Source organism: Impatiens glandulifera, chromosome 1, assembly GCF_907164915.1.
Source record: "Impatiens glandulifera chromosome 1, dImpGla2.1, whole genome shotgun sequence".
NCBI classification, from domain to species: domain Eukaryota; kingdom Viridiplantae; phylum Streptophyta; class Magnoliopsida; order Ericales; family Balsaminaceae; genus Impatiens; species Impatiens glandulifera.
Genome location: NC_061862.1, coordinates 72,877,296 through 72,949,384, shown reverse-complemented (window position 1 = coordinate 72,949,384; position 72,089 = coordinate 72,877,296). Strand labels below are relative to the sequence as shown.

General features: G+C 32.2%; 4 protein-coding genes and 3 non-coding genes across 8 annotated transcripts; 6 read left to right on the top strand and 1 right to left on the bottom strand.

Moving 5' to 3' along the window:
• The first annotated feature begins 16,970 nt into the window (after positions 1-16,970).
• LOC124932182 (prostatic spermine-binding protein-like) lies at positions 16,971-18,074 on the top strand. The gene is made up of 2 exons (XM_047472801.1): positions 16,971-17,057; positions 17,787-18,074. The coding sequence occupies exons 1-2, from the start codon at positions 16,971-16,973 to the stop codon at positions 18,072-18,074; spliced, it is 375 nt and encodes a 124-aa protein (XP_047328757.1).
• Positions 18,075-38,622: 20,548 nt separating this feature from the next.
• Positions 38,623-40,428, bottom strand: LOC124921515 (protein ALTERED XYLOGLUCAN 9-like). The gene is made up of 2 exons (XM_047462188.1): positions 40,265-40,428; positions 38,623-40,145 (listed from the first exon to the last, which is right to left on the bottom strand). Exon 2 carries the CDS (start codon positions 40,116-40,118, stop codon positions 39,048-39,050), a length of 1,071 nt encoding a protein of 356 aa, XP_047318144.1. The 5' UTR covers positions 40,119-40,145; positions 40,265-40,428; the 3' UTR covers positions 38,623-39,047.
• Positions 40,429-41,832: 1,404 nt separating this feature from the next.
• On the top strand, positions 41,833-43,904 carry LOC124921514 (expansin-A13-like). Its single transcript, XM_047462187.1, has 2 exons — positions 41,833-42,371; positions 43,350-43,904. Exons 1-2 carry the CDS (start codon positions 41,851-41,853, stop codon positions 43,657-43,659), a joined length of 831 nt encoding a protein of 276 aa, XP_047318143.1. The 5' UTR covers positions 41,833-41,850; the 3' UTR covers positions 43,660-43,904.
• Positions 43,905-66,367: 22,463 nt separating this feature from the next.
• LOC124921512 (NAC domain-containing protein 86-like) lies at positions 66,368-70,180 on the top strand. Of its 2 annotated transcripts, none has more exons than XM_047462184.1 (7): positions 66,368-66,735; positions 66,837-67,013; positions 67,827-68,104; positions 68,182-68,550; positions 68,634-69,032; positions 69,224-69,278; positions 69,368-70,180. In XM_047462184.1, exons 2-7 carry the CDS (start codon positions 66,857-66,859, stop codon positions 69,982-69,984), a joined length of 1,875 nt encoding a protein of 624 aa, XP_047318140.1. In that variant the 5' UTR covers positions 66,368-66,735; positions 66,837-66,856; the 3' UTR covers positions 69,985-70,180. The 2 variants fall into 2 exon arrangements, with proteins under 2 accessions (XP_047318140.1, XP_047318141.1); XM_047462185.1 differs by having other exon boundaries at positions 66,368-66,753.
• Positions 70,181-71,112: 932 nt separating this feature from the next.
• Positions 71,113-71,211, top strand: LOC124923069. Its single transcript, XR_007098091.1, has one exon. It is a non-coding gene; the product is annotated as a small nucleolar RNA Z103 (small nucleolar RNA).
• Positions 71,212-71,404: 193 nt separating this feature from the next.
• LOC124923087 lies at positions 71,405-71,503 on the top strand. Its single transcript, XR_007098107.1, has one exon. It is a non-coding gene; the product is annotated as a small nucleolar RNA Z103 (small nucleolar RNA).
• A 29-nt stretch (positions 71,504-71,532) lies between these two features.
• LOC124923213 lies at positions 71,533-71,697 on the top strand. The gene has a single exon (XR_007098218.1). It is a non-coding gene; the product is annotated as a small nucleolar RNA snoR143 (small nucleolar RNA).
• Positions 71,698-72,089: the final 392 nt, after the last annotated feature.

The following is a 72,089-nucleotide window of genomic DNA, read 5'->3' as shown; positions in this document are numbered from 1 at the left end:
GGCGAGATGAAATCGGGGTGGTTCTGGGCGGTTCAGGGTGAGAGACACAAATATCATTCTCTTTCAATTACTGGTCAAACCAGATAAAACCGCCCCAAACGGGATAATTCAGTTCGGGTTACCCCGTGACAATTTCAAATTATCATTCTTATTTCCTATTATACACACATTTTCATTTTCATTCTCAAATTACTCATATTTTTCTTTCTAAATTATTAATTAACATATTAATTATTACACATCTTCCACATTAAACTCATTAATTACTTTATTTTATAAATATAAATATTATAATTAAAATCAATAATATATATTAAATAAAATATATTATACACTAAAATAAATAAAATTACATAAAATTTTAACATTATAGATTAAATAAAATATATTATATTATACAAATATTAAAATAATACATATATTACATAAATATTAAAATAATGTAAAAAGTTAAAATATTACAAGATTCATGAATTTATTTTATTTTAAAAAGAATTTAATGGACACTTTTATAAATATTTTAAGGTTTATGTAATTTATTTTAAGATTAATTTATTTTATTTATTTAAGGTTTATGTTATTTATTTTTGTTTAGTTTATAATATTTATTTAAATTATTTAATTAAGTAGGTTTAGTTTTAATTATATATATTTTATTTATAAAATTAAGTAAAAATAAAATATATGTGTTATTTAATATATAATATATTTTATTTTAATATATAATATTAAAGGTTTATGTAATGCATATTATTTTAGTGTATTATATTTTATTTTAGTTTATAATATTTATTTGAATTATTTAATTTATAATGTTTAATTTGCATTATAGTAAAAAAAATGTTTAGGTGTTATTTTAATATTTATATAATATATTTTAATTTATTATATGTATTATTAATTTTAATTATATATTTATATTTATAAAATAAAGTAATTAGTGTATTTAGTGAAAAATTAGTAAAATTGTCGTTCGATACACATGGATAAAAATAAAAAAAATATAATAATATGTATTCAATATTTAAAATTCTTAATAAATCATAAATAATATATTAAAATAAAAAATAAAACACTCTCATTTCATATTTTATTCACTTCGGTAAAACAACTCATTTTCTCACATATTTTTTTATTGAACCTCTCATCTCGTTATATTACACTTTCACTTTGTCTATCAAATATTTTATTTATATTTTTTACTATTAGCATCGTGACATCACACTTTGGTCAATCAAATATTTGATTTATATTTTTTAACAACTTATAATTGTTATCGGCCTATTATTCATCGGCAAAACACATCCCAATCACAATTTATTAAAGGGTTGTACTTATTTTGTTAGGTTGCAAGTTCGAAATATACATAGCCGTTTTAAGTTTATGGGTGAGTCAACCCACAATCCGACTCAAGTATTCATTTACTCTCACATATATATCCAAATTAACCACAGCTCTCAACCCGGTAATCCGGACACTTTAAAAATTAAGCATCATTGTATATATATTAGTTAGTTAAAAAGTTGAGCTTATATTATTAAGAATGTCCTGTATTCATCAAATTTAGTGTTGAATTTAAAATATAAAGTTTTATTAGCCTAGTTGGTTAAAGAGTTGTATTTGTTTTTGTTAGGTTGCAAGTTCGAAACATATATATAATATTTTTTTATTTTATTTTAAATTATTTTAAGTTTATGGGCGAGTTAACCCACAATCCAACTCAAGTATCTATTACCTTCACATATATATCCAAATAACCACAACTCTCGAACCATCAATTTTGATACTTTGAAAATTAAACATTATTATATATGTAGATGTATAATTATATATATATATATAATTAAAATAAAGTATTATTAATTTTAATTATATATATATATATATATATATATATATGAAAGATAGGTAAGTAATATGTTAGTTAATTATTTAGAGAGAAGATAAGTAGTTTGAGAATTAGAATGAAAAAGTAAGTATAATGAAAAAATTGTTTGAAGGATAGGTAAATAAAAAATTATTCGAGATATTTGGTCTCTTAAAATTGTTAATGTGATTTAGACTATTTTAATGGTTAATATAATTAAAATATATTGTAATTAAAAAATATATTTTATTATTATATATTAATATCTTTAAACTTGTATTAAAATAAATTACTAATTTAAAATTAATATTAATAAAAAATAAATTATTCAAATAATCCTTTATCAACAGTTTAAAGTAAGTTTTTAATGGTTTTAAATGGATTTATAAATTATTTTAATTTTATTTATATAAATAAAGTTAATTTATATTTATAAATTTAAAATTAAATTATTATTTATTTAAGTAAATAAAATAATGTAATTAATTTTATAATTATTATTTTGTAGTGTCATCTATTTTGTATTAATTCTTAAATTAATTTTATATTTAATTATATATACAAATAATAATAATAATAATATAGAACTAATATTGTTTTTAATAACTCCTAGGATTAAATAATTTTAAATAAATTATCCATTTTGACTGTGAAATCATTTAAAGTCAGACCAATACAAAATATTTTTGAGTCATTTATATGTAAAGTTGACGTACTTAAATCATTAATTAAGATCCTATAGATATCATTTGCATTATTGTCCCAAAAAGTACATTATCTTGATAATGTTAAATAAACCTAGCTAAAAGAACCTAATAATTAATTAATTGAAGAGAGATGTTGAAAAAGTAACCTATGAGCTTTCTAAATTTTATATTTGTGTTAGAATCACTATCTAATACAAAGCTTACTTAAAAATTGATTTTTGTTTATTTATTTTAATATAAGTTTATTTATATTATAACAATTGTTTGTTTTATTTGATATAAAAATTACATCTTAATGATATTAAAGTTAATTATTAAATAATTATTTATTAATCTTATTTTTCAGATGCATGATAACAGGAATTTATATATATTTGTTTTGTTTATACAAAAATTTATATATTATTATATTAAATTAACTCATTAAAATAGTTTAAATAATAATAATTTTTAAAAGATTAAATATTTCCTAAATGTGGATCTACAATGCATGACTCTTTTCTCGAACTTACATTATTGAGTTTAGCATAAATTATCTTAATAATAATTAAAAAATAACTATTTTCAAATAATTTAAAAGTGTAGAAAAAATTAGGTTAAAATTAGCCATCTTTTTATAAAAAAATATCATGAAGAAAGAAGATAGTTTTAAGAATGATAAATAATTGTGAGCGGTGGGACTACACAATAAGATGCTTTTTAAAATCACAAGAACATGTTCCTTTATTTTTAATTAATAGTGGGGCTCATCGAGATAGATAATAATATAATAATAAATAAAATTTAATGAGAGATAGTTTTGCCGGTTATCCATTTTTTCCAATTCCAATCCAAACTGGGCTTTAACTTTATAGTGTGGTCACACAAAATAATAAAAAGAAAATTAGTTATTAATTTGGCCTCTTCAGTAGGGTATATATATATAACTTTGAATGCTTCAATTATTATTATTTATTTTTATTAATGAATTATTTTTCAATTAGATAAAATACTAAAGTTTTTTTTAATAATTATTAAATAATTAAATATTTTTATAAATAAATAATTTTAAAAATAAATTCAATTAACCCAAATAAACTCAATGAACAAATTCTAAGAGAGTTTGATATTAGGTCTTCTTACCCAAAAACTCACCTGTAATATTTTATTTCGTTTTAATTATAAAATTATTTTATTTATTAATTAAAATATTAATATACTTTTACTTTATTTTTACAAAATTTAAATAATAAAAGAAATTATATTAATTCAATTAATTACAAAATAAAAAAAACTTATTCTTTATCAAATATATTTTTTCTAAATAAATAAAATAAAATCCCAAATAATCCACAATTCAAACAAGCTTTTAAAAACACACCTTATAAAAAAAAAATAGTTGTAAATGTGAAGTGTATTTAGAATGAAAATTTGACAAGCTTTTAAAAACACACCTTATAAAAAAAAAATAGTTGTAAATGTGAAGAGTATTTAGAATGAAAATTTGAGAGAGAATTTGAGAGTTAATTCATTAAAAAGAATAATATATTTTTTTTCTCTTCTCACCCTATATCATTTTTTATCTAGTGATACAGTGACAAGTCATTACTCCTCCTAAATTCTTTCCACATCACTTGTCCTTTTAAAATACCTTGGAATTTTATTTTAGGAATTAGTTTTATCAAGAAAATATATGATTGTCAATTTATATTTTATAATTTATTATTTTATCTTGTTCTTCTTAAATTAGACTTTTTAAATATCTTTAGTTATCCAAACATAAAAATTAGTTCTAATGATAATTGTATTCAAACATCCAAAAATAGAAAGTATAGTTAAATCAAAACTCAGAATTAAAATTTAAATATGTGAAATACAACTATTTCATTTCATTTGGGGCAGTAGAAAACATTGACTTTGCTATTTTGATACTTTATAATATTTTATTTAACATAATTATATATATATAATTTTAGGTTTTTTTATCATGGTTTAATATCATAATACAATGAGTTACACTACCAATTTAAATGTGAGAATGCTACTTAAATTATAAAAAATGTTAAATAAGATGTGACACCGTACAAATTAAAAAGTAATTAAGATTATTCAAACAAAACCTATGGTTATGGACAAGACTTGTGGATATAATTCAACGAAAGTGGGAGAGAAAGGGATAAGGTTCATGAGAGGATGAGTGTGCTATTGTAATTAATATTTTTATAATTTTTAAATGGGTGTGCTGGAATTATTATTATTTTTTATTTTTTAAAAAATGGGTGTGCTGGAATTAATTAATTTTGTTGTTTTGCATAATTTGTGTGCTGTAATTTGGATGGATGGGCCGTGCTTTATTAGTTGACTCTGACATCAGGTATTTCTCTTTCTCTCTCTATGCGCTTTTTCATTTTTCTTTTTTTTTTATAATTTTTCAGTGCGCTTTTTGCCACGTCACACCGCCACTTGATGCCCCCAGCTTATTAATGCAACCACGTTTCTCTTTCTCTTGCCAATAAGCCAACCGGCCAATGACTTATTATTATTATTTTAAATATTTTATCTAAATTATATTACTTGATGTGAATTGGTACTCATTTAATAAATATTTAAGTAATTATTTTAAATATAAATTAAAATTTTAAAATAGATTATTCTTTAAAAATATTGTATTGGAAATTATAATTAATTTTAACAATTGTAGATAGAATATATATATTAGAATTATTAAACTTATTTTGAAATAAAATTATAATTTCAAAATATTTATAGTTTATTATTTTAAAATAAAATAATTAAGTTAACATATTAAATATATTATAAAAAACAATTAAAAAAAAAGTTGTGTATTGATTGAATTGCTTAACTTCAAATTGGCCATGACTATTTTGATTATATAAGTTTGAGTATTATATATTTTTTGCTTTAAATAATTTATGGTCATAACTTTAAAATGAAAGTCACGATAATATGAAAAATTAGAAAAACGCTTAAAATTATTTTTAAATAAACCTTATAACTATCATTAAAGATGACAATCAAACGATCCTAAAGAACATGATTAGTACCAATCAAATATAGATTACAAACAAAGATTATAAACTGTATCAAATCTTAACTATCTCAATCAATATTTTTATTTTCATACCAACTTGATGTATCAAATGTAGTCTTCCTCTTCTACATATCCTTCCTCTTTCTCTTTCTCTTTATCTTGCAATGAAATTAGATGAGCTGAAAAAATTGATGAATACTGCATATTCTCATTTTGATTTATTTTTTATATGAATTCGTTCTGATTTGATAGAAATAATTATTTTTCAGGATTTCCGGACTCTTCACCTTGTTGTTCTCAATTTGAATTTCTAGATCATTGTCTTTATTTTCTTCAACTTTGAAATTCTCAACTTTGGATTTATCTATATCAACCTTGAATTTTTTTTCTTCCTCTTAATTAGTCTGGGTATCTTTCTCTCTATTTTAATTGGATTGTGATTCCTCAACTATCTCTTCAACATGATTAGGTTGAGGTTTCACCTCCTTCTTCGTACTGTTTTCTTTTTGTACATAATTTTTTTATCTTTTGTTTCTTGTTCTTTAACCACATTTTGCTCTTTGATTATAGGCACCTATATTTCATTTTCTTGCATCTCTACTTTATGGCCTTTATGATTTTTTTTTTTATCTTCTTCCTTAGCCAAATCACATTTTAGGATTGCATGTTGGAAGATATTACAAAAAGAGCATCTATATGGCCTCCATTTATAAGTGATTTTCATAACAGTAGGTTTTCCTTTTCTGTTTACTACTGTCATACTTTTCGGTAGTGTGCTTCTACGATGCACCTCAATGTTAATTACTAGCAAATGATATGTGCTCTCCTCCACCAGTAATTGAGTTAATGTATAATGGTCTATCCAATAAACTTGCAAAATGATTAAGGGCTTCAGAATTGTACATATGTGCAGGCATATTCCAAGAGCTTGAACCATATTTGTGCAGTTTCCTTTGACTTACTTAATAGGTTCAAGTCTTCAGGCCATTTTTTCAACTTCATACAGTTGAATCTTATAAATGTATGTTCATTTTCTAAAATTTCCTCCAGATTAGATCCCTTATTAAATTTAAGAAATATAGATTATGGATATTTACTGAAATCTTCTCCAGCCATTTTTTTTCACATTGCTTTAATGGTGCCTCTTTAGTAATTGGAAAGGATACTCTATTTTTGTCTTATGTAATTTTTCACAACTACATTTCTCATTCTTTTATACAGTTTTTCTTTACTTTAGTAGAAAAAATTTAATTAAAATAATTTTATTTATCTTTTAATAAGGGATCATTTATTTAAATCTTTACATATAAATTTACTTAAATTTGATAAAATCATAAAATTGATATACTTAATTATTCTAATTAAAAATATTTAATAAAATTGATAACTTATATTATATAGAACATCTTAAGTTATAATGAAGATTATGACTCATTATTGTGAGAATTATGTTATATTCCTAGAATTAAAAAAAATAGGATTTTTGTTTTCATTTGAAAAAACAAATTATTATTATTATTATTGGAGGATTTAGTTACGATGGTGGTGAAAGGCAATTTACATTTTGAGCTTGTATGAATTTTTTTAATATTGTTTTCTTGGAAAAAAAACTCTACATGGGATCAAAAATTAAGGCAAAACAAACATTTGTCTTAATTTTAAGTGACATAAACGACCATAATAAATAACGGAATAAAACAAGCAAACAAGAACTACAATTACATGAAACATAAACCATTTTTAAAGTATTTAAACTAATGACTTCCTCATAAACAAGGTTCTATCTTTGACAAATCAACCATTTATTTCACAAGTAGGAATTCGTCTACATTTTCGAATAAGTGAGTTTCTGTTAGATAAAATCAGACCGGTTCAAATAAACCTAACTTAAATAAACTTTCCATGCAGGAACAAGGAACCGGACCGGATAAACAAAAGGGCCGAATAAGAAAACTAGCCGGTCAAGCTACTAAACCGACCAAGAATACTCGGAACGTGACCGCACAAAGAAAGGATCGGCCAAAGCAAAACCGGAAACATCAAACAGCCGATCAACCACAAGGCAGAGGAATAACCGGAAGAAGTCCGGTTACATCACTCATACCAAAAGCCATTCGGTTAAGACAAATGGCCGACCAGTACAAGAAGACAATTCGGGTATCTGTTGAGAATGATACCAAAGGAACAAACTGAACACTTCCATATCCATGCAAGTCTGAGGAAAGACTGTAGGCTGCAGAAGACGGTACTACCGGATCTTTCCACTTCGGGATAAGTCAGAAAGAAGATCTTCCAAGTACAGACAACTGTCCAACAGACAGTGCCTACATTGAGTAAAAGACAAACCTATCAGGTCTGTCTTATATACCGGAAGAACAGACCGCCAGGTCTGAGACAGAATACCAGGTCTGAGGTTGACCATCAGGTCTGAGGAAACGACCGCAGGTCTGAATCTCTGAAACACTGAATCACTGCACCTATGCTCAGCCAATCAGATTCAAGGTAGTGAAATATGACCGTTGGCATATTTCACCTATAAAAGGGGCAGTTGAAGAAGAGTAAACGTGGGACACAGCGCGACACAGTGAGACAAGTGAGAAACTCTAAGAGCATTTACTCTACAAGTGATAAGATTGTGTTATTCTAAGAAAGCCTAAGTGCTAAAGTTAAAGTATGTTTTACAATTTCGGTGTAAATTGTAAGAGTGTTATCGAGCAGGAAATAAGTCTCGATCGGATTGTACTTGTATTCCTTAGTGAATATCCTTCTCGCGGTTTCGAGAGGAAGGGGTAACGTAGGGGTTTTATCTCCGAACATCCATAAAATCTGTCTTGTTATTTACTTTCTGCCGGCTCCATTGTCTAACCGATTAACTCAGCTACACCGCTCTAAACCGACTCTATACTATCCATAACGAATTTCCAGATTACCGAAACCGACCCACCATTTTCAAACCTCCATCATCCGAAACCGGCCTTGTCCATCATACAAGTGTGCTGCTTCAACCTGAAAGCAAACCTCTTCCGCGCTTGAACCTGGTTCAAGGGTTTGTGACAGGTTGTGTTGTATTGAAACCCCGGTGTTAATCTCTAACCGGATTAACCACCACCCTTCGAGTGAGAATCGCTAACCGGTCCAATCCCCGGTCCTCCAGCGGCTACCTAGATCCTAACAATTGGTATCAGAGTAGTTAGTTTCAATACTCAAGCAAGCATGTATCAGGATAGGCCTCCAATGCTAGAAGGTGATGACTTTGCCAACTGGAAGGCACGCATGCACCTGCACTTAGTCACGTTGGATGATGAAATGGAGTCCATTCTGACCGAAGGACCGATATTCATTGATAAGGACAGAAAAGAATGGACGGCTGAAGATAGGAGAAGAAACAACCTAGATAATCATGCTAGAAACCGGATCTCCAACAGTGTGGGCAGAAACACGTACTGCAAAATCAGAGACTGCCAAACCGCGAAGGAGACATGGAACACAGTTATCCAGATCTTTGAGGGAAATGAAAGAACAAAGGAGAACAAAATAATGGTGGCCACACAGAAGTTCGAAAGCATCAAAATGAAACCAGGAGAAACTATGAAGGAATACAGTGACCGGTTCACTGGTGTGTTAGATGAGTTAGCAACTCTGGGCAAGAAGTATGACAACAAAGAGGTCATTATGAAAGCATTGAGATCTCTTCCAAGTACTTGGGACATAAAAACAATGGTAATGAGGGAATCAAAGAGCCTACGTAAGATGAAGTTACACGATGTATTCGAAGATCTTAAGGCATATGAGTTCGAAATGAGATCTAGGACTGAAGAAGAAGTCTCGGCCTCAACATCAACCAGAGCACTAATCACAACTACAGACCAAGTTGCACCTGCACCGGTTCCTGCACCCGTACCGATCAAAACCGCCGAACAGTTCACTGAGGATGTCATGGCAATGCTTGCACAAAAGTTTGGGAGGTTCATGAAAAGAAGCCAACCGACGAACAACAACTATGGTGATAAATCCAATATAAGATGTTATAACTATAACTGTTTGGGACATTTTAAGTGGGAATGCAGGAAACCGAGGAGGGATACCCAGAAACCGGACTATCAAAATGACCGAAATAATTATCAACAAACCGGTGAAGGAAGTGAGGTACCGAAAGCACTGATAGCCGACGATGGAGGAAGTCTATGAGCTCACAATGATAGTGATGATGAACTCACATGTCTCATGGCAAATGAAGAACAGGTATTTGACTCTCCTTGTGAAGAATTTACTAAAGATGAATTATACAATGCATTGAATGACATGGTAGAAGAATATAGGAACTTACTAGCCATGCTACCTAAGCACCTCAAGATTAGAACCGATCCCATAGTACTCACTCCAACAGAACCAGAGGTACTCATTATAATCGAACCGGAAGTCGTACAACCTGATGATACACATACTTTAGAGACTGAATTAGATCCTAAGACCAAACAATCTAGTGAACCGACTAGAGAACTAACCGAGGAAGAAAATGCCCGACTTCAATATAAGATGGCCGCATATAAGAGATCTAGTGATATAGTAAAGAACATGAACAGTCACTACAGATATCCTCGTTGCAAGTTTGTCCTAGGATACACAGAGAATATCCCCAAAGACCGAAAACACATAGAGAAAGCAAGACTTACAAGAGGAAACCTTCCGTTTATAAAATTTCTTAAAAGCTCCTGGACCGCTGAAGAAGAGGAGACCGCATACTATAGGGAAGAAAAGCTAAAATACGACTATGTTGGTCCAACCAAATCTGAGAAATGGCTTGACCCTGTGAAAAGAAAAGCCAAAATCCTCAAACATATGAAAGCCTTTCCTGAACCGCATAGGTCAAACTACAGATCACCGAACCGAAGACCATCACCACTTAAGACCTTTGTAGAAAAACCGAGATACACGAGACCGAGTGCCAAAAGGACAATTAAAACCCTAGCAAAGAAGACCGTCCGATTTATCAAGGTTTGGATACCTAAGGGACTAATCGCATGTGGACCCAAGTAAATGTGGGTACCAAATAGTTGTAAATATGTACATTTTGCAGGATCCAAAGAAACGGCTAGGAAACTCTGAATGGTTCTTGGACAGCGGTTGTTCCAGGCACATGACCGGAAACAGCAATTTGTTAACCGATATCAGAACAGCAACCGGTGCTTTAATCACTTTTGGTGACAACTCAAAAGGTAAAACTGTGGGCAAGGGTAAGATGGTCAATGGTAACCTAACCATTGATAATGTACTTCTAGTTGAAAACCTACGTTTTAACCTGCTTAGCATTAGTCAGATGTGTGATGCTGGATATACTGTAGAATTTCTTAAACATGCATGCTTAGTTAAAAACTCTCAAGGTATCGTTTTACTGACCAGAAATAGGATAGGTAATATTTACAAAGTAGATTAGAAAACTAGAGTAGAATATCCTATATGTATGATAGCTAAGACTGATCAAACCTGGTTGTGGCATAAGAGACTAAACCATCTAAACATGAAAACTTTAAACTACATTCGTGGTAAAAAGCTAATTGAGGGCATTCCTGATATAGTATTTAATCAAGATAAGGTTTGCTCAACATGTCAAATGGGTAAACAAACTAGGTCAACCTTTAAGAGCGAAGGAAATATCCAATCTAGCTGATGTTTAGATCTTCTTCACATGGATTTATTTGGACCGATTCAGGTCATTAGCCTAGGAGGTATGCTCTACACCATGGTAGTTATTGATGATTATTCTAGATTTACATGGGTAATATTTCTACCATCTAAACGTGAAACCGTATCAAACCTGATTACACTTCTTAAGCGCCTGCAAAATGAAAAATCAACTCGCATTAATAGCATTCGAAGTGATCGAGGTACCAAATTTACCAATAGTACATTAACCGCATATCTTGATGAATCCGGCATTAGACACGAGTTGTCTAGTGCTAGGACTCCTCAACAAAATGGCCTGGCCGAGAGAAGAAACCGGACTCTCAAGGAAGCTGTACGGTCCATGATAGCCGATTCCGGCATTACTCAGAAATTTTGGGCTGAGGCTATCAACACTGCATGTTATACACAAAATCGGTCTTTAATTAACAAGTTTCACAACAAAACACCATATGAGGTTTACTTTAACAGGGTTCCCAAACTTAAGTACCTCAGGATCTTCGGTTGTAAGTGTTATATACACATAAATGGTAAGACCCAACTCGCTGTTTTTGATGCAAAAACCGACACCGGGATCATGCTAGGATACTCAGCAGTAAGTAAGGCATATAGAGTATATAATCATAGAACTGCAACCATGGAGGAAACAATTCACGTTGTTTTCGATGAATCGGTTGAAAGCAATACTGCTTCATGCTTTGATCTACACAACAGATTGGAAAATAACAATATTCATTCTGATAGTGAAGATGAGACTCCGGTCTTCAGGCGGTTTGTCCATGACCAAATGGGTAACATTGAAACCCAGCCGGATCAAGCTGTTCCACAACAGGAAGCTGACACTTCGGTCCAATCCGAGGAAGTCGGTTGGTCTGACAATCATGTTCAGCCTACCGACATGTCTAGCCTTGATCAAATAAACGGTAATTTGGTAGACATTCCTGAACTGAACCTCAGAAGAAACAGTAAACATCCTCCTGAGCAAATTATAGGTGACCCTTCAGAACCTGTTCGAACTAGGGGTCAACTTCTGGAAGGATACTTTAATTCCGCTTTCATATCCCAGATTGAACCGAAAAGAATAGATGAAGCATTGTCAAATCCGGATTGGATCTTGGGAAAGCAAGAAGAGCTAAACTAGTTCGAGAGTAGTAAAGTCTGGTACCTTGTCCTTAGACCGAAGGATCAATCGGTCATAGGAACAAGATGGGTATTTAGAAACAAACTCAATGAGGACGGTTTGGTCACGAGGAACAAAGCCAGATTAGTGGCTCAAGGTTACAAACAAGAAGAAGACATTGATTTTGAAGAATCATTTGCCCCTGTAGCTAGGATTGAAGCCATTAGGATTTTTCTAGCTTTTGCTGCTTTCAAAAACTTTAAGGTTTTTCAAATGGATGTTAAAAGTGCATTTCTGAACGGTGACCTACGTGAAGAAGTGTATGTTGAACAACCACCCGGTTTCAAAAGCGCCGCATTTCCAAATCATGTATACCGGCTAAATAAAGCTTTATACGGTCTAAAGCAAGCACTTAGAGCCTGGTATGATACACTAACCGCATTTCTATTAAAACATGATTTCACCATCGGTTCGGTGGATAAAACATTGTTTAAATTTGAAAAGAAGGAACATATCCTACTTGTTCAAATCTATGTATATGATATCATTTTTGGTTCCACCGATCCTAAGCTATGTGATAAGTTTTCAAAAATGATGACTGACAAGTTTGAAATGAGTATGATGGGAGAATTAAGTTTCTTCCTGGGTCTTCAGGTTAAACAACTCAAAGAAGGAACATTCATTAGCCAACCTAAATACACCAAGGAGCTACTAAAGAAGTTCGGGATGGACACTTGCTCCTCGGCGGCTACTCCAATGAGCTCATCTATTAAACTGGACAGGGATGATGAGGGCCAATCGGTAGACCAGATTGCATACCGGGGGATGATCGGCTCTCTACTATACCTGACAGCGAGTAGACCGGACATTCTGTTTGCAGTCGGTGTGTGTGGGAGATTCCAAGCAAATCCAAAGCAATCCCACTACACAGCCGCAAAGAGGATATTGAAGTACCTAAAGGGCACACCTAATGTCGGCCTATGGTACCCAAAGGACTCGTCCTTTAATCTAACAAGTTACTCAGATGCAGACTATGCAGAGTGTAAGATTGACAGGAAAAGCACAAGCGGTACATGCCAATTCCTAGGTGACCGACTAGTGTCATGGCACAGCAAGAAACAGACATCAGTGGCCACATCAACCGCGGAGGCTGAATACTTGGCGGCCGGAAGTTGCTGCTCTCAACTCCTCTGGATCCAACAACAACTGAAGGACTTCGGTGTCATAGCCGAAGAGTCCCCGATCTTCTGTGACAATACAAGTGCCATCGCAATCACTTACAATCCGGTTCTCCATTCTAGGACCAAGCATATCGACATACGGCACCACTTCATCTGGGAACATGTCACGCTGAAGCATATCCGGCTGGAATACATATCGACCGATCAACAAGTAGCCGATATCTTCACAAAGCCTCTACAGGAAGCTAAGTTCTCTCAATTCAGACTTACTCTCGGTTTAACCGACATTAGTCAGATCCTTCCTAAGGATGCTTAAAGGGAAACCTATTCGAACAGATAAAACCGGTAGTTCCTCCTAAACTGTTGGACTTCAAATTTTCAAGATATCTATGGAAGAACCGCCCAGCTCATCAGACAGAGTAAACCGACCGGCTACTTGGTGCATGCATCAAATAATCGCATCGGGATGAACAACTGATGACTGACCGGTTCGGAAGCAGGTCATCTTAGATTATTTGAATTCCAAACGAAAGTGGAATAATTATCAGTGTTTAAAGATATCTGTTCTGAAACATTGCCCTTTCAAAGTAAACTGGTCGCGCCTAAAAAGACGTGAAGATCTTTTGATATCTTTCACAGTCCAGGCCTATGACGAACATCCTAAACTGCAAACCTGCCTATTTCATGCAAAATTTCTTATCTTGAAGTTAATAGATATCATCTCATTTAATACCGGACAATAGGATAGCCCCTCAACCAGTATTTAAGTGAAGCAAACATTCACCAAAACACTCACAAGACAATAGATTATCCTCTCACTAAGACAAAATGTCTCAATTTCCCAACATACTTCAGGTTGATTTTCAGTCATGCTCCAGCACCGAGCACTACGATATTTATAAAATGATAAAATCCTTGGAAGATACCGGCCTCCAGCACTTTCTTGACGACAAACACACCGTTTATCCTGAGTCCATCATGGAGTTTTTCTACAATGCCAGGGTATTCAGGGGTACACCCCATTTCGATACCCATATTCAATCCAAAGTAGGGGGTATCATATTCGACTTCACTGAGAAGGATTTTGCTCGGTGCTTTAGTCTGCCAAAACAGGGGCTGACAGACCTCAACCCACCGGCCAACATAAAGGCCGAGGTCTCGCTCTCTCTTGCCCGGTCTGATGAACCGGTTGACGATCACGGCACTAAATCACACCTGAGGGCTGAATATCAGCTCCTCAACGATGTGATAGGTAGGAGCATCTTCGGAAGGGATGTCACCAATACCTACTGTGCCGCAACCTTCAATATGATGGCGTCTATTGTCACCGGTACACCGGTAAACTGGCCCAGGGTGCTATTTGACGTCTTTATTTGGATGGTCGGCATCCGGTCAGTCGGCCTCATCCCCCAACTAAGCTGCCTCCTTGTGGAGCTAGGTGTTCCGACCTGTCCCGGAGAAGGTCTGAACCATGCCCAGGTACTCACCAAAGAGATAACCGACTCATTTTATGATCGGTTCGAGAGAGCTTGGAGGAGAAGAAACCGCCGTATTAACCGCAACAGTGTCGTCAACTCTAATGAACACTAAGTCACTCCTTCCTGCATCCGGTCGTTTTGCTTCATGCACCGAGTGTATCTTTATCCAACCTATGATTGATCGTTTCGGCCCGATCTACGTCCTTTTCGGTTTCACTTATGTTTCTTTTGATCTCATGTTTTCTTTATTATTATCCATGCCTGTTCGGCACTGTCCTATGTTACTTTCGGTCTCAACTAATTAATCTCGGTTATGATTAGTGAAATTAATGAAAAAGGAATCCCTAATCAATGAGATAACTCCCAACCACCTGAACTTTTAATATCCAACTAACCTAGTTACTTCTCAACTAATACCTACCTCGGGCTCCGCAATCTGCCTCTTCCCCATGCACCTTGGAAACATAAAGATTCTTTTGCTTAATAAAACAAAACTAACAATCTAAGCTTATGTTTTCCCTCCAAAACCGACCCTATATAAGGAGCCATCCTCTAATCAACTTACCACATACGAAAGCATAAAAACACTTCTAAAATACTTTGAATTCCATCTCTCTCAATACCGTAATCATGCCGAGCCGAACTTTGGGAAACTTCTTAAGCATTGACTTCAACTCTTGCATGGGAGAGACGGACGGAAATCCTGAACAGGAGTTCATGTTTCACTCTCTCACTGCAACCGGTCTTCAACCTTTTCTTGAAGAGGCCGGTCCAATTCTCCTAGAGGATGTCAAGGCCTTCTTTCGAAGCGTCTGCATCAGGGGAAAGTATGTCGTCTCTACCGTCAGAGACCACACATTCTGAATCGATGAAGCTGAATTTGCTTCACTATTCGGCCTACCCACTGAAGGATTCTCTGACTTTCCAACCATAGAGGACCTAGCGGGATTTGAACTCGCCCAATACCTATCGGCCACCCCTTTTCCGGTAGAACACTATGGGCCAAAAACCCAGCTTGCTAGTCACGGTCAACTACTTCTCGAAATCGTGACTCGTTCGATCCTGTGTCAATCGCCAAATCAACGGTATTCTAGAAATACCTACAACATTATGACCCACATAATTGGCGAATCGGCCATCAACTGGTCAACGGTCATATTCGAAAACCTCAAGAATATGGTGCTGACCAAGAGAGGTCTCGGTTATGCACCGCATATCAGTAAGCTGATTCTTGGGTACCGGCCAGAGTTTGGACCAGGGACACCGGCCTCTTCCTCGAACATCCTCGACAAGGATTTGGCAACAGACCGAATTTCTAGAATGTCTTTTCCATAGGCTGTACCTTCCTTTAATTATGTATGCCTATTTCAATACCGACTTATTTATCGGTCTTTTTTCTGTAACGCTTCTTGAATACAATTTCATTTCAGTTTAAATGACCGAGTTTTCTTAACATTTGAAATATCTACGTAACTAATTAACACTATCAAAACAAACGCTTTCCTATCCGGTTTCAAAGGTAAATCGCTCAAAAGATTGCAAAATTTTACGTAACCGGTTAACTTTAGAAACCGCACCATCAATCGGTTTCAAAAAGAAAAGTGCGTCATCAATGGCATAAGCAAAGGCTTTGGAGGGAAATTTCCCGCCCAAAACTACCGCCCCCCACTTGGTTTACCGCCCATGGTTTGGCGCCCATTATCTCCCGCCCATGGTTTGCCGCTTCTTTCAATTTGGAGGGAAAACTCCCGCCCAATATTAATGGGACGGTTGGGCTTCCAAACCGCATCTATAAAAGGGACTCTCGGTCATTTTATTTCATTCTCACGCGAATTTGCTTTCTCTCTCTAAGCTTTCTAACTCTCTGAAGCGGTCATCTCTCACACTCTCTCAAACTCTCTAAAATGGGGCGTGATTCGGCTTTGTTTAAGCACCTATCTCAGGTGGATTTCGAGGAAATCCGAATGAAAAGTACGTCTGAGGCAAATGAGGTTATTGACCGGGTAGTCAAAACCGGTCTGAAATATTTCCTTGGCGGTCCTCATGTTATCTACAAAGATGCGGTCGAAGAATTTTTCAAGACCGCAACCATCTCCAATGACAAAATCACCACAACTGTATGCGGTACTGAAATAGAGCTCACCGAGGCATCGGTGGCAGAGAGCCTGCGCCTTCCAACAACCGACCAGGATGCAACGGCAGACATAGAGCCCAAAACCTTTGAGGCGGCTTGCCAGATTCTATCGGCAACTAAAGAGCCGATCAAAGTTTCTGGCAGCAAATCAACGTTGAAGCCGGAGTATATCCCAATCTGTGACATCTTCGCAAGGGCGATTCTGGCAAGGGTAGGAAACTATAGCAACCTAACAAGGGACAAAATCAGGATGCTGATCGGCCTGATAGAGGGAAGAAAGGTCAACTGGGCAAAAGCGGTGTTCAACAACTTAATGGATATGGTGAAACCGGATTCAAACCGGTCGTGGGGATACGACGTTTCTCTCGGTAAGATCTTCCTCCACCACAATCTTAACATCGGTCCCGGCGTCACTGTCGCAGATAGATGCCTCATCAGATCGAAACAATTCTTGGAAAGGAAGCAGCCGGCCCCCGGTTCCAAAAGTGGCCGAAAGAAGAAAGCCGACAAGAAAGCGGCCCCAACCAAAACAAAGGCCGAAAGCAAAGGAAAAGAGAAAGTCACTTTCTCGGAATCACTACAGCAGACGGAGGATGAGGAGTCGGCTTCCCTCTCTGAAAGAACCGATACAGAGAAGACAGAGGACGAAAGATCGGTCAATGAGGACAAGCATTCGGCCCAGAGCCCGGACAATACCGGTCCTGATACCAATCCTGAGACCACCGAGGGTGGTGAAGAGGACGGTGAGGAAGGTGATAAAGAAGCCGATGATGAAGGCGGCGACAAAGATAAGGAGGAGGCCGAAGAAGCAGAGGCCGATAGGGTAACTCTAAAACTCCTAAAAATCGCCAAAGAGCGGGCCGAGTCGATTTAGGAGTTATACCTGGAATGGCACGAGCACCGGTTCGGCACACCGTATAAGGAAATCTTACCGGGCCACACAGACTTGGAGTGCATCCACAGATTGGAGGAAGTGGAGGACTTGATCATGAATCTTACAAACTCCAACACACTTCAAGAGGTATTACACCGAACCTGCCTCTTAAAACCAAAGGTCCAACTACGGAAGCTAACAACACGTATACGGAAAATTACGGAGGAGTTCAAAGCGATGGGACCGGAAGACACTTTAACACCGCGGGTGTTAGAAAGGCTTGAAAAAGCCAAAGGGGAACTCATTCAAAAAATCGAACGGCTAGAAGCAATATGCAGCCAAATGAAAATACCGGTCTATACTGCTCCCCGGATCGAAACGACTCCGGATCACTGTCCAACACCTCCAAAGGAGAATGCGGCATCAAAAGAATCCGATGAAAAAACGGATCCTAAACTCACCGGGCAATCCCCTCCTTCACAACCGGAAGTCTCCGCATCAGACTTCACAAAGGAATGGGTTGAGGGCCGTCTCCAAAGGATTGAAGAATCAACAGCAGAACGGATTGATAATCGCATTCAAGAGTTTGAAGACTCCGCGGTTCAGCCATTCAAGGACAGAGTCCAAAGAATCGTTGGCTCGGCACTCAAGTTCGCCGACACCACAATGTATCTCTTGAATTCCAATCGGGACCGACTCTCAGAAATCGACGAAGATCTACAGGAAGAGGCGGCTCTACGCAGTAAATATGTTAAGCGAACCGCAATTCTGGAGGATTCGACCTCCGAGTTAAAGAAAGACTTCGACCGGCTTGAAAGAGAGACCGATCAACGATTGACAACGATGGCTGATGACCTGGTCGGCACAACACTCGAACGGGTCTCCGAACTCGAGAAGAAAAATGTGGGTCTCGAGGCCGAACTTAAGGCGCTTTCCGAACAAGTTGCCGAACTGCTAAGGGTAAAGATGAACGCGGACGCCACGGCTGTAGCGGTTGATGCTCAAGCGGCTAAGAGGGTCCAGGATGCGCTGGATGCCGAAGCAAGTAAGGAGAAGGAGGCACCGCGATCATCTCAACTTACCGAAGAGGAAGAGGAAGTCGGGCGGATTAAAAGGGCAGAGGCCTTGTTCCCGGGACTTACAAAGAAAGCATCCGCTCAGGCTGCGAAGGATGACGCGCGGTTGGAAAGGGAAAAACGGAGGCTGGAAGGCTTCGCAGAAGAAAACAAGAAGAAAAAGGCGGCCGCCTCCGCTTCAGCGCCGAAAAAGCGAAAGAGGGAAGCCCCAAAGAAAGTTCAAATAGCCGACCTGCTCAATGAGGTCACTGAAACGGTCATCACGAGTACATCGCAGCAGGCTGATCAAGTCGAAGAGGAAGTTGAAGAATAACTGCAGTCCCGGTCTACAAGACGACGATCTTCCGAACCGACCAATCGACAGCAACCGGAAAAGAAAAGCGGAGCATCTACGACTTCTCGGACTCGGAATAGGGACTCTCTTTCCTTTATTTGCCTTAGTGTTTCTATATATATTATGTCATTTTCGGTTATCTATCATATATATAAAGCTATTTTTGAAACCGGCCTTCTTTTGCGTTTCTTCTTAGTTTTGATAATTTTAAATAAAATAATCAAAAAGGGAGAAATTGATAAGATAAAAGATAAGACTTTTCCAAAATTTTTCTCAAAATTTTTCGAAAAATTCTCCTAAGTCAGTTTCAAAAATCCGGACAAATAAAACAACCGGCCTACGGTTGCAAACTTACATGATTTTGATAATTTTAAATAAAATAATCAAAAAGGGAGAAATTGTTAGATAAAATCAGACCGATTCAAATAAACCTAACTTAAATAAACTTTCCATGCAGGAACAAGGAACCGGACCGGATAAACAAAAGGGCCGAATAAGAAAACTAGCCAGTCAAACTACTAAACCGACCAAGAATACTCGGAACGTGACCGCACAAAGAAAGGATCGGCCAAAGCAAAACCGGAAACATCAAACAGCCGATCAGCCACAAGGCAGAGGAATAACCGGAAGAAGTCCGGTTACATCACTCATACCAAAAGCCATTCGGTTAAGACAAATGGCCGACCAGTACAAGAAGACAATTCGGGTATCTGTTGAGAATGATACCAAAGGAACAAACTGAACACTTCCATATCCATGCAAGTCTGAGGAAAGACTGTAGGCTGCAGAAGACAGTACTACCGGATCTTTCCACTTCGGGATAAGTCAGAAAGAAGATCTTCCAAGTACAGACAACTGTCCAACAGACAGTGCCTACATTGAGTAAAAGACAAACCTAGCAGGTCTATCTTACATACCGGAAGAACAGACCGCCAGGTCTGAGACAGAATGCCAGGTCTGAGGTTGACCATCAGGTCTGAGGAAACGACCGCAGGTCTGAATCTCTGAAACACTGAATCACTGCACCTATGCTCAGCCAATCAGATTCAAGGTAGTGAAATATGACCGTTGGCATATTTCACCTATAAAAGGGGCAGTTGAAGAAGAGTAAACGTGGGACACAGCGCGACACAGTGAGACAAGTGAGAAACTCTAAGAGCATTTACTCTACAAGTGATAAGATTGTGTTATTCTAAGAAAGTCTAAGTGCTAAAGTTAAAGTGTGTTTTACAATTTCGGTGTAAATTGTAAGAGTGTTATCGAGCAGGAAATAAGTCTCGATCGGATTGTACTTGTATTCCTTAGTGAATATCCTTCTCGCGGTTTCGAGAGGAAGGGGTGACGTAGGGGTTTTATCTCCGAACATCCATAAAATCTGTCTTGTTATTTACTTTCTGCCGGCTCCATTGTCTAACCGATTAACTCAGCTACACCGCTCTAAACCGACTCTATACTATCCATAACGAATTTCCAGATTACCGAAACCGACCCACCATTTTCAAACCTCCATCATCCGAAACCGGCCTTGTCCATCATACAAGTGTGCTGCTTCAACCTAAAAGCAAACCTCTTCCGCGCTTGAACCTGGTTCAAGGGTTTGTGACAGGTTGTGTAGTATTGAAACCCCGGTGTTAATCTCTAACCGGATTAACCACCACCCTTCGAGTGAGAACCGCTAACCGGTCCAACCCCCGGTCCTCCAGCGGCTACCTAGATCCTAACAGTTTCCATAAAAATTGATATCTCTCCAAACTTGTTCAATATTATTTTTGAACTCTAGAAAAATATCTCGCATTAAACTCCATCCAAATGTGATAAACAATATTGGCAAAGAAACACTTAAAGGCATTTGAAGAGAACTCTTTACCCTTTGCCTTGATGAGAGCAACATCTTTAATTTTAATCCATTCTCTTGGAAAACTAAGAAGACCCATGGATGTGGAAAACTTATCCCAAAGCAAAGAAGGAAATGGGCAGCCCCAAGAATATGATTTATGGTCTCCTCATTTCTCACATATTAAAGATAATTTGAATCCAGAATATTCATGTACTTCTTGATTCAATCTCGCGTATTAAGTCTTCCACAAAACCACAAGATGAATTAGTGTCTAGGAATGATTTTTGAAGACCACACCAAATGAGACCATGGTATTGACTCATGCCATAATAAAGTTCTTCACTTTATCAATCAGTGGTCTGCAATGAGAGGTTTGAAGTTGCTTCGACGAGAGTGCAATACCAAGGAAATAGACATGTAAGGTATCCTCAAGGTGTCGAAAATTCTTGACTTTGTTTCCTCCTCCACACTTCCATAGATAGTCAAACTTTTATTCTAATTAATACTAAGACTTGTAACACTTGAAAAGATTGTTAATGCTTCATTAATAGATTTGATGGATTTAACATCAGCATGTGCCACAATAAATAGGTCATTCACAAAACAAATATGAGTAATATTTCCTCCCTGCAATGAGGATGGTGTGTAAATCGTCGATTCTTTAAAAGTATTTTGATGATGCATTCAAAGATCTCCATGATGAGGACAAACATGTAGGAAGAGAGATGATCACTTTGTCTTATCCCGTTTTCTCCCTTGAAAACCCCATAATGAATGGCATTAACGCTAACAATAAAATGAGGATTCGAAATACACTACAAAATCCACTCAATAAATATACAAGAAAATCTAAAAACAACTAAAACTCATGAATAACATTCCATCTAATGGAATCAAAGGCTTTTTGAATATTTACCTTGAAAGTCACACGAGGTGAAATTGACTTCTTACCGTAACCTTTTAACAATCACTCCATAAGAAAGATATTATGGTAAATAGATCTACTAATGATGAAAGTCGACTACCCAAGACAAATTAATTTTGAAATAATAGTTTTAAAATGTTTAGAAATTATTTTGGAAATGATTTTATAAATAACGTCATAGCAAGAAATGGGTCGATAATCCTAAATCCTTTTGGGTGTGAAGTTCTTCGGTATATGGTTTAGAAAAATAGCATTCCATTGTTTGAGCATCTTTCGGTTCCAGAAGAACTCCATGACTTCTTCACTAACACTTTGTCCAACAATACCTCAGTTTTCCTTGAAAAAAGTAACATTGAAACCCTCTTAACGGCTTTTATCACCCTTCATACAAAACAATGTTCATTTGATATCATCAGTAGTAACAATCTCACTGATCTTTCGGTTGTCCTCCTATGTCACCTTCCTAATGACAATCTGATTTGAACTCCTTTCTCATACCAATAAAGTCCCGATAATAAGTGATAGCTTCTTGATGAACTTGATTTTGTCCTTGAACCACACTGCCATCATCCCGATTAAGGCGAACACAATTCTAAAAATTCTTAGTTGAGCACTTCCGATAGAAGAAATTTTTCTTGGAGATTTTGAAAATTTTAGTTCATACAAAAGTGGGTTCTTAGAGACTTTTTAAGAATGAATAAATAATTTTTTTTATATTTAAAACTTAAATTTAATAAAATAAAGTGACAATATTTTGATATTTTAGATGATGAATTAAGCTAGGAATTGTTAAGAATTTACGTAATTTATGATTGTGTAGATACAAATTATTTACTCACGTTGGGTGAGATTTCAATTGCTTTGAACGACTTGTTCTAATAAATGGATATTGTGGTGGGAAGATTCTCTATTTATGTTCAACTTATAAAATGGGGAGACACATTTTTGTTGGGTAATATCAGCGATCGGATCATTGTTGGATGACCAAAAATCATTTTTTTTGAGAAGTGTGTTAGATTCTTTGGGAGTATAGGTGGTGAATCATTTTTCTCGTGATATCTTACGTTTGTCAAAAACATATATTATTTTAAGGTTAGTCATTGTTGTACTGCGGAAATTGTCCCGCATGATTTTATATGAGAGAAGTTGTGAGACTCTAAGTTTCATTTTAATGTCTCGTTTTTTTAATAAAATGACAAGTACGGATAATAGATACATGAAGAAATGGTGTATTATGACGAATTAATGCATAATTTGTTACGAAAAGGTAGAGACGTAACATCACTTTTTTTTCATTGTAAATGAATGACAACGATATGAAGTTCACTTTGTAAAATGATAGGTATTTATTAAGTAATGTCGAAACTAATCGTGAGTTGCTATGAGACCCGTTCACAATTATTTTGAGCCAATGAGTCCTTCCCGATCATGTTATGGTGGACCATTTGGCTGAAATGAACCTTATTTCATACCTTAATCACGTTCAATCAATATTTTTACTCGACAACGATTTTATTATACGATTGAGAAAGTCTCGTTGATAAAATAAGTTAAGACAACTCGGGAATACATTAATCTTCTTGAGGACCTCATCACTCATTAAAAAACACCATTTTTTCAATTTTTTTATGATGGTTAAAATTTTATTTTCGTTATTGTTTTCTCTCCCGTTATTCATCGTTTTGTTTTTGGTGATATTGTAGGATTCGTTTTGTACTGTTTTTGTCGTTAAACATCAACAAAAAGAGTTGGATGAACTTTTAAAAGAATATAAATATTAAATAAGTGATTTAATTATTAGAATAATAATAAATTAATATTTAAAAAACAACATAGAAAACAGTCTAAAACCCAATCCTTATTATGTGAAATGATAATATTTAGATTAAGAAATTTATGAATGAACCCAAAAAAAAATATTGGATAACACAGAAATTTTTAGGACCACAAACTTTCCTTATCTTTTTTTCATTTATTTATTTATTTATGGAGATTTCTTTTGGATCTTCTGCTTTTGTTTGTTTGTCTTCTTTTGTATAGTATATTGAGATTTCTGGAGATGTGATTTCTGGTAGAGACGGGAAATTAAAGCTCCTGTCTAACTCTAATGGCATGTCTCTCAAAGTTTAAGAGCTTGTTTGATTGTTTGATTTTGTCTCTCTTCAATCATTTTTTGATTTTTCTTTTTGTCAAATGTAAAAAAAAATGATTTAATTAAAATTATCATATTTTATAACAATAATAACAAATGATAAGATACTAATGAACAAATATAGAAAATGTAATGATAAGATAATAATAAAAGTAGTTTGATGTTAATTTTCTTTTATTAATTTTTATTTTTAGATTAAATCATTCATTATTCCACTCGTCATCTACCATAGTAATCTATTTCAACTTTGAAATCTGAACATATTTTTATTTTAAGAATAGATCATAACTCAAATATATATATTTTTTTTATCAAATATATATTTCTTAAACTAATAAAAAATCCCAAATAACCATATCAAACAAGCTCTTAATTTATCACAACAAAAAAGGATAAAAATATTTATAAATAGGCTAATGTTAAAAGGAAAAAGCTGTTCCAGTAGGTCTGTGATCTTCATCAACAAACAAAGTCGACCCCATTAGGATTTTTCTTTCTTTAAAATTAAAAAAGCTTATATATTATATTATTATATAAGTATTTTTTATATTTATAATTTTTAATATTGATACATAATGTTATTAAGGAGAAGATCATACACAATCATACAGTAATAAATACATATGTACAATTTATAGCAATTTTGAAGTTAAACTATTTCTTAATGTATTTTGGAGTTATACTATAAGTTATGAAGATCATACACGATCATACAGTAATAAATACATATGTACAATTTATAGCAATTTTGAAGTTAAACTATTTCTTAATGTATTTTGGAGTTATACTATAAGTTATGGACTACATTAACTTATAAAAAATAAATAACATAAAGGGTAGTTTGAAAACACTGTTGAGTCTGAAATTAGATTTGGGTCTGATTCATAATAAAAATAAAATTCTTAACGTTGTAAGCACTAAAAATTTACTCACTCAATTTATAAAATCAAAATAATTAACCCCAATGTCAAAACCTAATTAAAACAATTAATTAAATTAATTATTATGATAATTAAAACCTAATTAATTAAGAAAAATGACAAAATAAAATAAATAAAATTATTTGAGATAAATGTTGTACTCATTTTATCTCAAAATAATTTTAGAAAAAAAATTAAGGAATTAAAATAAATAATTTAGGATGAAATGAGGTACCCATTTCATCCCAAAAATTATTTATTTAAATCAAAAATATATATAAAAAAAAACAAATTGGCAAAATATCTGTCATATATATTTTTAATATTTTGTGTATATTAAAAGATAAAAATTAAAGCCAAAAGGGTGAAAGAAAAATTTATTTCAAAATAAACCCTTAAGGTTTAAAAATAATAAATAAAAACGCAATCGGGTGTAGCCGAAACCTTAGAAAAAAGCTACAGCCGAAACTGCGTCCAACGGATAGGCATTGGATTTTCATCGAACGCCCCAGACGCATCCGCGTAGCCCACTATAGCCGAAGGAATGTGTGCTCGTGTAGCAGTGAATCAACTAACGCATGTTAGCTGAAACACTAACAGAACGCGCGAATCACGACGGAAGGATGACAGAACGCTCCACGTCCGTGTTTACAATTAAAACAACATCGTTTTGAACCCCAGTTGTCTTCTTTCTCGCGATCGCTGGAGGATAAGAACGAGTCACATCTTTGATTTCTCAAAGATGGAACTTTGCCTATAGTCAACCATCTCGGCTGATTCAAAGGCTGAAATGATCACCATACTTCGGTGATCATTTCTCCTACATCTATAGCATTGATTATGCCTATTTCGGCAAGTTGGATGAAGAACAACCAAAAATATCATTAATGGATTTTGTCTAATTCGATTCATTTGAAGCCCTCAACAATTCCAAAGCCAAGAGATTCAATCTCCAACTTCAAATCAAAGAAAATCAGAAATCCGCTACTAAAGCTTCAAGCTTTCAAAATTTTCGAAATCTTTGCATGATGCCTTATAACTTGAATCCATACATTCCAAAAGTCTCCCTAAGTTCTAAGGAGTGGTCTTCAATCTTTGGTATGCTTCCAATCACCCTTTAATTCATACTTCTAGTTTGAATTTAAATTTTTTATATTTCAAGTTTCACAAGTTTGTATATTGTCTGGTTGTTGGATTTTAGGATTGAAAATTGATCATAGGATCATTTTCAAGCTTTCTGTTTAGGTTAGAATCAATCAATCAACCTTAAACAGAAAAACCCAAATTTGAATTTTAAAAATCCAAAAACCGGGTTTATTATTTTTGGGTTAATCCTCAAGAACAACAGGTTAAAAAGCTTTCCAACATTTTCTAATAATGTTAGGCGACTATTTGAATCATGTTTGACATATCCCGATCATGTTTGATCAAAATCAAAATTTTCAAAATAATTGAAAATTTTGAGTTCTTGAATTGGTCCAAACGAACAACCAATGTTCTTGTTTTTATACCAATTAAGTATATGAAGTATAAAAAAGTTATTGACAAACTCCTTACACTTCAAAACAACTTTAAAACCAACAACATGATTTTTGGCTACAAACTGTTTTGAACGAATTGATCATCACCTAGGTCGATTGATACCTTGGAATGATATTCTAAATGTTCCTAGGAGCTTTGTGAATCTAACCAGACCCGTGGATCGAAGAATATAAGTCTTCATCAAAATTTTAAAACCTGTAATTTTGATGTTCTTGAGGACCGAGAGGTCCGATCGAGAAATTTAACCTAGGTACAAGAGGTCCGACCGATGTTCTTCAGTTAGGACCGAGATGTCCGACCGAGGATTTTTACATCCGATCGAGAAGTCAAAACTATGACCGAGGAGTCTCGCACCCAACTAAGAACTCATGAACCCATGACTGATGACTTTCTCTAGAGACCGAGAATTCAGACCTAGGACCGAGTAGTGTCGCACCTAATTAAGAACTCCCAAACCTAAGACCGATGACTTACACCTAATACCAAGAAGTTCGATCGAGAATTCTGGCACCCGACCGAGAATTCTAGCCCATGACCGAGAGTCCTTAGCACCCAAACCAAGACTTTTCAGCCATGACTGAGAAGTCAAACCTAGGACCAAGGAGTTTCGTACCCAATCAAGAACTCCCGAACCCATGACTGATGAGTTCCACTTAGAACTGAAAGGTCCGACCGATAATTTTGGCACTCAAACGAGAATTCTAGCTAAAGACCGAGAGTCCTTAACACACAGACCGATGTTTTTCAGCCGGGAACGAGAAGTCTGACCGAGGATTATGAGCCCTGACCGAGAGGCTCCTAACCTAGGACCGAAGGCTATTAGCCATCGGCCGATAAAATGAATCCACCTAGGACACCGGTCCTAAGGCCAGTTTGGTTCTCATTTTCAAACTCCAAAATTATTTTGATAATTTTGGAATCTCAAACCATTTTCTAAAAATCCCAAAAATTTATAAAATGATTTCAAAATATTTTTGAGATATTTCCACAAAAAATATTTTGACAAAGGCTCATTTATGATTTATTTTTAAACCCTAATACCTTTTAAACTAATATTCTTTAGGTATATATATTTTCCTCCCTGAGTTGTCATTAGCAACCTGTATCAGTATTTAAATAATTCTTGTTAAAATTCTTTAAATAACTCTAAAACCTACGCATGCTTAAGACCGGAAGAATAATCGATTAAAATAAAACGTTATACAATTGATTTTCGAAAATCAAATTTATAAGTAGAGACAATTATCAAAAGGATACAGAGGATGAAGCGCGAAAACCCTTTCCTGAGTATCGCCAAACTACGAATTAAAATGAAACTCTAACTACTACGTTTGTACACGTATGTCATTTTTATTGATTTTCAAAAATTAATTAATGACTATATTTCAAAAAGATAATCTTTTAAATTAATTATTTTTAATTAATTTAAACAACGAATTTGTTGGGAAAAACGACTTAGCGTCATTTCATTAAAAATTCCCAAAAACGGGAAAAAACCCACGAGTTTAAGAGGTCATTCTAGACAGGCCTAGAATGATTTTGAAGTCGTAACATTCTGAATAAAAGCTAAAAAGCTAAAAACGTAAATGGATTATCTGTTTACAATGCTTTCAATTCTAGTGAGTTTAAAAAACGGTAAACTCTAGTTCCTACAGATATTTCAGTTCTGCTTCGTGCTTGAAATTCCTCTCCACGTTCTCGCGAGGGCGCTGTAATCCGATACAATATCTTTCCATAACTCGTCAACGCTCCTATGGGTTCTGCCATATACCCTTGCATTCCGTTCTTACCAAATGTTATACACCACTGCTCCAAAGCCGCACTTGAACACGCTTGTTATAAATCTATTTCCCTTGGCTTTGAGTAGTGTTGCTTTTTTGATTTCATTCCATTCGCTCGAGAAACTAATCAGCTCCAGGCTTTTATAAAATTTGTCCCAAAGCTCCGAAGCAATACAATAGCTCCCAAATATGTGATATATGGTTTCTTCATTTCCTATGCATAGAAGACAGCCCGCGTCCAGGATGCTCATATACTTGCTGATACGATCACGAGTGCTGAGTCTTTCTTAGAAGGCGAGCCATAGGATGAACTGGTGTCGAGGGATAATCTTCGTTGACCATACAAGAGGAGCCCATTCTACTTTCTGTGCTTTTTCCCAAATTACCTCCCATATTTTCTTCAATACCAGCTTCCCATTGTCCTCAACTTTCCATTCATGAATATCTGGTCTGTCGTGTAGTTGTATGTTACTTATATGATCAAGTATCCTCTTTCCTTCTGGAATTTTCTCAAGAGCAAGTTCCAATTCCCGTCTTTGATGTCTCTGATTTTCGCTTTTGCGTAGTATCTTCTAATACGGGTATTTTGAAACTCCTCCTTATCGATGATATGCTGGTTTTCAAACCAAGGGTCGTGCCAGAATAGAGTGCATTTCCCGTCCCCTAGTCGGATGTCATAAATATCTGCAATATCGCTTCTTAGTTTAAGAATCTTTTTCAAAGATCAGCTCATACCTTCGTGAATTTTGCAATTCCAGATGTTGGTTTCGTGTTTCATAAACCTCATATGCACCCATTTGATCCATAGTGACTCCTGATTGCGCTTCAAAGTCCATAGATGCTTGGAGGTTAGAGCCTTGTTCCACTCGATACAGTTCTTTAAGTCGATGCCTCCCTCGTCCTTCGGTTTGCAGAGAGCGGTCCATTTGACTTTTTTTCCTCCTCTTCCACTACTACCCTAGATAAAGTTTTTCATCAGCGTGTCGATTTCCTTCATTACCTTCTTTGGAATGACCATTTGCTGTGCCCAGTAGCCAACTATGCACATAACCACAGTTTTGATAAGTTCGACCCTCCCTGCATAAGAATGTTTTTTCGCTGTCCAATAAGATATCGTGCTTTTTACCTTTTCAATCAGCAGCTTGCAGTGTGAGATCTCGATCTGCTTCGCAGTTAACGAGATTCCTAAGTACCTTATGGGAAAGCTGCCTTCCTTGATGCCCATGATGTTGAATATGTCCTGCTTTGTTTCGTCCTTCACGCCTCCATAAAATGCCACACTTTTGCTTTCATTAATAGTTAAACTTGTTACTTCAGAAAAGAACATTAGTGCAGCCCTAATAGTTTTAATGGAATCAACGTCTGCGTGCGCTAGAATGAACAAGTCCTCAGCAAAGCATAAATGTGTTACCTCCTCTACCTCACAGAATGGGTGAAAGATGTATGGACGATTCTTTCGGAACATCGCGAAGATGCTCTCAAAGATCGCCATGATAGCTACGAAAAGGTAAGAAGAGAGGGGGTCCCCTTGCCTTACCCCGTTTTCACCCTTGAAATAGCTTCCGTTGACTCCATTGACGCTAACAACAAAGCAGGATGATGAAACGCATTGCATAATCTAATCGATAAAAATCATAGGAAAATCAGAAACAACTAGAAAGTCTCGAATGGGTTCCCATCTAACAGAGTCGAAAGCTTTCTTGATATCTATTTTCAAAGCCACTCTCGGGGATATTTTATTTTTCCTGTAGCCTTTTAATAGGCTCTGCATTAGAAGAATATTATGAGAGATTGTCCTACCGGGGATGAATGCAGATTGATTAAGATTTATTATTTTTCCTATTATATTTTTAAACGTTTAGATATGATTTTTGAAATTATTTTATAAATCACATTGCAGCAGGAAATTGGTCTGAAATCTTGTACTTTCTCAGGTACCGCAGTTTTCGGGATCAGTAACATCTTTACCCACAACCGACCAATTGTCTTTAAAGAACTGTGCATTAAACCCATCAGGACCTGGACTTTTATTCTCATCAATACTAAACAGGACCAAGTGATTGAACAACGAAATTCTAAAAAGAACCAAATTGTAATTTGATTATAAAAAAATCCCGAATTATTTAAATTTGAATAAAAATTAATTATTTTTATGATTAATTTCAAAAACTATCAGGAATTATTTAAAATATTTTAAAATAATATTTTTTAAAAAAAAATCATAACACACAAATCGATTTTAAATGGAACTAAATGTTTTTTTACGGGTTACAACATATTTCTGATATAAAAACAGTTGAATGAAATTTAAATATATTAGGTTTGTTTGTTAACAATTTTTTAATTTATAAATATAGTAAAAATTCATATTATTTTTAATTTTTCAATTATAACACATAAAATTTATTAAAATTTAATATTACTCAACAAATGATATTTCATTTTATTAAGATATATTTTGTTTCTCGCTCATAATATTAGAGGATTTTAATGTTTATAATTAATTATTCAAAAAATACAATATAATCAATCAAATCACCTCATTCAATAAATTAAAATATTAAAATATTTTTTATTTTGAAAATATATATTTTATTATTATATATTGATAAATATCCTTTCTAACCCCTAAAAATCATTTGTCCCGGAAAAATTCGATATTCGAAAATTTTCTAATTTAATTATAATAATAATTAATTCTTTTATCAAATTTAAATTATATTTTTAGATTTAATAATCAAATTATAATTTAATTTAAGAAAATCTCATTTTTAAATTAATTAAAAATAATTAACTTAAAAGGCTATTTATTTAATGAAAAACTCGTTAATTAGATTTTAATTTAAAATCAATAAAATAATTTGTATAGATATATAAACGTATATTTAATCAGAAATTCTTTTAAGTTCGGTGTTTGATGATGATACTCGGAAAAAGCTTTCGCACTATAACTTCTGTACTCGTTAAAGAATGGTCTCTACTTCATAAAATCTTGGTTTTTTTGAAAATTTGGTTTTATTACATTTTATTTAACAAATTAATTTTCAAGTTCTTAACATGCATATTTTTTTTCTTATATTTAAAATTATAAAATAATATTTAAATGTTAGTAAATGCGATTGATGTCGATAATTATTGAGGAAAGTATGTAAAAAATATTAGTTTAAGACATTAAAATTTAAAAAATAAATTCAAACAGACCTTTATCAAAATATTTTTCATGAAGATATTCTAAAAATATTTTAAAATTGTTTTCTAATGTTTTCGGATTTTTTAGAAAATAGTTTAGGGCTTCTAATTAAAAAAGCAATTTTAAAATTTAAAATCTCAAACAAACAGGCCCTAAGACCGGTCTCCTCGGTCGGATGCGGGGATCCTCAATCGGGTTCTACAATTACTCAGTTGAGGCTAGGATTTCTCGGTCGGGTGTAAGGAATTCTCGGTCAAAAATCATGTGACGTCGGGCTTGTTTTCTTGGTGGAAAATTAATCTCATGCTAAAGTTTCTCGGTCGGGTGCGGGATTTCTCGGTTGAAAACCATGTTAGGCTTGTTTTCTCGGTCGAAAATCAATCCCAAACTAAAGTCCCTCGGTCGGGTGCATGATTCTTGGTCGGACTCCAAGATTACTCGGTTAGATGTAGGGGATCCTCAGTCGGGCCGAGATTTCTCGGTCGGCTATCAATAACATCATACATGTTGATGATTTTGATTGGATCCTTTATTCTTTAATCCGAAGATATGGGGAGCTTCATCTAGTCCCAATGATCATTCTTAATAATATCCCGATGCATCATTCGATCGAGAAGATGTTCCATTTGATTGGAACAGTTTTTAGGCAAAAATTGGGACTTTGATTTTTAAGATTCACTTGAGTATAATGAGCTTACCAATAGATTTCTTATACTTAATAGAATCAAAAGGAACTAAAACAAGAACCCTATGTATTCAAGAACTGAATTTTTTTCATTTTTTTTTGAAATCTTAGTTTTTAAGAAAACATGCTTAAAACCGATTAGAATTGATAAAAAAACCATTCATAACATCATTTAGAAGATGTTACGAAAGTTTTCAAAGTATAATTCGAGAGTTGGAACTCAAGAACAAAAACTCAATTTTGAAATTAAATTCGGGTGTTTTTTATTTAGTTTGATTCACTTGAATTTAGTTCAACAGAAATGTTAGAAATGATCTTAAGATCGTTTTCAAATCAAGAAATTGAACAATCAAGCAATATTCAAGACTGACTGAACTGAAATATGAAAATTTCAATTTGAATTCATAAGTTGAATTAACATGAATTAAAGTTTACAATGAGTTGAAGAACACTCATGGAATCTTTTAGAAACTTTTTGATTATCCAGAACTGAGATTTAAGGCCTTACGCAAGATTTCAAAAATTTTAAGAAAAATTTGAAAATTTTAATGGCGGATATTTTTTTGAAGTGGATCGAGGGCTTATGATTATGATCTTTGCCTTAATTTTGCCAAAGGAGAGCTATTTATAGCCTCCTTAAGTTAGTTCATCAACCAAGTTGATCAAAATTCAGACAAAATTCCATTAATGACTTTTGTCTGTATTCGATCATTCTTATTGGATTATGGCATTGTTCCCTCTATGCTCGCAAGCGAAAAATGATAACCATGTTAAAGGGATCATTTTAGCCTTTGAATCACTGCATTTGGTTGAGTATCGATCGAGTTCCACTTTTAAAAAATCAAAAGTTTCAGCCATTCGTCATTATGTTCTTCGCGAGAAATACGACAATCCAGGCTTGAAACGTCATTGTTTTAGGTCGAAATGCAAACGTGTGTTTGGGCACAGCGTTTCGTCAACGGTCCGTTGCGTTTGGCATTCCGTCCATGTTCGGGCTAACAACGTTGAGACGTGCGTTAATCGATTCACTACTTCGCGAACACGTCTTTCTTCCGTTGCAGCGGGTGACGCAGCTTGTTATTAAGCATCATGCCTCATTCGATGGTTGTGTGGTATGTTACACTGATTTCTTTTGATTTTGGCATCTTTTTTAGCCTTAGATTTGTTGGAAATTGATTTTTCTTCAATCTCACTGTGGTGTTATAATTAATTAATTTGGGATAAATTTGATACAACATTTATATCAAATTATTTATTTTAGTCCTTAAAATTAATTTAGGATAAAATTAATACAATATTTTTCTCAAATTATTTTATTTTTGACATTTGTTTTAATTAATTGAGATTGAATTAATACAATAATTATTATAATTAATTATATAATCATGATTTGACCTTAATTTTAGTTATTTTGGATTTATTTATTTAAAATAATTATTTTAAAATTTATAAATTGAGTAAATAAAATTCTAAGGTCTTTTATAAAAAAAAATCAAAATTACTATCAACCAATATTTATAAAATAAATTAATTATATTTAAATACTCAAACTAAACCATCTCTAATAATCAATCATAAATATTTTTTATATTGTATTTTTTAAATAAATTAGATTATTTAAAAAATAAAGATGAATGATAATTTAAAAAATGTAGAGATTTATTTTTGATAAAAATACTTCAAACAATATTAATATATCATGAACTTGGAACATAAACAGTCCCAAGTAATGGTGTCCCAAGTAATGGTTGTTAAAATTTTGAATCAATTCTTACAATTTTATCAATTTTATTATTTCACGTAAGTTTAATGAGTCTGATTTTATGTAATCTTTTACGATTTTAAATTTATGATAATAAAATTTTACGAGTTTATAAATAGTTTCAATTTTACGATTTGATACGACTTTACTTAAATAAACAAATTTATATTTATAAATAAAAAATATTATTATTTATTCAAATAAATAAATTAATATAATTAATTTTATAAATAAAATTTTTTTATAATGTTATTTACGCATTATTATTTTATAATTAATTTTATATTTAAATATATAAATTGACTAAATATAAAATACTTAATTATATATATAAATAACGATAATATATAACTAATTATTTTTCAAATTAAACTTTCATGATTTCAAATAAATTCTAGATTTTAACGAGTTTACAATTGAGAAATAATTGTAAATAAACTCAAGATTTTGACCGTATTAATCTTAAATACATAATTTTCAAATCATTTCTGTATATACACGGTTAACGGTTTAAAATTTTCCTTTCATTTTCTCAATTGGGCATCGTAGCCCAATTTCTCACATAAATGGGCTTCAGCTAGGGCTTTATTTATTTACCCAATGAAATTGTGATCCAAATTTTAACCCTCCAACGAAATTAAAATTAATAGAATTTTAAACCTATTTAGTACTGTCTGCTAATTAATTGAGAATCATCTAAAAAAGTTTAAAATCATAGCGTAAATTCAAATATATATATTTTTTATTGTACAGAAATAACTAAAATTTAGATAAATAAGACATGTTTATAATAAAACAACTTAATTAGAAATAAATTGTAGTTGATCAATATTAAAATCAAGTACAATAATATTGACCACATTTCCTCCTATCAGCCCATTTTTATGTGGTGTATTTATTATAATAATTTCCGTCATAGTTATGAAATCCAGCAATTCGGGTTAACCAATAGATTTATCATATTTTTTTTATAAATAAAAACTTATTTTCTTTCTCACTTTTCATTCTCTTAGTTTTATTTTTTTTTATTTTATTTTGTTTTTATTGAGTTTACCTATTTTTAGTTTTAGACACTAAGAATAACAAATTCCTTCGTTGACCTCAAACTCAATCTTTTACTTGAATCAATTGATTATGTTTTTACCAAACTTGACCCAATAACCAAGTGACTCAGTACCTTCACCGGGGTTGATAACGAGACCAAATTTCAAAACTATGTTTTGATAAGCATACCATCATTTTGCATATAAATATATTATTAAATAGTTGTAATGAATAAAGTATAAATAAAATCAAATATACCTAAACGGTTAGACAAAATCCTATAATATTTTAGATTAAATGAGTTCAATACTACAAATATATATGTCTAGTAAAAAATAGCAATATTAACATATTTTCTAGTAATTTACACATGTGTCCAGAATATATATATATATATATATATATATATATATATATATATATATATATATATTTTTTTTAGAAGCAATTACATATGACTAATATTAACACTAATATGATATTTTTGTTTACATGTATTATTATTTTGTACTTAATAAAATATTTTAAAATTAATTTGTAAATTATTGAATGTACATGTTTTGAATATAAAAAAATAATTCTTAAACAGACACAATATTTAATATATCTAAATTAAGTCAACTCTTCAAAATAAACTTCATATCAATGAAATTTTTATCTAAATCATTAATGATAGACATTTTAATCACTGAATTTTTTTTTTACTGAATCACTAATGAAAGACATTTAATTAACTAGTTAAATTATATTTATTAAATTTAATGCTAATATATTATATATCTTCTTTAAAAAATGGTAAAATTATTTAAAAATAAAATTTAAGACCTTCTGAAAAGCAGTTATCGTTCTTGCTAATAGGGGGTGGCCAAACCTACGGATCGGATACGATCCGGTATTTCGGATCGGATATTCGCCTCTATTTTTTTCAAAAATTGCGATTCGTATCCGATCCGGTATCCGACCATTATCCGATCCGAAAATACCGGATCGGATCGGTCAGCCGGATACCCGCCGATCCGATTTTTTCATATTTTAAATTTTTTTCATATGTTAGAAAAATGAAATTATTCTATTAAGGATTTCAGTTATGAATAATAACGATTTGAGAACAGATTCAAAAACATATTTAAAGGGAAATGGGAAGAAAAACAAATGAAAGAGATATATTTTTGTTTGAGTTTGTGAGTTTGTAAAGGAAAATGGGAGAAAACATAAGGAAGTGGGAAATTTTGTATTTTTGTTTGGGTTTGTGAAGAGAAGAAAGGAAGAGATAGATTTTTGTTTAGTTTGTAATTGTTTAATAATATTTTTATTTGGATTTTTAAAGAGAAACGGGAAGGAAAATATAGGAAGAGAGAGATTTTTTGTTAGGTTTGTATTTATTTAATAATATTTTTGTTTGGGTTTGTTTATTTAATACACTTTTAAAATCACCGAATCGGCTTCGGATATCCGAAATCTTTTTTGCCTGATCCGTATCCGATCCGAAAATCCGGTAAAAATATTGGATCGGATCGATATCCGAATCCGATTCATCGAATACGGATTTTTTCGGATCAAATCGGCCGGATCAACGAATCGGGTCTTTCAGAACTGATTTTTTGACCACCCCTACTTGCTAATAAAGGCCTGATTGACTTAATTCTCTTTCCTCAGTCACAATTTTTTAATTTTTTTTAAAGAGATATCCAAGCTAGAGAAATTCTTTCCTTAAACACAATTTTAAAAAAAAAATATTTAAAGAGATATCCATGCGGTTCAAAATGTAAATAGAGAAACGATCGAGGGAGGAAAATTGAAAGAATTTTAAAGAGAATGACGTGAGCAATATAATTAGCCGAAAAAATAACAAAATTTATCTCTTTCCAAACATTTTATCATTTTTTCAATCAGTGATATAATGACACATAATTATCTACCCCTCTCCCAAATTCTCTCCTATATCACTCATTATATGTTAATATAACATTACACTTTTAATTATATAATAAGAAACCACTTCTTTTTTATAAATATGCATATAAAAAAATTAATGTACATATTCAAATAATTTGGATTTTTAGTTTAAATGACCATTTTATCATTATTTTTAATATTTTATAATAAATAAAGTTTAAGAAAAATAGAAAATATTTTGTGATTTAAAAACTCATAGTTAATTAAATAGTAATAATCTGAAATAACTGCAATCAAACCCTTGTAAGATGTAACTGGATGATTCTTAGGCCGAATTGGGATTTTTTTTAAAAATTAAGTTATGGATTTTTAATTTTTTTTATACAAAATTAAACATCACTTTAATTCTTTTTTATCCATCCCATCACTTAAATTATTAACCAAAATACTAAAATATCTCTATTTTAAATTATTATTTTTTTAAATTTATATATATCATTACCTTTAAATTTTTTTACAAAAAATAATCATTACATCTTTAAAATCATCACCAATCATCATTTTTTTTCTCCCTCTAAGTTTAAAAAAAAAAAAACTCATTCCGAAAAGAAGAAAAAATTAATGATGGTTAATGATTTTGAAGAGGTGGTAATTATTTTTAATAAAAATACTTTAAAAGATATTGATATATATAAATAAATAAAAAATTAAAATAAATGATATTTTAATATTTTAGTTAATAAAATGAGTAATATGATTGTTGAGAGTGGTTGATCAAAAATTTAATTTTGTATAAATTTTTTAAAATGACTCAAAAGAACAAGGTATTAGTAAAAATCACAACATCAAACAATTTGACACTTTCTTTTTCTTCATGTTATTTAGGATCGGATGCAGAATGGAAGAGCTTGTTGGAGTTAAAAAGATAATATCAAAAATAAAATTAAGCTCAATTAACTTGATAAAATGACTCATTTAAACATCTATATAAATATATATATATATATATATATATATATAAATATATATATATAAATATATGTATATATATATAAATATATATATATATATATATATATATATATATATATATATATATATATATATATATATATATATATATATATATATATATATATTATATTTGTGTAGAACCATTTGATGAGCCAAATAACAAAAATATGTATATACATTTATACATAACCTATAAATTTAATAACACTTAATACGTTTATATAGGCGTAATGTTTAGTTAAATTGGTTAAATGTGTTTACGGGTTATATTCTTTAGCAAGCGGGACTAATTGAATTAGTTGTACTCCAAAAGAGTCAAATAACACTTTAGGACTATTATAAATCATAGATGACTGAATGATTTAATCCCCACATCTTATAACTGAGATATCCAAGACTAAACATACTCATTAACTATTATTCATTACAGAATTCAGGTAGGTCGGTTTATTGAGACAAAGTATTAAGATCAACCATTACAGATTACAGATTTAGATTTTCCTTCAACACCTAGAGGGCAAATAACAAAACTCAAATTTACTACAAAAAAAATTCTAAGTGACTACTAAACTTTCATCTCAAAGATATACAATTAACAATCCTTGTATCTTATCTTTGTATCAAACAGAGCAAAACTAGATGTAAAAATTGAGCATTTCCTTCTCTAAAATACAACATGTGTGCATGTATATAGAATATCATCAAAGAACACATTTAGTACTAGAAAATCGATTAGAGGGAACCTGGTAAGAAATAGCCTTGATGCTGCTGAAGTCGATTGTTGAAAAATAGTGAAGATCCTTAATCTTCATAGATCATAATGTCTGATGAGATTCAATAAGCAGAGCATTAAGCATTACATGAACAGCAGCATCATAAACACCTTGATTGTAATGCATCCCATCAACTGTACATAATCTCCCACATTTTTTACTCAGCAGTTTAACATCGAGTAACAAAAGAGGGCCACCATATTCGCGCAGTAGTTTACTTCGATAAACTGCTTTCTCATAATCTAACAATGTGATATCGTTCATCTTCTCTCTTTTCTCCTCCGTATTCAACATCGAGTTTATAAGCTCAGGCATCCCAATCCAGAATATGTGTGGGGATCTAGAAGAAACTGATCCTGAAGCAAATTCTGGAGAGAATGGTAACAATGAATTGACTGAATCCCTCAATAATACTAAACTAGCACCATAACTTGATGAATCTGTCATATGGAGCATATGCCACAACCCTGCTCCCATCACAATCACATCAGGGTAAATTCTATTCCGCTTAAGATCAACCACAAAATCAGTTAGATTCGTCGAATAAGGAGCCCAAATGAAATCCAATTTGATCCCAATCGAATCTATTATGATCTGATAATTGCTATGTCGTTTAAACAAATCTAACCTAACGGAAACCATCTCATCCTGACCTAGAACCAAATTCAACAAAGAAATAGCAATCAATCGTGCCTGTGAATCGCCGGCAACAACTATCCATGATCCATTAAGTAGATCTGAAGCATCAGACCGACTTAATTTCTGAAATTCACAGGCGTCGATGAACGAAGACTTTTCCCAATTCCAAGATGCGCTATTATTATTCGAAATATTCTGAGTATTGACTATGGATTTAACATCGTATACAATGTCGTGAAGCAAAGAAATACATGATTCGCGACTGTCTGTTGCGGAAATCGACGAAACTGACGAAACAAAACTGGTAATTGAAGAAAAATAAGGAGTTATATGAACACCTACCGCGAGGGTGATGAAGAGAGCTCCGCTGAAGAAGAGTACTTTATTTCGACTCAAATGCCATCCCGCTAATCCCATCGGTACAAATAAAACCACGCAGGCCGCCAACAGTCCAAGCTGGACGGCCCCTAACATTTCTCGTTCTATATAAACTTATAAAAGCTGCAGTGAATCGCGGAAGCAGTCACATCCGAGAGAAATTAGGGTTCCAGTGTGCGTATGTATGGATCAATTGCTCAAATCGAATGATTGATGATAAGATAGATAGATAGATAGATTACCTTGAGCGAATCACGGGAAGGAGATGAATCTACAAAGATCATTAGATGAATGTTTCAGCAGAGATGAATCATCGAAGATCATTAGAGAGAATATTTCGTTGATGAATTCAGAGAGAGAAAGAAGAGAGATCCGACTGTGATGGTAACTGCACAACAGACGAAACTGAAATGATGAGCGACAACCGAACTATTTCTTCATCTATATATATATATATATATTTTTTTTAAAATTTATTTATAAAATTATAATTTAAAAAAAAATATTATTTATAAAAAATATAATCCAAATTCATACTTATATTTTATTATAAATTAATGATTAAAATTAATTCTAATGATAATTCATACATCAAGTTTTTTTAATTGAAAATGTGAGTTTTTATCATTAATTATTCTTATATAAATTTGAAGACAAATTATCATTATTAATTAATTAACCAGCATCCAAAATGAGATTCAGAAGAAGAAGCTCAAAATAAATATTTTGTTAGGTGATTAATATGACTTTACTAATCGAGATTACAAAGTCTGATCGTGCACGCATTTATCATTTTTGCTTCATTTTACTTTTAAGAATTTTTTTTACTATTATTTTTTGTCCGATTTTAAGAAATTTTCGCGGGCATAGTTATTTTATATTTTCTATAAAAAAAATATTTAATTAAATTATGTAAATAATTTTTTAAAAATATTATTATATATATTTTAATATATTAATATTTTATATTATTATTAAAAAATAAATTTAAAACACTTATAAAATAAAAAATAAATAAATATATAGGTGATATTATATATTTATATGTTTATTAATTTTCTAATAGAACTATGATGAAATCAAGACATATTAACATTCTGAGAAAAATCACTTGTAATTACAAACTACGGACGTATTTGCTTAACAGATTTTAATTGATTTTTCAATAAAACCACAATTTACACAAAAACAACAGTTTATTAACATTTTGATAATAATAATAATAATAAAAGAAAAAAAAAAACACCAAATTGAATGCAAAATAACAGTCGTGTAAGAGATGAGGCGATCATAGCCGTCGGTTCTTTTAAGGTAAAAATACCTTGATCTGCGGGCAAGGATTGTCGGTGTGTTTTTTCTTATGTATAAATAAATATAAGCTTCGTCATTAATCACCATTTTTTATTTTTTATTATGTCTTGAATATTTTTGTTTTGTTTTTTTAAAATAATTTAGTACAAGTAAATTTGAAACAAATTTATCTCTGAGATTGATAATTTAATTATTATTTATATCTTATTTTAAAAAAATAATTTTATATCCATACAAATAATAATAATATAAAGTAAATTTTATTTTGAATATAAATTGTTGAACCTTACATGCGTATCATTTATTATAAACTCTTTGCTTTTAAGTGGTTAATTTATTAATTAAGAAAATGGTGAATTTGAAATTACATAATTATGTAATTGTAGAATCGAAAGGGGGTATTTTCGTAAAAATGAGGTGTGTATAGATTCCCTTCTTCAACCTTTGTCTCTTTCTTTTCCCTGAACTTCAAAAACCAATGTTCATCACTTTCTCTCTCTACATTCTCTTTCTAAAAATGCGGTATTATTGTCCAATACACTACTACCTGCTCTTGTTAGCTTTCACATTATCATCATCAATGGCGGAAGCTGCTCACTATTCCTCAACAAATCTCACTCCATCTTCTTCCTTGTCTTCCTCCTCAGATGCCTCATCATATACCGATTGGAAACCAGCGCACGCCACTTACTACGCAGCTGCTGATCCACGGGACGCCTTCGGAGGCGCCTGCGGTTATGGAGACCTACTCAAGACCGGTTACGGCCTCGCGACCGCGGGAATGAGTACGGCGCTCTTCGATCGCGGCCAGATCTGCGGTGCTTGCTTCGAGGTCAAGTGTGTGGAAGATCTCCGCTGGTGTATACCAGGAACTTCCATTATCGTGACGGCTACTAATTTCTGCGCGCCTAACTATGGATTTACGGCCGACGGAGGCGGACATTGTAATTGGCCCAACAGTCATTTCGTTCTTCCGATTGAAGTTTTTGAGAAAATTGCTATCTGGAAGGCTGGAAATATGCCGATTGAGTACCGAAGGTATAATGATTCCTTATTTCATTTTCTAGCTTGCACCATAAGTTGCCATTGATGATCTATGTTCAATTTCTTACGGTTATTGTTCACACTGCTTTATTAAAGTACTGAAGTTAGCTTATGGCGCCTTTTAGCCCCACCACCACCATTATCATCATCATCATCTTCCTTTTATTGACTGGTGCAATCCATTTTCCTTGGTTAGCGTAATCTTCACTAATAAATGATATTAATCGGTTCAATGTTTCTATAAATCGTTTAATTTTTCAAACAAGAACACTTGAATCAGCTTTTCCTTCTTTGAATGCTGTTTACGTTTTCCTTCTCTTAGCTTATTAGGGTTCTTTTGATCATTTTGGGTTAAATGACTTAAATACCCTTGACATATAAAATGATTTTCTTTTCCCATTCAATTATTGAGAGACTAATTTCAATTAACTTATAGTTTTTTATAAACAATTTACTAATGATTAGGACACTTTAATCATTATTTATACTCTTAATGACTTTCTTTCCAAATAACTCTAACTAAACTAATAAATTCTTCAACTTAGTCAAACAAGGTAATTTAATAAGAATTACTTTGTTTTTCAAATAATCCAAGATCAAATTAAGGCTTTGATTCATATGGGTTGTAATAAGAATAAGTACTTATTTGGATCAATTACTAAAATCCTCCTCTCTTTTTTACTAGGGTTTTAATCTTAACATGACTCCCCCAGTCATGATCCTCTTTAATTAGAACTATTTATAGTAAAAATATATCTTACTTAATAATTTGAAAGATATGATTAAGGGGTGTTTTACATTTTTCATCTCCTTAATTAACTTAGGGCTTGTTTGATGTGATGTTATTTGAATTACATGATCAAATTAAGCTTTAAGATTGGAATGATTATGGATGTTGGAGTAGTTTAAAATGTAATCTAAATCACCCAAATCAATCAAGCCACTAATCTGGTATTTTTTTTGTTAATTTAGGATCAAATGCAGAAGGGAAGGGGAGATTAGATTCACAATTGATGGTTCAGGTATATTTATATCAGTATTGATCAGTAATGTTGCCGGAGCTGGCGATATAGTGGCAGTTAAGATTAAAGGATCAAGAACAGGTTGGCTTCCAATGGGTAGGAATTGGGGGCAAAATTGGCATTTAAATGCGGATATGCAAAACCAACCTCTATCGTTTGAGGTTACTTCGAGCGATGGGATTACACTCACGTCTTACAATGTTGCTCCTAAAAATTGGGGCTTTGGACAGACTTTTTTTGGGAAGCAATTTGATTCGTAGGGAACAACCCTAAGCACGCAATTGGATGTATGATGACTAAAAGAGTCTCGCAAATCCAACCATTCAAGCCCATTTTGATGGGCATGAGAAGATAGAAAGGTATGTATGTATATGATTAAATGGTTTATTTTTGGAATGATTGATGTATCTTTTGTGATCTTGGCAATTTTAGACTTTGAGAAATGTTGGTTCTATATGATTCCTGTTTTGAAAAGTCTCTCTGTACTAAACACAAAATTCATACATATTAAGCAAATGTTGACGAAAGATGAGTGGAAAATCCTTCTCAGAAGAGGCCAAGTTTATCCATTATATCGATTGATGCAATTCGATAAGCAATGCATTGAGCATTACATGAACAGAAGCTTCATAAACAGCTTGATTGTAATGCATCCCATCAACTGTACATAATCTCCCACATTTTTTACTCAGCAATTTAATATCGAGTAACAAAAGAGGGCCACCATATTTGCGCAATAGTTTACTTTGATAAACTGCTCTCTCACAATCTAACAATGTGATATCGTTCATCTTCAATCTCTTCTCCTCTGTATTCAACATCGAGTTTATAAGCTCGGGCATCCCAAGCCAGAAGCATATTCTGGAGAGAATGGTAACAATGAATTGACTGAATCCCTCAATACTACTAAACTAGCACCATAACTTGATGAATCTGTCATGTGGATGAACACCTACTGCGAGTCTGCGAGAGTGATGAAGAGAGCTCCACTGAAGAAGAGCAGTTTATTACGGGTGAGGTGCCATCCCGCGATTCTCATTTGCAGAAATGAGAGTATGCAGGTCGCCAACAGTCGAAGACTGATCGGATCGTACAATACAATAGCTCCAGTGAGAGTTAGGGTTCGAATCCATGGACCATGGGTATAGTCAAATAATTGAAGGTGAGAAGAAACCTTCATCGAATCAAAGATTGAAATGCATAACTAAACACAGTTGAAATCAGTTTAAAAAAATTTTAAGCAATTGATTTTGGTTTATTTTTCGATTTGGTCAAGTAAAATTTGATCTGTCTATTTATTCATTTGTAAAAATTATTAGAGTAACTAATAGAAGTTTACATAAAATTTGCTTTTGAAAATAAATATAAGTGTGTTTATTTGTTTTTGACAACTATATATATTTTATTGTTAAAAAGTTAATTATTAAATAATCACCGAAATTTATAATATATATATCCATGATAGGTCGAGTCGGTCTGATCGTTCACGGATGAATTCGTTTTTATTAGTTTTATAAACCGTACGTCCTTTAGTTAATCATTTCGGTTAATTTTTGGCTTCATTTTAAATTTGTTCAATTCAATTAAGGAGATTGTTTACTTGGTGCTCTTTATTATTTTATTTTAAACTTTTTTTATATTTTGCTCAAAGGCATTTGTAAGATTAACCAAGTATTTATTTCCTCCCTTCCCTCCCATGTTCTCAAAGCTTGTTACCTTTTAGTCGATTCTTATTCGAAATGTCCGAAATGTCCGTCATTAAGAGTGGTTCGTACCATTTGAATATTGGTTGGTCTCATGTTTTATATATCTTTTTGTGTGCTCCGTCTATGGAGGTGACGCAATGAATGATTTTGATGGTAAACTCAATCTCGGGTACGCATTTAAGGAAAAAGTTTTTCCACAAATGTTATGCTATAGAACTCATTGATTTACCTTATACTTTAATCTCATAAAAAGTAGACAAAAAAACTATCCTTACGAAAGTTATCTTGTCTTAGAGATGAGAAACTAAAATAGAGTTCTATACAAGAACGGACCTAGAATTCGGTGGTGGGATGGGCTTAAAAAAAATTTAGGGTGGACTCAGGGATGGACCTAGAATTCGGTGGTGGGGTGGGCTTAAAAATTTTTTAGGGTGGGCTAACGTAAAAAAGGAAATTTTTTTGGATAAAACGGATAAATAAAAGTAAGTTTTACCATTTTTTAATAATTAAATAAATAAAATCGTGAATTCTATTGAATTTTTTTAATAATTAAGGGGTGTCACATTTTAACCGTAAAAGAAAAACAAATTCGGGGTGGGCTGAAGCCAACTGAGCCCCTACATGGATTCGTTCTTGGGTGGACTTAAATAAATAACGAGAAAAATTTGGATAAAACGAGTAAATAAATGTAAGTTTTATTATTTTTTAATAATTAAATAAGTAAAATAATGAATTCTATTGAATTTTTAAAAAAAAATTATGGGATAATGTCACATTATAACCGTAAAAAAAATATATTTCGATGGGCTCGGTTCTTGGTGCTATAGCATAAACCTTTTAGAGTTGTTTTGTCTTATTTAGGGTCGGCCCTATGGTAAGGCAACCTATGTAGTTGCATAGGCTCCCCATTTTTTAATATTTAATAATATTATATTATTAATATTATTTTTTTTCTTTAATATTATATATATATATATATATATATATATATATATAATTTTTTTATTTTTTTTTAATCTCTTATTTCCATATTATAATATATTAACTATTTATCTCTCAGATTATAATATTATTAAAAATTTTAATTTTTTTTACTATTTTAGGGGCCCCAAAATTTAAATATGTATATGACCCAATATTCTCAGGATCGGCCCTGGTCTTACTATAACTGACTTCGGGAGTCATCACTTTAGTTACTTCACAAAGAAACTAAATGAAAGAAAATTATAGATTTATTTTTAAAGGTTTGGTGCTTGGTTAAGTATTAGGAAAGGGCATACGACGCTATGTCTTTTACGCCTGTCCAGATGAACATTCTCTACTCGAACGTAGTTGACCTTTGGATGTTTAGAAGAATTGTTACACATTCAATTTTTTTTACTCGAACTCAAAGATTTTTCCAATGGTAGTTCATTTGCTCTGAATGGTTAAGTAGAATAAAAGTTAGTGCACTTACTCTTGTGAGGGCATGGAAGATCACTTGTATACCGAATGACAATATAAGACCAATTTCATTCGATCGGGCTATGTCTCAACTTTCCATATGTGAGTAGCAATCATTTTTTGAAGCAATATGGGTCAAGTTATGGATTTAAAACCAAGGATATGTTAGTTTAGATCCGATTTTGGGCACCTTACCTTGTTTAAAAGTTGCGTTGAGTTCGAGGGCTATAAACAAAAATTGGCACTCTCCTAACTTTCTAAAACATCCAAAATTATCCAAATTCATCAAGAATTGAGGTCTACCCGAATTTTTGAATTTGGGTGTAAGTGATAGTCTTCTTCTAGTCGAATGTTACCAAATGAAGAACATTAAAGATTTCTTCATGTTTAGCTTCCGCTGACATAATGATGACATCACTCCCGCGTCATTGACTAGTCCAAGCACATTGATTGTGAGTTGATAAGTTCAAAACGTCCGAGTTAACTCAAGTTTCTTCTTTTTGACTTTTTGGAGTTTTTTCTGAAAAGTTGTAAAAAGTATATTATATTCAAAATTCATAATTTTTTTAATTGATTAATCTAAATGTACCCGATCGTTTAGTATTTCTGATAAGTTGTATTTGGGCACAAAAACGAGCGTTTAAATAGTTGTTTTTTTACGTTTTGCAAAAAAACAATATTATACTCAAAGTTCATGATTTTCTATGTCGTCAATTTGAAGGTGTCAAACCATTACAATTTTGAGTAGTTTTGAAAAGTGACGTTTGAACCGTGTTAATATAGGTCAATTGGAGTCGATTTTGTGAAACAGGTCTTGTTTTTTGGTATATTGTTCGAAATACTAGACCAAACATATTTATTTTAATTTTGGGGTGTAAAATTATAGTGTCTACAATAACTTTTTTTTTTTTTTTTTATATATTTTACATAAAATTTTATGTGTTCATCGTTATGCATGATTTCACCTTGAGAATAAAATATGAGATGTTTAGTTTGTTAGACATCACATTTTAAATTAGATAGTGAATTGCATATGATTATATTCTCAATAATAGTATGAATATATTTTATTTTGTTTGTTTAAAAGAAAGTATATAAAATTTAAGAGCTCCAAACAAAGATGATCCAAATGCCCACAAATTATTCTATTTGGAAAGTTAATACGTGATCTCAATTGTGATTATATTCATTTTTATTTGGTGGATAACTATATAATGTTATTCAATTACAAGCAAAAGATAGGTTAGAAGTTTAAAAATTGGATTGTTATAATTTTTGACAGCTAACAAAAATTCAAATACTTTTTATTTTTCATCAAACAATTTTAAAAAAAATGACGTGGCATTTTTTAATTTTAATACAATTTTAATTTGGTGAGGGAATGACGTGGCATCACCTTCATGAAAAATGTAAAAGTGGGAGGAAAGAGAGAAAAGGGAGAAATTATTTGATTTTTTCAGCGAATAAGATTATGCCACGTCATTCCCTCACTTAATCATTTCTATATATATATATATATATATATATATATATATATATATATATATATATATATTAACTATTTTGTAATTGATTAAAAAATAGCACATATATATATATATCAAATAGCAAGAATTTTCCTTAAAAATTGATATTTGAATTCAAGATATTGATAACTTTTGTATCTATACAAAGATTTTTCAAGGTAAACCTTACAAATATTGTTGTCTATATATTCACCATTAATAGTAAATCAATTTTTGAAATTTAAGATAACCTTGATCATATGCAATCATGTTCTATTAACATGGTTTTGTGGGCAATATTTTTGTCGATTTAGTAATTTCCACATTATTTTGAAATTTTATAAAATTTCATGATTTTAAGATAACGTAATTAATAAAATTGTGAAAAATAATAGATCAATTCTCATTATAGACGCTGATAAACAAATTAGAAAATTGAAAGAAATGTATTCTTTGTTACATGTTTTTATAAAACGTATCGAATTGATCTTGAAACTTTACCGATTGCGAGGAAAATTGTTTTGTTCTTTAAACAAAATTCAAATATATAAAGATCAAATTAAAAATCTAAAAAAAAAAAAAAATAGAGGAATGTGGGACTCACCTCTCAAGAAATTAAGGAATAAAAATAGGAAGTTAAAAAAGAATATGAGCACAAGAAACATTGTCTCCTCGTCCATCCACTAAAAGATCCGCATGTTAAGAGAATTAATTAAACTCCAAACAAGGATTAGCTTTCTACATTATTCTAACTAATGATTAATTATACAATTAAAATAAAGTGTATATATATATATATAATATTAATTATTCTCTTTTTCTTCTTCTTTAGAGCTGTAACAGATTCATTTGGAAGCCTGACTTAGGTCTGAACTCGAACGTCCAGACCTAGAAGACCGACCAAAAGACAGTGGCTGACGATGCATACTTTCGGTCGGACATTAATTAATATTATTATTTTCGATCTCTTTTCTCCATTGTTAATTAATTAATTTATTTATATTTATCATCGATCAAATTGGCATCGAGGAATGATAAAGCCAACGAATGGCTAGCGAAAGCAAGGCCACGAATCCTACGTGGCCTTGCCAGCTAGGAGAGAGAAAGAAAAAAAAAAAAAAAAAAAAATTAAAACGTTTCTGCTCCTCTTTCACCCAATAGGGTTTCATATTTCTGCATTTCTTTCTCTCTCTGAAAAACTTCATTTATTTCTCTTCTCCAGCTCCGGCAGCATTTATTTCTCTTCTCCGGCTGCATTTATTTCTTTTCCACGGCTGCATTTACTTCTCAATGGTATCCTTTTTAAGGATCTTTATTATTTTTTTAATAGATCCAGAGTTTAGATTTTATAGATCTAGGGTTTAGATTTTACAGATCTAGGGTTTTACATTTTACAGATGTATATATGGGATTTAAACGGTTTGAATTTTCAGGATACAGAAGCACCAAACTTGCACAACCCAGTAGATGAAGAACTTAACCTGAACAGATCCACCCCCGTTGAACCCCAAAGGTACCCTGAACAGATCTAGTGGTTTCGGGACAAGAAAGGGTCCTTCCTTGTCCCGAAATGGTTGGTTTCGGGACAAGAAAGGGTCCTTCCTTGTCCCGAAATGTGTGGTGTCTTGTAAGAAAATGCTGTGTTTTGGGTAAAAAAATTTTGTGTTTCGGGACCCGAAATGAGTCGTTTCGGGACAAGAAAGGGTCAAAATCAACCATTTCGGGACAAACATTGTTTTGTTTCGGGACCCGAAATAGGTCGTTTCGGGACAACATGGTGGTTTCGGGACCCGAAAGTGTGTTTCGGGACCCGAAACGGATGGTTTCGGGACCCGAAAGGTGGTTTCGGGACCCTAAACGGGTGGTTTCGGGACCCGAAAGGTGGTTTCGGGACCAGAAACGAGTTGTTTCGGGACCCGAAATGTGGTTTCGGGACCCGAAACGAGTTGTTTCGGGACCCGAAATGGGTGTTTTATGGACTTTTTCTTACGGTTTCACATAATTTTTGCAGTCACATTCCTAGTGTTGGAATGACATTTTCCTCCGAAGAACAACTTCTTGAATTCTACACATCATATGCCCACTTAACGGGATTCGGCATTACCAAATTAGGGAGCAAAAATGTAGGTGGTAAGAGGAAATATTTCAGCGTTGGTTGTGCCAAGAGTTCTATGAAGGAATCGAAGGCAAAAAATAAGTTTCATCAGCCTAGACCAATAACGAAGACAGATTGTAAAGCAAAGATTAATGTTGTTGTTCGAAATGAAGGGGAATATGTGATAACAAGTATTTCTCTTGAGCACAACCATACATTAAGCCCAAAGAGAATACGTCATGTTAGATCCTACAAAGTGATTGACGGAAATGTAAAAAGAAGATTGGATACAAACGATGAAGCTGGAATAACTGTGGCCAAAACATTTCAATCACTTGTAGTTGAAGCTGGAGGGTATGAAAACATGTCTTTCGATGAGAGGACATGTAGAAATTACGTTACAGAAGCACGACGGTTGAGGTTAGGGATTGGGGATGCTGAAGCACTCACTAATTATTTCTTAAGAATGCAAACCAGGAACTCAAACTTCTTCTACCTTATTGATTTGGACGAGGAATCCCGAATTAAAAACGTGTTTTGGGCAGATGGTAGGTGCAGGGCTGCCTTTGAAGATTTTCATGACGTTATCTCTTTCGATACAACCTATTTGACAAATCGCTATGACATGCCTTTCGCTCCGTTTGTTGGTGTTAATCATCATGGTCAATCCATTTTGCTTGGATGTGGATTATTGTCAAGTGAGGATTCAAATTCTTTCACTTGGTTGTTTAGAACTTGGTTGGAATGTATGCATGATAGACCTCCAAATGCCATAATCACAGACCAATGTCGATCCATGGCGATTGCAATTGAGAAGGTATTTCCTAAAACTCATCATCGATTTTGTTTGTGGCATATAATGAAGAAACTTCCTATAAAACTTGGAAGCCATACTGAATATCATCTAATAAAGAAGAGGCTGAAAAACATAGTATACAATTCCATAAATATTCAACAATGTGAAGAGGATTGGAATAGATTAATTGAAGATTATCAGTTGGAAGATAATGTTTGGTTGAAATCTTTGTATTTGGAAAGATCTAAATGGATACCTGTTTATGTCAAAGGACAATTTTGGGCCGGCATGTCAACATCTCAACGGAGTGAAAGTATGAACGCATTCTTTGATGACTACGTGCAGTCCAAAACATCTCTCAAACAATTCGTCGAGCAATATGATAGGGCTCTGTTGCGAAATATCGAGAGAGAAAAGAAATTGGATTTCAAATCTTTTAATTCTTTGATACCAACTGTAAGTGGATTTGCCTTTGAAAGACAATACCAAACCTTCTACACTCCTGATATATTTAGATTGGTTCAAGAAGAAGTTAGAGGTTTGATGTTGTGCGACATCTCAGTCATTGAAGAGGAAGGGTCAGTTAGTATATTTAGAGTTGAGGAAATCATTCTGGGGGTTAATGGAGAACATGTAAGAGATGTTTCTTACAAAGTACATTACACAGAAAATGATTGCAATGTGAAATGTCAATGTCGATTGTTTGAGTTCAGAGGTGTTTTGTGTAGGCATATCATAGCTGTATTGAAAAAAATGAGGGTGAATGAGGTACCAATGCATTATATAATGGACCGGTGGCGTAAAGATATTAAGCGTGGGTATCAAAATATCACCAACATTTATGATTCAGATATGTCTGTTGAAGAAAAAAAACGTCACAATAGTCTAACTCGATTGATGCAAGAGGTTCAACAAGTTGGAGTAAAATCTGAAGTCAGCTGTTCTTTTTGGATGAACGGAATAAAAGGCTTGATGGAACAGTTTCTGTCACTTAATCATGGAAGCCATACTGAAGCATCTAAAGACCAAAGCACAGAAGCATCTCCATCTCCATCTCCATTTCAATCTCCAGCTACATCCATTTTGATACACTCTCCTAACAAAGTTAGAAGTCGAGGACGACCACCAACAAAGAGGAAACAATCCTTAATTGAAAAAATCCCCAAGACTTCGAGATCAAAAAAGAAGAGAAATACGGCCACAACATCTACAGTTTTGGATTCAACACAACAACAACAGCAATGGAATGATCCACTTTCAACTCAATTATCCTTTACATCACTTTTGTCCTCTTAAGTATATGTCGAAGATAATGCGTGTGGGGATAACATTCAACGAAGATAGTATTTATTTGATAATGAAGAGAGTACTTATTTGATAATGTTGTTGTCACTTTGAATATTTTTACTTTTTTATCATATCTTTAACGAAGATAGTACTTATTTGATAATGTTTTTATCCCGAAACCACACGTTTCTTGTCCCGAAACAACTTTTCGGGTCCCGAAATCATCCATTTCGGGTCCTGAAACCATCCATTTCGGGTCCCGAAACCACCTTTCGGGTCCCGAAACAACTTTTCGGGTCCCGAAATCATCCATTTCGGGTCCCGAAACCATCCATTTCGGGTCCCGAAACCACCTTTCGGGTCCCGAAACCACCTTTCAGGTCCCGAAAACACCTTTCGGGTCCCGAAACCATCCATTTCGGGTCCCGAAACCATCCATTTCGGGTCCCGAAACCATCCATTTCGGGTCCCGAAACCATCCATTTCGGGTCCCGAAACCACCTTTCGGGTCCCGAAACAACCAGTTTCGGGTCCCGAAACCATCCATTTCGGGTCCCGAAACCATCCATTTATACTATTTTTGTCCCGAAATGGCATTTTCAACTCATATTATACTTGTTTTATTGTCACGAAATGACATTTTCAACTCATATTATACTATTTTTGTCCCGAAATGGCATTTTCAACTCATATTATACTTGTTTCTTGTTTTTTAACTCATACTATAATTGAAGACTATAATTGAAGACTATAATTGAAGACTATAATTGAAGACTAGAAAATAATTGAAGACTATAATTGAAGACTAGAAAATAATTGAATACAAAAAATTTATACTTGGCTTATAATTGGTTGAAACAACCTATATGTATCAGGACAATCTTCTTTTAAAATTTCCACATACTTCATGAAGAGGTTCCTCAGATTTCGGTTCAAACTTGAACGGATGATCATTGCGGTGTATTTGGCTCGCAAAGCTTCAATGATTCCCTTTGCCTAAGAAAATGATAATTCACCGGTTATTTATTAAAGATTTGTGAAACAAATAAAATGTGAAAATATTTAACTTACATTTTTTTGGCTTATAGCACATTCCCAATCTGCATTGCCAATGTAAGTATGAATATGTCTCATGCAGTATATTCCGCAATCCGTTTTATTTGAACTGTCTTGCCAATGTAAATTTAAAACATTGACCGGGAATTGGGCAATTTGGGTTGAGATCTCTTGGTCGATAGTATTGAAGTACTCCACAACGTTTTCAACCTGTTTTACAAAAGAAGTTAATAAACATAAACACTTTAACATACATTATGTGTAAAAAACACTTCAACAATACCAGTTTCCGAACTGTAACATATTTATGTTCCCATTCTATATCTGGGTCGAGTGGTAGATTGTCGAGGACTTCAATTACTTTCTTCGCAATGTTGATGACAACAACATAATAATGACTTTCGTATAAAATTGGGAAAAATATCTGCAAAATTATGACCATGAATCAGATGACATATATGAGCAAGAATAAGTATTTAATATAAGCATATTGAACTTACCAGATTAGTAGTTTTCATGTCTTCGGGTGTTATTTGGAAAATTCTCATTTCTTCAATCAGTCTTTCAATAAAAAGCTCTTTCGTTCTCCAAAAGTCCTGCAAAGACAACATGACAATAAGACAATTGGTTTATACAATAATGAAAGATATAGAGACTTACCGTAAGGACTGTTGAAAAAACGATTTTCGCTTCGGAGCCCATTTTGCAGTGCAGTGTCATAACGTTTGCCCAAGCATCAATAATACCACTTTCAACATGGCATCTACTTTTCATCGATTGAAATTGCTCTATGTTGATATTGGTATTCTCGGATACATACACTTCTTCCTTCCTGAAACCACATAAAGAAGAAATGAAGTTAAAAAAAAACAAATTTGGGTCCCGTAACCACCCGTTTCGGGTCCCGAAACCACCTGTTTCGGGTCCCGAAACCACCTGTTTCGGGTCCCGAAACCACCTTTCGGGTCCCGAAACCATCCATTTCGGGTCCCGAAACCACCTTTCGGGTCCCGAAACCACCCGTTTCGGGTCCCGAAACCACCTTTCGGGTCCCGAAACCACCCGTTTCGGGTCCCGAAACCACCCGTTTCGGGTCCCGAAACCAACCGTTTCGGGTCCCGAAACCACCTTTCGGGACCCTAAATTCAGCCAAACACATAAAGAATATTGACAAAAACAAATGAACTAAGAAAGATTGATTTACCTCGCATCCTCATCAGCTTTATTGTCAAAAACCATTGCCAAAACGATCTCATCCTTGTCACTTAAACGGACAAAATTGAAGAAATTTTTATATCTTTTTCTGTTCTCTTTCAAATATTGACATTGAAGGCGTGGTGGAATTTTCGTGACTTCTTGGGGATTTTTTTTAGGTTTTTTGATGACAAATTTGTTTCCTTTGAACACCGATATAGGAACTTCTTCACCACCCTCTTTTTGAACCTGCAATTCATATCCTGCATCCCGATGAATTTGGGCAGACTCGAAGTTCTTTGGCTTGTCCTGCGTCATATATGGAGATTTAAGGTTTGCTGGAACTTTCATTTGTCGCACGGGATTTTTCCTTCTTTTTCTTGGAGGCACCTCTTTTCCATCGTCATCTGTGTGATTCCCCTCAACATTTTGAGCAGCAGGCTCCTTGTCACCGGCCTCATCAAGACCCACCTCCTTGTCAGCGGCCTCATCAAGACCACCGTCATTTTGAGCAGGCTCCTTGTCACCGGCCTCATCAAGACCCACCTCCTCGTCATCTTTGTCACATTGTGTTTCAGAAGGTGCTTCATCCTTGAAGTATTTATGCATGGCATCCCTGAAAAGTTTATTCTTGTCCATTGCTCTGTAAATGATGTGCATGGCGTTGTCATACAATGGTGTTGCATCCCAGCCTGAACTTAAACATTCCATTTTTCTCATCGCTTTTTCAAGCATCACTGTACATTTCGTAACGCACACCAAATTCTCTGTAAATGTAATTCCGACCTCATCCGGAGCTGTGTTCAGAGGAGGTGACCTATTCCTAGGTTCTGTTGCTGCTGCCGCCGCCTCCTTTGGGGTCTGAGACACCCCATCAATATCACCCTCCTCGTTCTCCTCCTCGTCGTTCTCTCTGAAATCATTATCCTCGTCGTCGCTCTCATCCCACATCCCGGGTAGTGGAATGCGTCCCAGAACGCTTCCACGTCCGAATCCTCCATTATCCAACTCTGTATCCAGCCTAAACTTCAACGTTGTGTCATTCCAACATGACAGTATAGGAAATCGTCGCTCAGTAACTCCTCCCAGTACAGGGTTGCTCACCCTATACACGTAGCATAGCTGAAAACATACATATGTTAAAACTAAATATTTTTGAAAACATGAAAATGAATGAGTGATAACTTACGATAAAGAACGTATGTGGTCCTTGGAAATGTCGTTTTTCATTCTGCTTCACTTTTGCGCATGATTGAACTAATCCTTCAAGTACAAATTTGCACCAATTGAACTTCTTGATATTGTCAACATCTGAAATAGATTTCAGAATTCTATACCTGCAAATGAAAAAAACATATTTGAGGATTATTTAACAATACAAATTTGTTGTCAGGCAATTGAAAATAATACAAATGAGATATACCTGGATAGGTTACCTAGGTGATCACACCAGAGAAAGCAACTGACAACATATAATACGAAGTCTATCTTGAAATTGTTGTCAGCAGCTTTGTTCTCAATGATTTTGATCGGCATAGCAGTCGCTAAAGGAGCGCCATTATCGGGGTTACCCCATCGAGTCCTAAATGCCCTCAACTTGTCATCAATCTCGTTATTCTGATATTCTAAAATATCCAGCTCCCCTCTGGGGAGACCCAATACCATATGAACATCCTCTTCTTCGATTTTCACTTCCTCGCCATTCTCTAGGGTGAATGAACATTTATTGCAGTCAAACTTTCTGACTAGATAACGAGAGATTTCCCCGGGGCATTTTGAAAGCGATAATGAAAGTAGAGCGCCAAAGCCTATTGACTTCACAGCATCTTTTTGTTCCTTAGACAGCATTTGAAGAAGATTGAAAAGGCCACTAGACGATGTCCTAGTTAAAAATAAGTTGTGGGGGGCTGCTTTGGGAGCTGTTGCTCTAGGGGATTTTGGAACTGATTTGGGAGCTGCATTGGGAGCTGTTGCTCTAGGGGATTTGGGAACTGGTTTGGAAGCTGCTTTGGGAGCTGGATTGGGAGCTGATTCTTGGACAATACTTTTACGTTTATTTGCCCTACAACAACAAATGATAAACATTTAAAAGCCATGAAGCAAATAATCACTTAAATGAAGCAATTCGGGTCCCTAAACCACCCGTTTCGGGTCCCGAAACCACCCGTTTCGGGTCCCGAAACCACCTTTCGGGTCCCGAAACCACCCGTTTCGGGTCCCGAAACCACCCGTTTCGGGTCCCGAAACCACCTTTCGGGTCCCGAAACCATCCGTTTCGGGTCCCGAAACACACTTTCGGGACCCTAAATTCAGCCAAACATTAAGTAATCCTACTTTCGGGTCCCGAAACCATCCGTTTCGGGTCCCGAAACACACTTTCGGGACCCTAAATTCAGCCAAACATTAATTAATCCTACTTTCGGGTCCCGAAACCATCCATTTCGGGTCCCGAAACACACTTTCGGGACCCTAAATTCAGCCAAACATTAAGTAATCCTACTTTCGGGTCCCAAAACCATCCATTTCGGGTCCCGAAACACACTTTCGGGACCCTAAATTCAGCCAAACTTTAAGTAATCCAACTTTCAGGTCCAGAAACAGCCTATTTCGGGTCCCGAAACCACACTTTCGGGACCCTAAAATCAGCCAAACATGAAGTTATCCCAATTTCGGGACCCATAACAGCCTATTTCGGGTCCCGAAATCACACTTTCGGGACCCTAAATTCAGCCAAACATGAAGTTATCCCACTTTCGGGACCCATAACAGCCTATTTCGGGTCCCTAAATTCAGCAAATACCCAAAAAATTTAGTTTTGGCTAACCATAATACAACCATACACAATTAAATCAGACTTTCGGGTAAAGAAAACTTTGTTTCGAGAACCATAATGCAGCAATACCCTAACCCTAAACTCTGAAACCCTAACCCTAACTGCAAAACCCTGACCCTAACCGCAAAACGCTAACCCTACGATTCTAAAATAGAAGATGTCTTATTTACCTTGTCCTTGGAGATCTTGGGGCCTTGCATGGAGATTTACCTGAAACACCAGCCTGAAAAGAAAATATTTCGAAATGAACACGAAGGCGGACGAATCTGAAACTGAAATATTAAAGAATGAGAAGTGTCTTACCATTTTCGAGCGAGCGAAAGAAGAAAGTAGAAGTCGGGATGCCGGAGTGATAAATCGCCAGAGAAGTCGGGATGCCGGAGTGATAAATCGCCAGATAAGTCGGGATGCCGGATGTGATAAATTAAAAGAAGAAAGAGAGGGAAGAAGAAAGAAGAAAGAGGAGCAGAAACGTTTTAATTTTTTTTTTTTTTTTTTTTTTTTTCTTTCTCTCTCCTAGCTGGCAAGGCCACGTAGGATTCGTGGCCTTGCTTTCGCTAGCCATTCGTTGGCTTTATCATTTCTCTTCTTAAAAAGTGTTTCCAATAATTTGTTTACTTCTTTTCATCCACTTAAATAATATATATTAAAGTTAATTCCCTCTTCTCGCCCACCCTACCGACAATAAAAGATAAATACTAACATTTTTAGTCGGTTTTTTTACCAAAGAATATGAGAGCAAAGTTGTGACCATATTTTACCCTTGTCTTAGTTTCTTAACTACACAACTCATAAGAATAACAACAATTATCAAGTAAGTTTTTTTTAAGAATTTCGTTTATGCAATTTTTAAATTGTCAATGTCATTTGTATATATTCACATCATGAATTTATATATGCTTACATCAAATTATATAAATTATAATTTACTATGGTAACTTATGTGTCAAAAATCGTGACAAAGAGATCAAAGATCAATAAAATTTTAAAATGTTCATTTTGCTTTTGACCAAATCAATTTTGCTCCTAAAATGTTTCTAACTATGGTAGTGAAATCAAAGTAATCCCCCTTTCCAGTTTCCAACTAGCCAATGAAACAATGATCATAGAATTTTGTATATAGTGTTATAGTTTCAAGGATATGTATATGTGATTCAAATAAGAATATTGGGCAATACTGAAAACATTTGTGAATATGAAATTGGAGTTGAGTCAGAGTACTAAGAAATCAAAAAATTATTTCCGAATTTGTTTCTGGTTAGCCATCTTCTCCAATTACTTAAATCAATTAGTCGTTTTCAAATATAATCGAATCGAATACATATTTAAAAGGGATTTGAGCGTTTCTAAACATTGTCATTAAATATACCATGTGGATTTCAATAAACTATTTTGTTGTGTTGAATGTAGATCACAAGATATCTCATGAGAAGACAAAAAAAATACAAACATATGAATTATCAAGATCAATGAATATGGATCCATGGTGATTTAAGTTTTTTAAAATATTCTGAGATTTTGCAAAAAAGTAAAAATATTTTAATTTTTTAAAGTAGAAATTAGAAATAGAAGCCAAATTCTATATTAAATGAGAAAAATCATTTTAATAGTGTGTTACTTTGTAATTTTCATAACAGTTTTTACAAATATTGTTTGTTTTTAAAACATTAATGAAGAATTTGTGTGGTTAAATTAAAATATAAAAAAGTAAAAAAATTAACTAAAGTAACTCAAGTGGTAAGAGTGTTTCTTTATAGATGAAATGCCACGTATTTGATTTCAACGTTGGTCATGTTTTTTTAATTTTATTCTGTTTGATAAAAAAAAAAATTATAGATCTAATAAGACTTTACGTTGGTTGGATTTAATTAGAATATTTAAAATTTAGATGTTTTTGTTTTTTCGTGTTATATTCATAAAAGTTCATAAAGTTTATAAATTAAAAAGTAACTGTAATTAATTTTTTTGTCATGTCATTGTCCAAAACCTCTAGGTAACATCAACATCAATAAAAGTTATATAATTATTATTTAAAATATACATTATTATTCTTAGCAAGGATGATAAATAAATTCTCTCCAAAGTTAAATTGTAAGTTACCATAGTTGAGAAAGACTAGCAAAAAAATGTATAATGGTTGGGAACTAGATAATCTTTATATATATTTTTATAATATAAATTTTCAAATAATTCATTATTTTATTCAAATTTATAAAAAATTAATATATTATTTTTAAATTTTTAATAAATTTATATATATTATTTTAATTTTTTTTGTAGAGATTAATACATTAATTTAAAAATTAACAAATTAAAAAAATCTTACCGTGTAAGAATTTTAAGTTAACAACAAAATTTAATCTTACTAATATTTCTAATTTTATTAGTATAAGTTATAAAAAAAAATATTAAACAAAAAAGAGATAAGTGAGATCTTAGTTAATTAAAATTATAAAATTATATTATTATATAACAAGATTAAAAATCAACTTAATTTTATTTAAAATTGAAACATGATAAAAAAAAAATTAAAATTACGTTCATTTTTTAAATTTCCGTACTAACATTCCATCATCCTAAAATTTACAACATAATATATATTAACATGTTTAAAACTAATATATTATAAATATTGTATTTGAAATTATTTTTTTAAAATTTAAATAGATAAGTAAATTATTCACAAATTTATATTATAAAAAAACTATATACAGTTATATGGTATATTCACTGAATTTGTGGTTATTTTTTTTCAATCTCATCACTATACTTTTAAGGAGGTGTTTCCGTGTTTGGTAGAATGTATTTGACTATTAGAATAATATACTTATACTAATAGTTATACTAATAGTGAAATTATAAAAGTGTTTGGTTTAATTAGTTTTATATGTACAGCAAAACCAATGGAATAACTTTTATACTAATTTAAATGGGGTATTAATTAGTAACACCTCTCAACTAACAAGGCAATACTAAAATTTTAATTTCTTTTTATTCTTTTTTTTATCAATTTTTTTTTAATATTAACATTTATTTATTTAATCAATAAATAAAAATAATATTTTAATTTCAATATATATTACTTACTTTTTAGAAAATAAACTTACTTTATAAATTTTATTATTTAAGAATTTTAATAATTAAAAAGTTAATTTATTTTTAATAAAAAATTAATGTTTATTTTATAATTAGTAGTATAAAATAATAATAATATGATTATTAATTATAATTATTTATTTTTATATAATATTATTAATTATTTATTTTTATATAATATTATTAATTTAATAATAACATAATTATATTATTATTTATTCATTTAATATAATATTTAAACTAATTAAAATAAAATAGAAATATTTGAAATATCAATAAATTTAATTAGGAATAATATTAAAGAAAAAATTAACAAATAAAAAAATAAATTAAAATAATATTTTATTCTTTTACTGAATATTTATCGTATATATCAAACACAAATTATACTTATACAATTTATATCCTGTCTTATACTTCTAACCAAATAATAATATATATATAACTTATACTTTTTATGGTTCTTTACAATTTATATCTTATATGTTGTACCTTATAACCAATCGCAACATATTAATAATTAAGAACCAATTTACAAAATAACATTTTTTTTATTTTATTTTTCAAATTAACATACTTATAAAAACTCATTTTTTAAATTAATTTATTTATATTTAAACTCAATATTAAATATATATATATTTAAATTATTATTTTTATTAAAATATTTAAATTTATATTTTATAAATTTAATTATTTATATTTATATATATATATATTATTATTTTTTATAAATTTGATTATTTATATTTTGATATATATATATATATATATATATATAAATTATTATTTTTATAAATTTAGTTATTTCTATTTTGATATACATTTTAAAATGTTATTTTTATAAATTTAGTTATTTATATTTTAATATATATATATATATATATATATATATAGGGAAATGATGGAAGAGCAGAAAAGTTTTGACAAGAATTTGTAAAGAAATAATGTGTCATCCCTCCATTACATTTTTAATCCAAGGGGATGACACATTATTTCTCACATATTCCCGACAAAACTTTTATGTTCCCTATCATTTCCCATATATATATATATATATATATATATATATATATATATATATATATATATATATATATATATATATATAAAATAAATATTTACTATACCATTCTTATAAATAATTGATAATACTAATAATTAAAAATATTTTAACCATTATTTTAATCGTTCTCTAGATTTTGACAATTTTGTTCAAGACATTATTCTCTACGTCTCGTATAACTTTCTTGGTCACACCTTCTACAAATTATAATTTTTCATGAGTTATTAATATCAGTTTGAATACGTCGACTTTGACCTTGTGTGTTTTTCTTTTTTTTCGATATTTTTTATTATCTCTGAAATTGTTAACACTAGATTTTATTTTAGGTTTGTTTATTGTTAAACATTTGTGACTTATGTTTATATTATTGTTTCTCGGATAGTTAATTTCTTTATATTTTGACATTGTTTGGTGACGCTTTGAACAATCGTGTTTTTTTAATATTTTTGTCATTAAATTTAAGTGATTCTTATTTATACAATATTAGATAAAAGTTAAAATAAATATATATATATATATAATAACTGAAATATAATATATATATTAAAATATAACTAATCAAATTTATAAAAAATTATAATTTAAATATTTTAATAAAAATAATTATATATATATATAATTAATAATGAGTTTAAATGTAAATAAATAGATAAATAAAAATAAAAATTTAATTTAAAAAATAAAATAAATTAGTTTGAAAATGAATAAAAAAAAACTACTCTAGAAAGTTGAAAAGAAAATAATGTTAGTTTAGAAATTAAAAAATAATAATAATTAGACATGACAAAAATGAACTATTTGAATTTTATGTTAGGAAATCTATTTCTTTTTCATTTATTTTGTTTTGTTTTATAAAAGTTAGTAAGACTCTTATATTCATCCCCAAATTTAGTTAGTTTTGAGTGATTTTTTTTTTTTTGAGACATTTGATGAATTATATTATGCAAATTTATTTTGATTTAAGATAGGATGATGTTGTTTGAAAGAAGGAAATTAGAATAATGGTGAAGATGGAATATGATAGCTAGTTCACGATGGTCGATGATGATTGGGTAAATAAGTGTTATATCATGATCATATATATATATGGGCTCAGAGTTACTTTAATGAGCAACAAGATACAACAAAAAGGAGGAAAAAGCACCAAAAGATTTTTATACAAAATTGGGAAAAATAATTATATATATAAGCTACCACCAAAGTGATCCTGCTCTGCCACGTGGATTTCAATGCTTTCACATGGCAAAGGCTGGACCCACAGAAACGTATCTTCTTTCTTTTCTTTTTATTAAAAAAATCAAAAGACAAATAAAAAAACATTTAATAGAAAAAAATACACAACCAAATAACTGTTATTATTTTAAAAATATGAATACATACAAGTTTGGGAGGTAAATCTCTACATATGTCTGTCCTTAAATGAAAACAAAAGAGATATTAAAATTAGTTACAAATGGCTTGGGACAAATAAACAAATCATTTCAATTGATCTTGTTTGATGTTAAAAGTAAATTGTTTAATGAAAAAGTAGGTGTGTTTGAGTTTTTAATATAGTTTTGAAACTCTGGAAAAACCAGGTGAATAGGTCGTAAAATCGGGTTGAGTTGATGAAAAAATCGGAAATACAATTAACCTAGTTAAATCCGATCAATCCGTCGGTTGGACTATAAATCCGACAACCCAGGTTAACACGACGGGTTTATCTTATTTAAACAAAAATAAAAATCACTTCTTTTTATTTCCACTAACCACTCTCTTAGTTCTCCTCTCACAATTTTTTGGTTTTCATTGGGTTTACATGTTTCTAGTTCCATGTGGTAGATTACCGATTTCTAATTATAGACACTGAGAATAACAAACTCTTTCATTTACCTTAAGCTCCACATCTTATCTAAATCAACTTATTTCGTTTATACCAAAACGATTTAAGGTGATATTATAAGTCATAACTTAAACATAGTTTCTTCTCCAAATAAACGTATCGTTATCCAAAAATAGGAGGTTAAAGTTGATATGTAGCTTTGTCCCTTGCATAATCCAGTTAAGTCTCTTTTATTTTAATTTCTTTTAAGTTATTGTCATCATTTTCTTGTCAACTGTAATTGCGAAATAATATTTGAATTTTGATCTCTACTTTGACTATTATTGTATAAATAATTTGATACATTTTTACTATTTTGTATTATTTTATTATTATATGAAATTAGGGATGACAATGGGGCGGGGAATGCATTTTCCATCTCTGCCCTGTTTTTATTTCGGGGATTTTTGAAAATCATCCCCGACTCGTTTGGTTTAATTCGGTTTCAAAGACTTCCCGCGGGACATCGTTAATAAAATATTTTAAAATATATATAAATATAATATAAACGGATTTTTTTAATATAATATATATTGTAATGTATTGAAATTTTATATTATTATAAAGAAATAAACTCACGACTCTTATAAAATATAATGAATAAATATATATATTGGTGATTTTATGTATTTAATTTTGTTTATAGTGTTTGTGACAGAATAGGGGTGAGTTCGGGGAGGGGCGGGACGGAGGACACAAATATCATCTCCGCCCCATCCCGTTCGATTTCGGAGAAAAACCGCCTCAAACGGGGCAATTTGGTTCAGTTTTCAGGAGGCGGTTTCAAATTGTCATTCCTATATGAAACACATTAATTAAGACAGTTGACTCATCGGTTGAACTAGTAACTCAGTACCTTCACCGTGTTGATAGTTGAAAAGAAACGTTAGTTAAAATTTTGGTAAAAAAGAAATAAAAATAAATGTTGGATTATTTAAGTATTATATATATTAGTTTGTATCATTTTTAAGGAAAACATTTGTTATTTACTGTTTTAATGACTTAATTATTATATTTTTTTTTTCTCATATACGACACTTCACTATTAATTCCACTAAAAATAAAAATAATTTAATATTTTAATTAATAAATTGAGTAGTTGAATGATTAAAAAAATAATTTAAGATTTTAATAAATAATTTAAAAACTTTATTAAGAGAGCTCTTCTGTAAACGACTATGACACACCGTTCCTTCATATTTGTTGATTGAAATGTCCGGTGCTATTGTAGCAAATTCTCCTAATCAAGTATAAATAGTGATTTATCAAATGTCATGCGTTTTATTCTCACTCTAAAAACCAAACATTAAACGAGCTACACATGACAACCACGAAAATCTATCAAAATCTTAAGTTAAATTGAAACTCACTTCAATAAGAATATTGAATTTATAATTAGACAAAAAAAAAATTATCAAGGAAGATCAAATTACTGGATCAAAGCTTTAAAAAATTATCAAAGCTCAAATGTTGGATTATTTAAGTATTATATTAGTTTTTATTTTTTTTTTAAGGAAAACATATGTTATTTAGGTTTTTAATGAGTTAATTATTATAATTTTTGTTCTCATATAATAAATTATTTGCATGACACTTAACTTTTAATTCTACTAAAAATAAAAATAATTTAATATTTTAATTAATAAACTAAGTAGTTGAATGATTAAAAAAAATATGTGAGTAAGTTTGTAATAAATAGTTTAAAAACTATATTAAGAATTATCACATACTTCCTTTATATTTCTTGATTGAAATGTCTCACATTTGTTCTACTTTAATAAATTCTCCTAGTTAACATATCTTCAAGTATAAAGAGTGATTTATAAGAGATTAAATGTTACGGTTGAATTTTCACTTTAAAAATCAAACATAAAAGAATTACACATGACAACCATCAAAATCAACTACACATTACCACCATCAAAATCTTAAGTTAAATTGAAACTCACCTCATTAAGAATATTGAATTTACGAGTAGACAAGAAAAAATTATCAATTTCTTAATTAATTAAAATATTTTTAATTTAAAAATGAATAAATTATTTTATTATTATATATTAATAACTAAGTCTTTTTACAAAATAGTTAAAACCTCCTATCAACATTTTTTTATAAAATATACACTAATTAATAAAAGTTGAAGTATATTATAAGGTGTAGAGGGGAATGATGTGAAAGGAACATTAGTTTAGCCATGGAAGAAGGAATGGCAATTATTAATTAATATTATTTATTTATTTAGCCGTCATTCAATGTTTTTCCTTGGAAGAAATCTTGCCATCGTCCGATCCTTTAATTTGATCTCTGTTAGATGATGGTTAGAGTTAGCTCAGATTCCAAGAAAGGTCAATAACGAAGCATAGCATAATCTCATAATATACAAATCAGAAAGAAAGAAAGAGATAGAGTAATACAAAAAAGTAGAGAAAAAATTAAAGGGCCCCGCAAGTAGGGCATCAATCTCTTTCTTTTTAGGGCTTGTTTGATTCAAATTATGTTTCATACATATCTAACCATATTAAGTGGATAAATATTTGAACATTCAATCTTATATATTAAATAATTCAAATTCGATATATTTTAAACAAATTTTAAAACAACTACTTAGAGCTTGTTCGGTTAAGTTTATTACATAAATTTAACCATAATTAAACATTATTTCATTAATTTCTTCATCAATTCATTAACTAAAATGCTTTTTATTTTTATATTTTTTTAAATTGATCATCATTTATGTTTTTTTCTTCTAAGATACTAATTTCTCAAAATCACAGCTCACCAACATTTTCTAAATAAATCATACCAGCACTTAAACAAAATTAAATATGAACATACTAATATTCAACCAAATTTTATACTAAATATATATATTTGTAAAGAAATATAATTTCATTAATCATAATATTTTAAATTAGTTTAGTTATTTCAATAAATCATATATATATATTAGACCTTAATTAATATATGAGTTTTTTATACTGATTCTATATTTGACGAATTAAATATTTTTCAGTTCAGATTGAGTTATATCATTTTTTTTATATCAAACCTTGTATGCGGTCACAAGGATCCAATATTTTTCAGATTGTATTGGATCGGTACAAAGAGAAACTGATTCAAATCGATTTTTTATATCAAAACCCTATTTATGCATACAAGGTTTAATTCTCACCCTAATAAATGAATCAAACAAGCCCTAACTAGGAAATGAATTTAATAATTGTAAAAAGATAAAGTGGGTAACCTCCTCTTGCATTTCCCTTTTTTTGTATTCTTTTACATTCTCTCTCTTCTCCTTTTTGTCATCTTCTTATACCAAAGACCTTAGTCCCCAATCAGCTCCCCCTTCTTATTCTCTCTGCCCAATCTCCTCTTTGGATCTTCTTCTTCTTCACAAGGTCTCTTTCTAAAAAACGGTCATCATCACAATTCACAACTTCTTTCACTCTTTTTTACGTCTGCATGCTCTTCTTAATCTTCTAGGGTTTCCTTTTTTCAGATACTATAGAAGAAGGAGATATGGCGCCAGTTTCTTTGCCTCCTGGATTTCGATTCCATCCAACAGACGAAGAACTAGTGGCTTATTATCTAAAGAGGAAGATAAACGGGCATAAGATCGAACTAGAAGTCATCCCCGAAGTTGATCTCTACAAGTGTGAACCATGGGATCTACCAGGTAATACATTATTTACTCATCTTTTCATCCTCATTTTCTTCGAATTCGAACACATATTTTCAACTCAATTCATAAGTAAAATATTGAATAAATTATAAGATCACATAATTCAAGTTGAAGACATAGGTTTATAATTAAAGGGAGAAAGATAATAATATAGGTTAATAATACTTGAAGGAAAGTATATATCTTTCCTTCAAATAAATCTAACCAATTATATATATATATAATATCTTTAAAAACCAAATACAAAATAATTTATATAATTTTTTTTGTGATATGGGTTTATTTTTATGTTGTTTTTAAATTTAGAACATTTTTAGTCATGAATGTTTAATTTATTAAACAAAACTTTTATCAATTAAATTTTGGTGGGTTAATTCAGATAATCAATTCAACAAATTACAAAAACAAGAAATTGATGATATAAATAGAGGATCATATAACTTTTACTTTTTATCTAAAAAAGAAAAAGAAAAAGAAAATTACATAATCGTTTTAGATTAGATAGATAGAGGTCCCTACAAGCTTTCTTAGGATCTATTTACGTGGCCCACAACCTAATTAGATAAATCAAATCTATAATCCATAATTAGTTTATTCAATTCAGGTCAAAAAGAGAACTAAATGCATGCTAACTTAGATAACTCCATAAAGATTATTCATTCACTGACAAACTGGATAAAAGCAACACAATAATATCAAAGAAAGAATCAATCTTTACCTAATTCAAGATGGAGGTGTAATGTTTTTTGTTTAGATTTTTCAAATAATCTTCAAACCTTCACATCATTGTTTCTTCTTGATGAACAGGTAAGTCTTTGTTACCTAGCAAGGATCTTGAATGGTACTTCTTCAGTCCCCGCGATAGAAAATACCCAAACGGGTCGAGAACAAACCGGGCTACGAAAGCGGGTTATTGGAAGGCTACGGGAAAAGATAGGAAAGTTAACTCACAAATGAGATCCGTTGGCACTAAGAAGACTTTGGTTTACTATAGAGGAAGGGCTCCTCATGGTGCTCGTACTGATTGGGTTATGCATGAATATCGACTCGAAGAGAAAGAATGTGAATCCTCTTCCGGCATCCAGGTTAGATCCGACTTTGACCCGACCCGATCCATGCAAAAAAAATATTGTGCTCATTTCTCGGTTTGTTTCTTTCTCAGGAGGCATATGCTTTATGTAGAGTGTTCAAGAAAAATGGAACCGGAAGCAAGCTTGGGGATCATTACGTTGGTTCTTCGTCGAATGTGGGTCAAATATCGAGTGATCATTCTTCGAGTATTGATTTATATTCCGAAGGAAGGGGTGAAGATATGGAGAGCTCTGATTATCATCAAATGGCGCCATTGATAGACCAAAGAAGCTCACCTAACATGATCCATGGATCTCCTCTTCATATTAGCAGTAGTTCGGGTACTAACAACAATGTAGATGATGGCAACTGGACGAGGTACTTGTCGGAGGATGCGTTCACCTACGACGTCAACCCATCGTTCGCAAACTATGGATCTGCTTCTTTCCTTCCATCCAAGGTACATAACTTGATCTTATTAGTGATGAGAAATAAATGATACATCACATATATTATTGCATTTACAAGTATTGATATTATTAGGTCGAAGTAGCAATGGAGTGTTCAAGGTTGCAACAACGTTTCTCGGTACCACCAATGGAGGTCCTTGACTTTCCTCAAAATGGATTCATGGATATGAGAATGCAACACTCGACTTCTATACACGGGAGTTCAAATATTGGAGGGCGTGACATTGTGGAGGAAATTCTTTCGGTAGCCCAAGCATCTCATGAACTTAATAATTATAATCGGAATTCGTGGACAAGTGGTTACGATGTGTCTAATGACTTCTCCTTCCATCCCTATGCCAACAATATCCATGAACGTGGGAGTTCATCGCGGTGGATGGATAGTATAAACAATTTGGATGAAGAGTTAGAGTTTGAGAAACCGGTTGAGAACCTAAGATGGGTTGGAGTGTCAAACAAAGATTTGGACAAGGTAAATATATACCAAATATTAAGTTTCCTAAATTTAATTTTTAGGTTTTAAAACAGAACTTAAACTAATATAGTTTCCTAAATTTATTTTTTTCTCATCTAAATCCAAATTCCAGCTGATTTCCAAATAAATTATCATTTTGTTACATTTCATTAGTTATTAATATAAAGGAGTTTCATTTTTTCTTATAGAGTTTTCTTGAAGAATACATAAGTGTTCCTATAGAAGATTGTCATGAACTTCAAGGTACCTAGCTAAAACTCTTTTCTTTATTTTCTTTCTTTCTTTAAGAAAACTATAGCACAATTCATACAATATTTTCCCATTAATTGCAGGTGGAAGTAGTCGTAGTAATGCCATTGATCAAGGACCCGAAAACAACAACTTTCAACTTGCATTCATCCCCAAAATTGAGGTTAACCAAGACGACGATGCTAGCAACAACTTTCTTGACGATTTCTCCAACACTCCTAGCTTCGAAGTGTACGAGAAAGTTGAGGTTAACCACGGGCTATTTGTCTCGACCCGTCAAGTGGCCGAGACATTCTTTCACCAAATCGTCCCTTCTCAAGTTGTCAAGGTCTATCTAAATCCAGAGATGATAAAAAACATCTCGACCGAATCTCAGCCAATGAAATTAAGATTTTCAGAGAACCCTAAGGAATCCCCAGAGAATTATTTGAAAAGGATAAAGCCCATAATGAGCATACTGGCCATTCTTGTGACCTATTGCTTATATGTTGCATTGGGGGATTTTGAGGATGGGAAGTTTAGCTTAGTAAATGACTTCCAATCAACTAAGCAAAATTTGGAGAAAAATGAGAATGAGAAAGAAGAAGAGGAAATTGCATGGCCAGGATTGCTGATGAGCAAGATCTTGTGGCCGGTAATCACTGTGGTCTTAGCCATTTGTGGACTTTTGGTGCACCAAATGCCAACCCATTATTATTAATACCCTTTTTGTGGGGGTTATAATTTCACTTTTATTTAAATATTTGATTATTAGCCAATTACCATATATATTATATATATACTAGTGTGTCAAAAGTGGGGAAGGATAAGTTAACCAATCCTAGTTAACAAAGTCCTATAGATTTATTTGAATTTGATCATATACATACTGTTTGTATTATTTTTTTCAATTGATTTGAAGTAACTTACATATTAGTGTTGTTTTTAAGATGGATACATATATAATGTAACCATACACATGGCTTATATCAAGCAATATATATATTATTTCCTAGTTTATTTTTATAATATCTTCATTCATTTTGTTATTTTAACTTATTTAGTTTGGTTTGTAACATGTAAAAATATAATTAGTTATTTTTTAGAAAAAATAAAATAAAAAATACTTTGAGGATGTCATAGACCTCATGGTCAAGGTAAGAGCTCGTTTGATTTTGTTTTTTTCTAAAATAAATTATGTTTGATAATTAAAAAAAGAAACATTTTTTGGGTGTTTATTGACGAAATTACCCTTACTCTTTATTACTCTACATTAAATGATAAATTAATTAAATAAAAAAATTTGATAGATAAAAAATGATTAAATGAATAAAGTGATGGTTAAATTTTAGATAAAAAAACACTTAAAAAAATCAAAAACCTAAAGATTCAAACAAGGCCTAATAGTCATTTGGGAGAATTGTCAAAATGCAGATAATTAAAACGGCCCAAATACATTATTACAGACAACTAAACGGCCCAAATACATTATTACAGACAACTAAACGGCCCATATATTGGCCCAAGATTCTATTAGGGTTTACAAGCACCCCACTATATAAATCAAGACGTCTTTTCTGCAATTATCATCATCGTCTTCTTCATCAGTTCATCGATTTATACGATTTCAGGTTTATTAATTTTCGTTTATTTTCCTGTTGATAGTTAGTTTGCGTCGATTACTGATTACCAACGTTACCAAATCAATGGGCGATTGTGTATGAGACGACGCAATATTCAATTCCACTCCATTTCTCCCTTTTGGAACTCTGATTTTCGAATATCATTGTTCATTAGAGGTTTATTATTAAGAGATCTGGAGAAATTATTGAGTTATATATATTATGAGATGGAAATGATGATTTTTTCCCCAGATGATCGAATATGAAATTATCGAGCGCTGTTCTCACTTATTTGAGAAATCCAAGCCAGGAATCTTCTGATCCATATGTTAATCTAGATCTTGCGTCGATTACTGATTACCAACGTTACCAAATTAATGGGCGATTGTGTATGAGATGACGCCATATTCATTTCCACTCCGTTTCTTTCTTTCTGAATCATCCTGATAATCCAATATCGTTGTTCATGAAAAGATTTGGAGAAATCTTTTTGGGTTTCTGATTTTGTTTATAGTTAAGTTGGAAATGATGATTTTTTCCCCAGATGATCGAAACTGAAATTATCGAGCGCTGTTCTCATTTAGTTGAGAAATCCAAGCCAGGAATCTTCTGATCCTTTTGGAATTTAATGATTTTTATTTTGCATCCCGTATCATTTTATGAGAGACTTCTTTTGTTGATAAGGAGTTTCTTGTAATGGAATGCATAAATGAAATGCTGATTAATCAGCGGCGGCCAGACAACCGTTGAGATGAATCCACAGATTGAAAACCCTAATCTTGGTTTCTGTCTACTTATTTCATCTTACAATAACTTATTAAAATTATAATTTGTATCACCCATGAATGAATATGTCGGAACTGAAAGATCATCATTTTATTGCTACTGAATATTTTGGGTAATTGAAATCTTTTGGGTAATTGAAGATCATACTAAAGTGTGGATGTACTGATGTACATGCGAATATTTGACTGTTTTGGCTCAATTTACACCCCTTCAAAAATATAATCATATTTGAATGGCTCAACCACATCTTTAGTGTCAAGTTTACAAAATGAGATATAAAGCTTATATATATGACAAATAGATAACATAGCTGTCCTAAGGCATTGAAACAAGACGAATTTTAATATTGGTAAAAAAACAAATTTGAAAAATGCACAAACTTTACTATCATGAAGACTTGTTGTAAAATACCAATAGA

What these genes read in the sequence shown, in the direction of transcription:
- LOC124921512 (XM_047462184.1), top strand. Translation starts at nt 66,857, where the DNA reads ATGGCGCCAGTTTCTTTGCCTCCTGGATTTCGATTCCATCCAACAGAC. An exon ending in TGAACCATGGGATCTACCAG is followed by an intron (nt 67,014 to 67,826) that starts GTAATACATTAT and finishes CTTGATGAACAG; the next exon opens with GTAAGTCTTTGTTACCTAGC. An exon ending in CTTCTTTCCTTCCATCCAAG is followed by an intron (nt 68,551 to 68,633) that starts GTACATAACTTG and finishes TGATATTATTAG; the next exon opens with GTCGAAGTAGCAATGGAGTG.
- LOC124932182 (XM_047472801.1), top strand. Translation starts at nt 16,971, where the DNA reads ATGGGGCGTGATTCGGCTTTGTTTAAGCACCTATCTCAGGTGGATTTC. An exon ending in GTACGTCTGAGGCAAATGAG is followed by an intron (nt 17,058 to 17,786) that starts GTTATTGACCGG and finishes TCACTACAGCAG; the next exon opens with ACGGAGGATGAGGAGTCGGC.
- LOC124921515 (XM_047462188.1), bottom strand. Translation starts at nt 40,118, where the DNA reads ATGTTAGGGGCCGTCCAGCTTGGACTGTTGGCGGCCTGCGTGGTTTTA.
- LOC124921514 (XM_047462187.1), top strand. Translation starts at nt 41,851, where the DNA reads ATGCGGTATTATTGTCCAATACACTACTACCTGCTCTTGTTAGCTTTC. An exon ending in ATGCCGATTGAGTACCGAAG is followed by an intron (nt 42,372 to 43,349) that starts GTATAATGATTC and finishes TTGTTAATTTAG; the next exon opens with GATCAAATGCAGAAGGGAAG.